The sequence below is a fragment of the Rhamphochromis sp. 'chilingali' genome, assembly GCF_963969265.1.
Source record: "Rhamphochromis sp. 'chilingali' genome assembly, chromosome: 11".
Taxonomy (NCBI): domain Eukaryota; kingdom Metazoa; phylum Chordata; class Actinopteri; order Cichliformes; family Cichlidae; genus Rhamphochromis; species Rhamphochromis sp. 'chilingali'.
Window position 1 is genome coordinate 33,914,375 of NC_137938.1, and position 68,013 is coordinate 33,982,387.

Consider the following 68,013-nt stretch of genomic DNA (forward strand, 5'->3'; position numbering starts at 1 on the left):
AAAATTGTCATGAATGGCATGCTGGGTAATGTTAGCAAGCCAGGTAGCATTTGGGAGGGGCTCCATTGCTGAGTTTAAGAACAATACAGACAGATGGAGGATAAAGAAAGGGGAGCAGAGCTGCCCGGAGACAGGGGCCGTGTCAGCTGTTGGGAAGGTTTAAAGTTTTAAACGAAAGAAGGAGAACTGTTTTGCTTCCTTTCTGGTCATGCTGATTCTGTGCTGAAATTTCACACAGTGACAGAAGACCAGGCAACGCAAAGACAATGTGCTATTCAAGGCTAACTGGTGTTTCTACCTGGAGGCAAAATCATTTGGGCAACAAAGTTTGGAAGACTATGTTCAAAAAAGAGTTTAATTCAAAGTAGCTTTTGAGGCAGAATTTGTTTAACGGCAACAAAAAGGTGCCATTACATACATGTTAAAAGTATAACAGGCAGAATGACTCTAGAGCCTTGTGCGAAATATTTCCTTTAAAATCAAAACTTAAGAGTAGGCTTTTTAAAATGTTTTTAATTGGATCTACGTCTGACAAAAAATGTCATTTTAAATCTATATAAAGATCCAGTTACACTAAAATATTTAAAATAATACCACGACACACCCTGAAAAATACCACAAAAATTTTCTTTATAATGTCCAGCGTAAGTTAATACCACCATAGTTTATTTTTTGTCAATGTTCTGTCTTGTTCAGTCACTTGTCTTTGGTTTTCCACAGTAAAAAGGAAAAACAATATCAAGCATCACACATTCTGGTTTGTATTCTGAGAAGCTTATCGACAAAAGACTGCTGAAAAAAATACTGCAGTCCAGTTACATTTCAGGCATGAAACATATTTTTTATACTTACAGCTGTTTGGCATTGATGGATGTAATGAAATCCCAGCATGTGCAGGAAGAGCCAACATTTCCAGGGACAAAGAATCACAGGGGAGTGCACAGGAAGACAAACAAAAAAATAATTTAGAAATCTCAGACAACCTGACAAACCAACTATCCTGTCTCCAGAATCAGCTTCTTTAGTTGTGAGGCCTGCAGGCAAAATAATTCACGATCTAAGCAATAAAGGCCGTTTTTGCTCCTGTAATGTCAGTAGCACCATAAAGCAAGCTTCACCAACTGCTGCAGATTTTTCTTTTTGCCTGTGGCTATAAGAGTATTTCTGCTTCTTACACCAAAGCATCTCCTGCCCACCAACAGCAGCCCACGTGTCTTTTGTGTGATACCAAGACATAATGTGCTGATTTGCCTACCAGAAATGCAATTTAATTTCAGCCGTATCATACTGCCTTAGTTTTGGAAATACTGTAAATTTGGTAATGCCTGTCTGCAAAACCTAACAGGTAATTTTTTTAAGTATGAAAATATGAGAACCGACATTTTAAAACTACAACCGTGTGTTTCCTTTCCGGTATTTCGTGATAGGGCTGCTAAAGGAAGTGGTGGCAGGTGAAAGCTAAAGTTTGCTTGTGCAGATTTTAGAAAGCTCTGCTCCGTAGAACACCAAATCTGGTGTTTCAGTTTGACACAGCGACACGGGGGTGGGGGAGCAGGTACAGCATTCTGACTTAGAGGCCACGGTCTGAAGCTAATGAACTTAAAAGTCAAAACATGAACTCTGAGGTACTAGATCCACTTTAATCCAGATTAGATGGCAGCATTGCCTTCCTCCCCCTCCTAACTTGCCACATCCCCCAGAGTTGGCTTTGACTGCCTAACCCAGATACTCCAATCATGGGAGTTTGATCAAATTATTGATCACGCACTAATGCAGCACCCATTCCTGGCTAAAAAAGAGCTTTAAAAATTATGGCTTTGCGACTGCGACACACACTCTTTTCTACATAGTGCTACTTAATTCTTTCACACGTTTAGAAAAAATGCTAAACCGAAAACCACAACAGCTCAACGCTTCTTGAGGTTGAAAGCATGCAACTTAGCATTAACGTGAGCTGTTTAAATCCGAAATACGACACCAACTTAGCTCATTAGACAAAGTACTAACATTTGTAGACAGGCTTTGTAAAAACAGTGACCGGTGGTTAAGGTGTTAGCACATAAAACACATAGAAACGTTTAATGGGAGACTTTGTCGAAGAGCTTAAGACAGGAAATGACACTCCCGTTAGGTTATGCAGCCTGCTCGCGAACCGAGGCTAACAACTAGCTAGCTACAATCCTACTGGAGGCGGGCGACTGGGCGTTGGTTGCTCAGACAACTACACAGGCTAAACCAAGCGAAAGCCAAAATGTTAAATAGTGAATTCCGTTAACTGAAATCATCACGGTTACAGTTTAAAACAATGTTTTCTGAAAAATTTGTGACATTAGCTGCCTGTAGCGTTCTCACCCATAACGTTGACGCTCCCTGCCGTCTCAAACACCGATCATTCACAAGCCGACATTCCCCTCACTGCTTTTGCTTGAGTTACGCACAAAGAGGCACGCAGCGCCTCCCACACTCCACGAAACTATGCCAAAAATGAGACGTAAACGTGTACGTGAATCACAAAGGGGAGGACCACTGCAGTCTCGCGATGACAATTCGTTTTCTTTGAGTGCTGGTGTGATCTCGCGAGAATAAACCACAGCCGAAACAAAACTAATTCTTTCTTTGTTTCTTTAGTCACAATCTTCTTTTCGAGCACGTAAAATCAGTTTCCCATCCTTCTCAGTTTAGTTACACGTGGTCATAGGTTTTACTCGAGAAATGGAAAAGATACATTGCAATTAGTGGCTATGGAGATCCTCCCCCATGAATTTTTTGCGCACTTCATTTCCTGCATTTTCGTGTGTTTTTTATGCGGCAGTTAAATATTTTCGGCCCCGTTTTATGGCAGAAAGGTTCTTGATTCTGTCAAGGAAACATATACTGGGGAAACTCATTTTGTGTTGGTCTCCATATATTATTCTCACCTTTAAAAAACTAGCATCACTGCTAGACATATAAATAAATACTTTTACTTTTTTGTCTTTCTGAGATCAGCAGTAACTTGCTGTGCTTAACTGTGCATGTGTTGATATTTCTAGCCTATTTTAATTTATCAACCACTCAATTTTTTTTTTAATTTGATAGGGACACAGTAGCCTATAGTCACAATACAAAGTATGGGGCTGATGTGCTGCACAGAGAGTTAACAGGATGATTGAAAACAAGGATAAACAAACATCTTTAGATTACCTTGCAAACTTTGCAACAACACATCTAAAATCAAAAGGCAGTGGTTCAGCTTAATTTGTTTATACTACTGGCATCTTCCACCATCCCCCCTTTTGCAGCCAGAGGCTAGACTGTGCATCTGCTGAGTAAGATCACAATGAACAACGTTTACCACAAAAATATTCAGCAACTGTATTTACTCATAATTCCTATTTGTTGAGTGAACTAGTGAGTGAAGGAGGACTTGCCACTGTCACAGACATAATACACCAATATGGTGCAAATGCATTTGAATGCTGGTCTTTGGGGCTTGTGGAAATTATAAGAGAAACACAGCACTGAAAGAATCTTGAACTGGAATGTATTCTCTCTTCTGCAGCAGCAAAGATGGTGATATAAGTACAAATTTTACGTTTTTTAAGGCCTTATTTAGTTCAAAGTCTGCAAACTTTTCAAGAGCTCTTTATCAGATTTAACTGGTGATTCTATTTAAGTAATTAGCATGTACCAGTGAACACTGAAATTATAGTTCATTTAGATAATGCTTCACAACTGCCCAAATAAGTCATTTGAGGCATTCAAAGTGACTCCAGAGTTACTAGACTTGCTGTAGACAGACTTAGGTGTCCTCACTCCAGTGTTGAGATGTGTTGTTCGACGGAGTTTTACTGAAGCTCAAAGATGACTTTCAGACAGAACCACAGCCTAAATAACAGCTAACAGTTTTATCATGTATTGAAATAATGGAGGAACACAAAAAGTCCATAAAAAGCTCCCATTTATACTTACAGAAGTGGGGAAAACCACATTCAAATAAAATTGCATATTTGATTTTTATACCACAGTAATGACAGTGTCTCACAATGTCACCCTTGTAAATTGTGAAATCTTAAAAGGTCTTAGCAGTGCAACAATTAAGTCAGTATGGTTTTACTGTGTGGAATTGTAGGACCAGCAATGAAAAATTCCCAGATTTGTGTCTCCACAAGAGGAGCCTGGTGGGTAAAAGCTCTACCTCCATTTGTACTTCTGGAAACTAGAGGAACCATAAATAGGCCTGCAATCTGAGAACGTTGCCACAAGGACAAATACAGGAAATCATTCATACCTTATGCAATAACTCTTAGCAATGCAACACATCTGTCTAGCAGTTAATCATCTCTTCTCTCATGTTAATATTTTACTTCAAACCTGTACTGTCACAACTTTGACCACTGTGTGTGTCGAGGTTTGCTGTTGAGTTTGAGATATTTCATTTTGTTATGGCTGTCACAGGGTACACTCTGGACAGGTTTCCAGGGTGTCACAGGGTTTACACAGAAAAACAGAGAACCATTCATGCTTACATTCACGCCTAAGACCAGTTTAGAGTCACCAGTATTTTAAACTGCATGTTTTTATATTATTGGAGGAGTACCTGGAGAGAAACATGCAAAGTCCACTTTTTATTTAAAAGTAACTCTTTCAAACAGTAATGTTTGAAAGATTTACATTAAATTTTTGTCATACTCCATTTTTATATTGACCTGTATAATTATTACCATTATTCGTTTTTTAAATTATAGGCTGTTTAACTTAATGTTTAGCTTATATGACAGAATTCCTATTGCTAGGAAACATAAGGAAATTCTGGGTCTTATAATATGTATTAATTTATTCGTTTGTTCTGGACTGTGTTGAGAAGTAATGAGAAATATTTTAAGTTATTTAAATTTCCTTTAAAATATAAATTATTTATATATATATATACGCGTGCCAAGTATTCCGACAGCGTAGCACAAAATACGGCGAGTGAACTGGATGCGCGTCGGTTGTAACCATAGCAACATAGACTAATACTATTTGCTCGTATAGTTGCTGTTGCTCGAATAAAACTAACTCAGGATATTTAATGAGGCCAAATTTCTATAGGCCAAATCAGCTTTCTGCTGCTGGGGGAAAGGTAAGCGACTATAAACGCGACTTTTTTTGTTAGCCTTCTATCAGCGGACCTGTCGTTTTTGGCCAGTGTGAGGTAGCACTGTCGCCACTGAGTTTCTTATGTCTGACTAAATGTGAATATGTGCCAAAATGCTTCGCAGGTTCCTAATGAAAGCAGCGGGGAACGCTGAAAATGTCTGTTAAAAAATTGAAACAAGAAGAAAAACTGACCCCGAAATCCATAGGAACACACAGCAAGTATGCTTGGTTATCTTCTCCTTACAGTTATTTAATTGTTCTTGACCCAGTTCAGAATTCATCTCCGTGATATGAAAACCACAAATCACCTGATAAGCATGTTTTATAGGGCATTTCGTGATCTAAGGAGGCTCCAGTCCCTGCTTGCCAAAAACAGTCCCAGACAAGAGGTGGACAGCAACAACAACAAATGACACCACACCAAGGCTGAATGTCTAGACATTTTAATAACAGACCCCAAAAACCAGCTCACATTGCTACCTATCTGTGTGTATTATTGTGGTGTGAGACTCCTTGTGTTTGCAGGTGGCAGTGTTGAGTCACAGTAAAGGATGCAGCAGTGGAACCAGCAGATCCATCCCTCCTCAAAAAAACACAAGTAGACACAGGCTTGAGAGTGACATCAGCAATGAGGCCTCAGAACTGGACAAATTCAGGTTACATTTCCTAAGGACCGCATAATCTCTGAAATAATATTAACTAAAATCTCAAAGCACACAGTTATGAGTCCAAGTCTTTTCGAATACTAATACAAGTAAGATGCATAAAATTAATACATTAGAGGCCCAGTTGACCTTTATTATGTTGACTCTGAAAATGAAAGAATCGTAGGTTGACTTTGTCTAAGATTCAGTAACATGTGCTACTAATCTCAGCTGTGGATATACTGGTAGAGCTGTTTTTCTGTAAGACAGTGATCTGCACTGCTCAAAAAATGATCAAAGTATAGCATTTAGTCAGATAAACTTCTGGGATATTGATCTGATCTGATCTGGTCAATTAAAATGGCAGAGGGAGTTGTTAATCAGTTTCAGCTGCTTTGGTACTGCTTTGTTGATGAAATTAACAACCGGTGTCCTGGAGGAGTAACAATGAGACAATCCCAAAATAGGAATGGTTTCACAGGTGGATCCCGCTGACATTTTTTCCCTCCTCATCTTTTCTTGCTGTTTTTTTCACTCGTTTGCATTTGGCTAGTGTCACTACTGGTAGCATAAGGTGATACCTGGACCCTACAGAGGCTGCACAGGTGTTCCAACTCCTTCAGGATTATTGATCAGAGATCCCCGCTACATGCCATTGCCAGAAGGTGTGCTTTGTCCACCAGTACAATCTCATGTGCATGGAGATTCCAGGGAGACAGGCAGTTACTTTCGAAGAGCTGGACAGGGCCAGAGAAGGTCACTTATCCTTAGCCCATCAGCAGGACTGCTGTCTGCTCATTTGTGCAAGGAGAAACAAGATGAACACTGCCAGAGCTACAAAATGACTTTCAGCATGCAACTGATGTGAAAGTCTCTGACCAAAGAATCAGAAACAGATTTAATGTGGGTGGCTTGACGGCCCAATGTCCTTTAGTGGACCCTGTGTTCACTCCAAGCACTGTGGAGCCCAACTAGTATTTGCCATAGAATACCAGAATTGGCAGGTGCATGACTGGTGTACTACAGATCACAGCAGGTTCACCCTGAGCACATTTGACAAACAGGAAAAGGTTGTGGAGCAAATTATGTTGCCTGTAACATCATTCAGCATGACCTGTTTGGTGGTGGGTCAGTGATCGTCCAGGGAGGCATATCTATGTAATATTAATGGGTTGCATTTATATAGCGCTTTTCGAGACCCTCAAAGCGCTTTACAATTCCACTATTCATTCACATACTGGTGGAGGCAAGCTACAGTTGTAGCCACAGCTGCCCTGGGGCAGACTGACAGAAGCGAGGCTGTCATATCACGCCATCAGCCCCTCTGGCCATCACCAGTAGGCGGTACGTGAAGTGTCTTGCCTAATGACACAACGACAGAGACTGTCCAAGCTGGGGCTCGAACTGGCAACCTTCTGACTACAAGACAAACTGCCAATTTTTGACACGGGACACACAGACCTCTACAAGCTAGGCAACATCACTCTGACTACCATTAGGTATTAGGATGAAACCCTTGGACTCATTTTCAGACCCTTCACTGGTGCAGTGGGTAATGGCAGATAAAGGAATTGATACCATTGACACTTGGCTGATCTAAATCCAAAGGAACATCTTTGGGATATTATGTTCATCCAACACCACCAGGTTGTTCCTCAGACTGTCCAAGAGCTCGGTGACAGCCTGGTATAGATGTAGGAGGAGATCCTCAAGGACACAATTCATCATCTCATTAGAAGCATGCTCCAATGTACTTGTTCATGCATACAGACATGTGGGTGCTACTAAGCACCATTTTAAGTCCTACAATGAAATTTTGTCAAAATAGACTAATTGGCCCTATTATTTTTTTCCACTTTAATTTTCAGAGTATCTTTGAATTCAGCCCTCTGGAGGTTAATAATTTTAATTCCCATTAAAAACGATTGCATCCTTTCATTCCAAACACAGGACCCAGTCCCTACCTGTATAGATATCCAGCATAATATGTTTTCCATTGATATCTGGTATGTTTTCAAATGTTGAGCAGTGTATATTGTCTCTTTCTGCTTTTTCTACGTGATTTCTTGTTTATGTTAAGTCTGGTTCATTGGGTAATAAACCTGACTTGGAACTTGACTGGATATTGATTTCTCCAGGCAAGTTCCAGCTAAATAATTGCACTAACCTTCCTGTAGCATTGCATTCAGTTTAAATAGTGTTGCTATCGAACTATGTAATAACCTTTCCTTTTTGAAGCACCACACCACACAATATAAATTAAGTACCTTCAAATTTGTTTTTAGATTCAACAACCTAAAGCCAAAGGTCTTCAGTTAGCTTAAGTTTACATATTAAATGAGCAAGGAAATGTAAGGGTGGCTTGCTAAATTAAGAAAAGTAATATCCACATTCAGATCTTTTCAAAGAGGAAATGTTTCTGGACAGCTTTAAGTCCTCTCTATACTTCAGGGAAAACAATAACTGTATTGAGGTTAAATTCTAATCCTAAATGTGACTAAAATGCTTTCAAACTTTTCTGATGTTGGCGTTTGTATATTAATTTTACAGTGAAATATTTCTTTAAGGGATTAAATGCAATATGTAGTTCTTTAAAGTTAATTGTACATAATTTTCCTGTCATTTACCAGCATAACATACAGAGACCAAAGATGCTTCAGCAGCCACCCGTTGCATGAACTGTTCTCTGACATCCTTGTGTCTTTGATCAAGAACCGACTGTGCAGGTGAAATATGTTTGAAGTACTTAAACATTTCTTCTGCTGTAATAGATACGGATAACTTCTGTGATAATATTTACTCTTTCAACAGTGAATGGATTGAGCATGCACCTCCTGAGTCAGTCCTTAGAGTTCTCATCTGCCTGCGATTATTGATCAGAGATCCCCACTATCAGGTCCAAGTTTAAAAAACAAAACAACAAACTTTAATTTTTTATGCTTTTAATTTAATGAAAAAACATTTCTGCAAAATAAAAACAACAAATGCTGATTTTATTTTATTTGATTTAGAAAATCCTCCATGAGCTTCAAGGCATCAGTTTACTTGCCAGGGTAAATGCCTAATGTAAAAAAAGAAGAAAAAAAAACAATGCTTCTTTTGCCCACAGTGATATGATGCCACCCTGAACCCTTCTCTCCTTTGTCTCTCAGTATATGGAGTCTGTCACTGCTCTGTATATGTCGTGTGGGGAGCAGACGTTTGCCACGCAGAAGCTGGTCACAATGACCTGTGAGTAATGTGAAGGCAGACTCACAGAGAAACACCGATAATATAAGTTGTATTGTCCTTATCAATGGTGGATTAACTGACTGTATTCCAGACATCTTTCAGAAATTATCTGCCACTCAGGATCAAAGAGTCTGGGTCATTGAGAGTGGCGCTCACAGGGTAAGTGATAAGTTGTGACGAGGTTATCTGTGACTGTGTGCTGTTTGTTGTCACTGTTTTGGCATGTCTGGGTTAAACCAGAGAGAGTCTGCATAAGACATTCAAAGAATTCTGGATGGAAATCTGCAGGCAGTGGTGACAAAAGTATAAAATCTTTTTAAAATGTTATTTAGAGGGAAATCAATTCATTTTTTACGCATTAAAAAAAAATAGACTAGCATTTTTTATGAACAGTCTTTATACCCCAGAGATCATTGTAATTACAGTTAATTTGGATAATGGTTTGAAAGTGATGTTAAAGTGAGTGCCTTGAGGCATTTCAAGCTAATAGGTGCTTCTAGATGAGTTTAACTCTGTAACATAACAGGAAATGATTTGTGTTTAAACCATGGAAAAATACGCTAACAGTGGCAATAATGAGTTCAGTTTTTTCCTGCTGACAATAATTTTACAATTATTATTATATATAGTTTAATTAATATATATATATATATATATATATATATATATATATATATATATATATATATATATCAGCTAGTTAGACTACATGCCTTTGGAACAGAGGATCGCAAGTTCGATTCCTGCCTGGGGCGTCTGTATCCAGTAAGGGTCCTAAGGCTAGACCCCCTATGCTAAGCAAGCCTACCGCAGACATGAGCGAGACAGATAAATATGAAGGCATGCCGGCTCGGACGTCGCCCGGATCAACAAGGTCCGCGTCAGGTGTTGAGGAACCAGGGCACCCTGACGAAAAGTGGGCTACTGGAACAAGAAGGCATTGGTGGGCAAGAGACAAAAACAGGGCATTGTTGGAATGCTACTACGCAAGTAACCCCGGCGGAAGGGGCTACATGAATAGGATGCGGGACCTATGGATTCTTCGATATCCAACATCCACAATGACGGCGAAACAACTAGTAGCTCAGTGTTCCAACAGTCGAAAGAAGGGACTGCTCTCACAGCTAGAGATTGACGAGGTACAACACAAATGCTATGGCAAGGAGGAGTCAGGACGCCAGGTCAGGGGGGAGATATCATCACCCCCACCCGAGATTGGGTACATAGCCCCAAGTGCGATAGGAGAAGGATAGAGTGCGAGAGGAACTGACCTGAAAAATAGGATCAAGCCAGGACCAAAATCAGGACCAAGCTTGAAACCTGTATCCCCCGTAGTCGGTTACCAAGATTACGTGAAGTACCCTCAGAAGGTCTGCTAGATGATGTTAATGCAGCACTACGGACGATACCTACAACCACACTAACAAGCTGATCTACAATACGGCAGCAGTGATCAGTGCAGATGCTTGGCTACAAGTTGAACAGCCACAAGGGGCAGTACCCTCCATGGAGAAGGAGGCTAGAGGGCAAGATCAAAGTAGCACGGAGGGAGGTTAGCCAACTAACGGAGTTGCAGAAAGGTGCGACAAAGAAGGTGCATAAGAAATACAGCAAGCTGTCCATACCTGAGGCCTTGGAAACTGCCAAGCAAAGACTCATAGCCTTGGCCAGCCGCTTGAGGAGGTACACCAGAGAGATAGAAGGCAGGAGAATAAACCAGCTGTTCTCCACAGAACCAGCAAAGGTGTACTCTCAGTGGCAAGGGAACAATAAGAGAACAGCACCACCAAGGCTGAAGACGGAGCAATACTGGCAGAGCATATGGGAGATGAACAGGCACATGGGTCAATACATGAGCGGGACACAGAAAGGGATTGGCAAGAATACCAGAGGCGCAAAACACCAGACAGAACAGTCAGCCGAGACTGCAAGACCAGACTGACCAACCTGTGCACTGCCTGGATTGATTACAAGAAGGCCTATGACTCAATGCCCCACAGCTGGATACTGGAATGCCTAGAATTGTACAAGATCAATGGGACCCTAAGAGCCTTCATCAGGAACTCAATGGGGATGTGGCGTACAACACTAGAGGCCAACTCCAAGCCCATAGCACAAGTCACCATCAAGTGCGGGATCTACCAAGGAGATGCTCTGTCCCCACTGCTGTTCTGCATAGGCCTGAACCCCCTCAGTGAGATCATTAACAAGACTGGCTACGGATACCGACTACGGAACGAAGCAGTTGTCAGTCACCTCCTGTACATGGATGACATCAAGCTGTATGCCAAGAGTGAACGAGACATCGATTCACTGATCCACACTACCAGGCTATACAGCAATGACATTGGAATGTCATTCGGACTGGAGAAGTGTAGTCGGATGGTAACAAAGAGAGGGAAGGTAGTCAGAACTGAGGGGATTGAATTACCAGAAGGCAACATTGCAGACATAGAGGACAGTTACAAGTACCTGGGGATCCCGCAGGCGAATGGGAACCATGAAGAGGCCGCTAGAAAGGCTGCAACCACCAAGTACCTGCAGAGGGTCAGGCAAGTCCTGAGGAGTCAGCTGAATGGTAAGAACAAGATCCGGGCCATCAACACGTACGCCCTGCCCGTGATCAGGTACCCTGCTGGGATAATAGGCTGGCCAAAGGAGGAGATAGAAGCCACTGACATAAAGACAAGAAAGCTCCTTACCATGCATGGAGGGTTTCACCCCAAGTCCAGCACCCTGAGGCTGTACGCTAAGCGGAAGGAAGGGGGCTGGGGACTGGTGAGTGTCAGCACCACAGTCCAGGATGAGACAACGAACATCCAAGAATACATTGGGAAGATGGCCCCAACTGACCAAGTGCTCAGTGAATACCTCAGGCAGCAGAAACCCAAGAAAGAGGAGGGAGACGAGGAACCATCATGGAAGGACAGGCCCCTGCACGGTATGTACCACCGGCAGATAGAGGAGGTGGCTGATATCCAGAAATCCTACCAGTGGCTGGACAAAGCTGGACTGAAAGACAGCACAGAGGCACTAATCATGGCAGCACAAGAACAAGCTCTGAGCACAAGATCCATAGAGGCTGGGGTCTATCACACCAGGCAAGACCCCAGGTGCAGGCTGTGTAAAGATGCCCCAGAGACAATCCAGCACATAACAGCAGGGTGCAAGATGCTAGCAGGCAAGGCATACATGGAACGCCATAACCAAGTGGCCGGCATAGTGTACAGGAACATCTGTGCCGAGTATAATCTGGAAGTCCCGAGGTCAAAATGGGAGATGCCCCCAAGGGTGGTGGAGAATGACCGAGCTAAGATCCTGTGGGACTTCCAGATACAGACGGACAAAATGGTGGTGGCTAACCAACCGGACATAGTGGTGGTAGACAAACAGAAGAAGACGGCCGTAGTGATCGATGTAGCGGTTCCGAATGACAGCAATATCAGGAAGAAGGAACACGAGAAGCTGGAGAAATACCAAGGGCTCAGAGAAGAGCTCGAGAGGATGTGGAGGGTGAAGGTAACGGTGGTCCCCGTGGTAATCGGAGCACTAGGTGCGGTGACTCCCAAGCTAGGCGAGTGGCTCCAGCAGATCCCGGGAACAACATCGGAGATCTCTGTCCAGAAGAGCGCAGTCCTGGGAACAGCTAAGATACTGCGCAGGACCCTCAAGCTCCCAGGCCTCTGGTAGAGGACCCGAGCTTGAAGGATAAACCGCCCGCAGGGGCGTGCTGGGTGTTTTTTTTATATATATATATATATATATATATATATATATATATATATATATATATATATATAGTTATTTTACTATTAATTTTACTGTTACTACTTTTTTTTTTTGCTTTACATCTGATAACATTATTTAAAAAGTTTCCTCCCAGTTAGACATGCAGAAAAGACCTGACCTAAGAGGTGTCCAGTAGGCAACCTGGTCAGATACATGAACCACCTCAACTGGTTCTTTTCAATGTGGAGGAGTAGAGGCTGCATTCTGAGTCCCCCCTGAATGGCTGAGCTCTTAAATATATCTCTTGAGTCCAGACATCCTTCACCGGAAGCTAATTCCTATTGCTTGTATCTGCGATCCGATATTTTTTTTAGTCACTACCCACAGATCAAGGCTGTAGGTGAGGGAAGAAGCATAGATTTACCAGTGTGGTTTTTCTTAATTTTTTTGCCCAATGCTTTGTCATTTGGGAAAGTACTAATGAGGGTTGATGACACTTTGCCATCTCTTTATTTCTATTTCCTTTTGTAAATGAATACCAACTCTGACTGTGGTAGACTATGGCAAAACTCCTCTCGACAACTGATAGCAGTGTGCTACTGGGAGCCCTGCTAGCACTCACCACTTTGGCTGAGAGGTAAGTAAATGTTGCACCGAAGACTATACATACAAGGACGATTTCATCTGTTACAAGATTTTCTTCTCTGTAGCATAGAATTTAAAGAGGAGATTGGGAAGCTACTGATAGTGGAGAGCCTCCTTGTAATACTTCAGGAATACGACCTCCTGTCAAAGAGGTAAGAAAGCACTACTAAGTTGTTATTCTAATTTATGGAAAAGGTTTTTTCACCCATTAGTGCTGATATACAGTCATAAAATCTGGACAGAAACATAGACAGACAAATAAAATAGAGCTGTAAAGAATAATAGTGTATATTATCTCTGCAAGTATCAAGTTATATTCACTTAACATAAATAATATTGGGGTTAAACTTCGTCCAGAATGAGTGCGGAGCTGTTGAGGCTGCTCTGCCCGGTTCAGCTTGTGAGGGCTCAGGTGAGGGAGCTGGACGGTCTGCCAGTACTGCTGAGTCTGTTGCATGGCAAGCACCTGAAACTGCTATGGAGTGTCACCTGGGTGCTGGTCCAGCTCTGCGAGGACCCCGACATCAGGGTGGAGATCAGAAGCTGGGGTGGCGTGCAGCAGCTCCTCCGGCTGCTCCACAGGTTCGTGAAAATGAGCGAGTACAATGTATTTAAAGTTTAGATTACAACAGTTAGCTCTCAGTTTGAACATTTATAGTCTGTAAGTTGTTTTCACTAGTTTTCAGTGTGATCCTTGTCTTTGAAGGGACAGATCAGCAAATATTGCTGATGAATCTGTCTGGAGTTTATTACCTCATATATTTTTCTATCCTTTTTTTATCCTTTCACATCTTTGCTGGTTAGAAAAAAAATGCTTTCCGTTTGTCTGCAACATAATCTCATCCAATATTTCATAGCTAATGATGGAGGTTGTAACTTTAGCTGACTGAACAGCATTAAACAGCTTTGTTCTCAGGCTTAAAACAGTCACAGTGCCAAAAAATAAGGCACAAAATCATTCACACAGTGACAGGCGGTACATCACCGACCGCTCGTCCATTGAGGCGCTCTCCAGTGCCAACGCAGCCGGTCGCATCCAGAGAGAGCACATGAGGGAGGAGCTCAGCCCTCAGGAGGTGGTGGACAACACGATCGCGCTCCAGTCAGGTCAGGGTATACGCTGCATATCACACAATTTATTTCTGGGTACTGTGTTGCTCAGTGGCATGGTGGAGCAGTGGTTAGTACCACAGTAAGAAAGTCCTGGGTTTGAATCCACCAAAGTACCCACCAGCTTTTCTGTGTGAGAATATTATATATTTATTTATTTTTAATGATATTAATTTATAAACTTATAAAGTACTCATTAGTGGAAATTGGAGAAAAACAGGTTTTATAAGTGAAAGACTTCTATTATAAAATCAGTCACATGGAGAACAAAGCCTGTGGGAAAGTTCAACCCAAGAACACGCTTGGGGTAAAAACACAGGTCATCTACTAATAATACATCTTAAAATCTGGAAGAAACGGTGGAAATATGAAACTTTTACTGCTTGGGAACATATTTGTACCTTTGTGATGGTTAGGAATTTACATATAGTTACGATACGTTCCAATGATCCCTGTCCCTAGGTCTGCGTAGGGACAGAAGCGGACATTTATTCCACCTCTGTCTCAGAGAGTTTATGATAAAGCATTTTTTTGTCCCTACTGCACAAAAAGAAAATGCTACCCCAGTCTTATCAGTTACTGAGGATGTAAACAGTTTTTTCCTGACATGAGACAATGACGACTGCAGAGAGTTGACTAACCCTGTCTGTAATTGCACAGGAAGTGGTTGTAAATTTCCTGTTTTCAAACGTCTGATGACTCTAACATAAAGCAGAACTCGTTCTTGCTCACTCCAAACATGCATGTCCCGAGAAGTATCAATAGGGAAAGCTTAAGATTTACATTTCAAACACAGTGTTTCCTTCTGGCCTTTTGGTTTTTTAGAGAGTCATATAAATATTTACATCTGTAATCCAGACTATTTAGGACTCTGTGATTGTGTATATGAGTTCTTAAATTAAATTCTATCCCTTTAATCCCCCTTTCAGCCTGCTGTACAGCTCTGACTGAGATGAGTCTAGATGACACATCTGCTCACCACATTGTTCAGGTAAAGAAGGGTTCTTAGTGGAAGAGCACGTATTAATCAAATGAGAGTGCTTTTACTCTTGATCCTATTACCAGAGAGAAATATGTAAAAGCATGAGCTATAATAAATAAAAATAAAAACACATGTATATGTTTTTGCGTTAGTTACATTTGACCTTCTTTTCTTAGGAAAATGGCATCTATATAATTGCAAAGTTGATTATACCATGTGACTCTGGACAAACAATCACTTCTTTACAGGTATATGCTATTATATGTAACAAATTGCATAATAATCTAAATGTTATAATTATAGGAAATAACATATCTGTTTGTGTACTGGCAGTGCTATGCATTCCGGGCGCTCCGATTTCTCTTTAGTGTGGAAAGAAATAGACATCTGTTTAAGAGGTGATGAAACGGCATTAAAAAGTTTTAAAATATAACAGAAACTGTCTAACATTAAGTTCATGAAGTGGATGAATTGTTTTAAAATGAGCTACTGTTGGAACACTGCCAGGGAAAGAAGTCTCATTATTGCTTTCCACTGCCGTTTTGTGATCTTTTATCCATTACAGACTCTTTCCCACAGACCTCTTTGAGCTGTTTATTGATGTTGGACATTATGTGCGGGACCTCGCTGCCTATGAGGGCCTGCAAACCAAAGTTTCACTCTACACTGTAAGAAATAGCTTCTAAATGAGTTTATTTGTTTATTCAGCTATTTTGGAGTTGGGGAAAAAAGGAAAAACATTGACTGCCGTGGGGTAAAATAAATGAGGTAAACTGACAAACAAACAAAGTTTTTGTGTTTTCAATGCAGAAAGAGGAACTGGACAATCTGAGAGAAGGCATTGAGACAGTGGACCAGAACCGACCTCCTCTCAGAGTGATCAGTGGCTACTCTGTGTTGGACCATCTGGGCACCGGGGCCTTTGGAAGTGTCTTTAAGGTAAACATCAGTAACAGGAAACATAATCAAGAGTGACCAAATTTGGAGTTGGTTGTGATGTTTTGCATCTTTTCTTTTTAAATTTACTTCAAATTTATTGGTTTGATGACAGGTCCAAAAACAGAGCGGCCAGAACATCCTAGCGTTGAAGGAGGTGAATCTACACAACCCTGCATTTGGCAAAGACAAGAAGTCCAGAGACAGTAATGTGGAGAAAATCATCTCAGAGCTCACAATCATCAAAGAACAGGCACTTGGCTCAATACAAATCACAAGTGAACTGTATTTGGACAGTATGATTACATGTTGGAAGTTAATGTGTTGCTTATTTATCTCTAGATGACACACCCGAACATTGTTAAATATTACAGGACTTTTCTGGAAGGTGAGCATAATGAACTCTGAAACTGAAAATTACAGGGAGTCTATTTGATTGTCTTGAGGTCCATATTGTTATTCTCAGGCTCTACTAAAGGATATTTTCCTGATTCATAATCCCTGTAATCCCTGTGAGCCAAAAACTCACAGGGATTACTTACTTACTGGGTTCATTATCTGTAACTGTAGTCATGTTTAACATGAACATCCACAGGTATAATGGCAAGAATCTGAAGGAAATTAAGGAAGAGCATATAATAAGTCCCCTTTAAAGAAGAAAAAAACAGCAAAAGGCCAAACACACTTATCATAATGTCCATTTTAGGTGACAAGCTGTACATTGTGATGGAACTGATTGAGGGAGTACCACTGGCTGAACATTTTAACTCTCTGAAGGAAAAACAGCAGCAGTTCACCGAAGACAGACTTTGGAATATATTCATACAGGTAACAAATGCTAGTAAGTGCTTTGTAAACTGCTTGTACTGCATGAAGTCTGATTGTCTACCGCCTGACTAATTTGACGCTTCCCACAGGGTCCACAGAGTAAAGCGCTATACACAGGCCATTTGCCATTTACCATTACCTTTTTGTGGTTAAGAACAAACTTAATAGAAAACACAATTAAACTGAAACCTAGAAATTGAGAGCTAATGAAAATTAGACTCAGCCATACACAATCAACACAGTCACAAGGGATGAAGTAAAACTCCAGTGAAGACAGAAGAGGACATGGGATTAAACAGGAAGTGAATAATGGACCATTACTGAAAGGGGAAAACATGAATAAAGAAAAAAAAATCTCAACATAGATGAACTAACTCCTAGGGAACACAGAAGGATGAAAAGAAACACCCAAGGGGACTAAAATGCAAGAAACAGCAACTAGAGCCTAGGTACAACAAAATATTAGAGTGTAAAATAAAAATAACCCCGCAAAACATAAAAATCATAACTTTAAACACCAAAGCAAAAACCCAAACTCACATATTCGTTCAAAACTCAAAGGAACAGAAACCCTGGCTGCCAAACTGGTTTTTGATTGTTTTTGATAATAGCCAAAATGAATGGCAATAATTTTCACTCAGCAAATGAGACACACATGGATGAGCCACAACTCCCAAAGCACTTCTAGCATTGAAATGAACATAATTTCTCCATGTTCCTTCAGATGTCTCTGGCATTGAGGTACCTGCATAAGGAGAAGAGGATAGTCCATCGTGACCTGACGCCAAACAACATCATGCTAGGGGAGAAAGATAAAGTCACCATCAGTGAGTGTGCAGTTAGGTTTCCCCACAGAACATCTCGTCATATGAAAAGTTTAACTCTTGTCTTTCCTCTACCTGAAGCTGACTTTGGCCTAGCTAAGCAGAAGGAGGAGAACAGCAAGCTCACATCAGTGGTTGGCACCATCCTTTACTCCTGGTGAGGAAGTTAAGTCCAAACGTTCAGCTGTTTTTGTCTTTTATTACAGCCTATTAAAGAAACAGCTGGAAAGTTATTATGTTATTCCTGGCTGTGTACACTTGTTTTGTGTTAATCGAGCTGAGGGAACAGAAATCTGCTCACATAAACAACTGTGGGAACTCTCCTCCAATTAGAGGTTTTAAATACGATGGTTGTCATTAGAATTAAGCCTCAATTTGGCTTCAGGTAAAAAGTCGAGGCCTAAACTTGAGTTTTAGAGTTTAGAATCCATTGCTGTGTGATTATATTCCTATAATGCTGTCCGATTCACATACACTTTCTTTTTCCTTGTCAAATTGTGGGGTCCTTCTAATCTTCTGTGATCATCGTCAGATTTTGTGGCTTCATTCAGAGATTTATTGCATGAATGGTCCTCATGACTCAAGATTTTCAGTGTGGTGATGTGTTTTTAGCCCAGAGATAGTGAAAAACGAGCCGTATGGAGAGAAAGCTGACATCTGGGCTTTAGGTTGCATCCTCTACCAGATGGCCACTTTACAGCCTCCATTCTACAGCAGTAATATGCTGTCACTGGCCAGCAAGGTAGCATGGAGACACACAAGACTCACATTTTATGCCTAACTTCATATATTTACTTTCTACTGTCAGTCACTGATCACTCTAATTCTCTGCTGGCAGATTGTGGAGGCCGATTATGAGCCAATTGAAGAAGGTACTTTTTCAGAGAGAGTCATCGACATGATCAAATGGTGAGCATAGACTGTATACAGAAGATCAATCAATCAATCTGGCTTCATTGATTCAGTCATTGGCTTCTGGAATCTGTGTTTGAGGATTTTTATTTAGATTTTACACAGCATCTCAATTTTTGGCTTTCTGGTTCCTCTATTGTTTCTACTAGATTTTCTTAACTGATGCATGTTTAACTTAAAAGCATTCACTAAGGACGAGGTCTCAGGATTAGCCCTGGTAGGAAGTCCAGCACCACAACAGTTGCAATTTATTTAAATGTATTAGTGTTTACATGTATTATCCATGTGGAAAAATAAGAAATAAAATAAGAAATAACAGAACAATCAATTATTTAATAAATTTATTCAGCACTTTACTTTGTGATGTGATGTCCTGTCAGGTGTTTAAATCCAGATCCAGATCTGAGACCGGACATTATAGCTGTGAGTTCCAGGATCTCTGACCTCATGATGAAGCTGATGGATGGACTCTACACTTCCCAGAATTCACTGGAAAGAAAAGCAGAGCGAGACAGGAAACGAGCACAGAGGTTTTTCCTAGAAAGAGATAAAATTAGGGTGACCTGCTCTTACTCAAACATGTCACAGGTGAATTCAGTTCTTTGAAATCAGAAAAAGACTCTTCACTTTATAAATGTTAAATACAGACTCATGAACGTTTGTACTGTGCTGTAGTGCTTATAAATAAATATATTATTAGCCTGCAGAGATTTAAAATGGTGCTTCATATTTTACAGGAAACACCCATGATGAAGACTGAGTATGCACCTTCATGCTCCTCTACAGCCTGCAGCTCAAACCACAGCAGAGAGCAGAGACTCGCTCAGGGTATCTGGGTATCTTTATACTGCTCAGACTGTGAAAGGTGTGAAGACACAATGCTAACATGTTGTGCGTGTGTGCTTAGATGACGGCCCTGATGAAGATATTGAAACAGGCACAGACACTACCACCAACTCTACAGGGAAACACTACGGTTAGTGGTGTCAAAGCTGTGATAATGCACATGATCACATTTTTATTACTTACTTCAAAGATACTTTTTTTTGTGTTTTTCATACATCCAAATATTCACAGGCATGTTTACTTTACCTGATGATGCCTCACTACTGTTAGTTGTTGTGGTGCCATTTAGGGATTCAAAGCCTTTTTTCATTTATAAACATTTATTTTCTCATTTCTTCTCACTGCTTTAGATTTTTCTGTTGGTTGTTGTGGATTTTGCTCACTAATTATACCCCAAACCCCATTTGTTTTACTATTTATCTTTAATCAAAGGCTCAAAGTCAGCTGCCTGTGCTACCCCTGATCATATTTTAGTCAGGTAAGTTTAACACATTGAACACATTTCCAGCCAGAGCGTTCTCACTCCCGAGGCGTAACATGTGGACGTTTTGTCACGTCCCGCGGCGTTCCTGAGGAACGCGAAAGGAGACCTTCGGCGTTCTTATGGTACGCGGCGGGTTATGGCTGGAATCCAGTGCAATGACGCTCCCGCGGTAGTAGACGTTCCAGACCTGTATTCCAGCCCTAAACCTAACCTTATCCCTAGCCCTGACCATAACCTTATTCCTGACCTTAACCAGGTCTTTAATGATGTTAAATAGCGTGTTTCTAAGCGATTTGAAGAAAAAGAGCGAACATGTGTAGGTTCAGTCCAGACGGTTCTCATATTTCCTCTTTTTCCGAGGTCGTCATTTAGGAACGTGGTGGGTAGCCGAAAACGTAATATGGTGACGATTTGTCACCTAGCGTAAAATGTTACGCTTTGGGAGTGAGAACGGGTTGTTCCAGCTGTATGATTTATGTAAGCTCTGGGCTTAATGTATGTGGTAGCAGTCTTGAGCTCATCCTTTGAACTTGAAGAACGTGTAAATGTTTGTTGGTAAACACAAGCAAACTGAATCACGTTTGTGATTTGCTGTTTTTCCCAGTGGGGATTTTGCAGCTGCAAAGGTGAAACCAAGACCGGGTAATTTTTTGACTTTATGGCACTGCTTGACCTCTCAGACTACAGAAACCCTTTCAAATGAGCCTACATGGCTTTCTTTAGCACTCATCAGTCAGTTTGTTGGTTTTGCTCTAACCTCAGTGTCAGCAGGAATCTGCGTCTCCCAGAAGAAGCTTCGCCAGATTGATGATCCAATTCAGAGGCTTCTGGTGCAGCTGCACAAAATCATCTTCATCACTCAAGTAAAGGCATAAAGAAATGTTTGCTGAATCTCTTGATTCAAAAATTATAAATGCAGTCACAGAAACACTCTATCAGTTGGACTATTTGGTCCAGCTGAGATCAACCCATGAGGAATATTTTGTCAGCAGTGGTTAGATTTGTATTTGTTGGTAATAACCTGCATTTATTTAATTTCCAGCTTCCACCAGCTCCACACCACCACATTAAACGGCGCCTTGTTGAAAGATTTAAAAAGTCTCTCTTCCAATTTGGCAGCGATCCGTACAACCTGAAAGTGGAGCTCAGCAAGGTTTGAACTGTCAACTCATAATTCAGAACTGCACTTGAAGTTAAAATGCAGGGAACTTGGAAAATATGGTCAGACAGAATTTGTATTCAGTGATTGTACTTTATAATTTTCCTTCATAATGTAGGACTGCTCAGCAATCATAATCATGATCATTTTGACATTTCTGTGATCAGAATGTGAATAAGCACAATTCACTAACTTTGGAAACATCAGATATTTATTGGACTAAAGAAAAACTGCAGGCTTCAGATTGAAAGCTAGTTCAAAATAAAGCGAAGCATCGTAAGCAGACTACAGCCTGATGCACAGCCTGAGTTTTTAGGGAAAAGGCAAAACGCAGCCCTATGAGGGAGAGGGGCATGCTGCATTAATAACAAATAGCAAAACAATGAGTCATTGTGAAACATAATGTGGCACAATAATGGCTTTGTAACAGATATCTTGTTTTCATAACTGTGAAACTGTTTTCCAGACATGTGACCACAAAACATGTGATGCTAACTTTGCTGTCATTTTGAACATGTGGTGTGATCTTGGTGACAATGTTAGATCAAATGAATAAGGCCCTAGTTTTGCAGGCCTAGAGACCAGTCAATAACCCTCTGGCAACCACATGTCGCTAGGGAAAAATCTGTATTCCCCAACTGGTTGGCAAAAACCTATGTGATTGCTTTGGTCAGTCGCCTATTGCTAATAGTTTGAATGGAAGTGAGAGAGTTGTCTGTATGATGCAAAACAGAAGTTGAGAACATTCACCTTTAAAGGAAATGTTTCACCTTTTGAAACATGTAGGTTGAGGTTCCAAGGCAATCCCTTCCCCATTTCCAATTTGCCATACGCTTAATCCAGTGGTACTGCTACTCGGGTAGTCGTTAGTGAGTATGAAAAACTACAGGCAAATGTGACAAACATGAAAATCTACAGGTAAATGTAGAAATCTGCAAGCAACTCCAGGAATCACTAGGAGGTTTTTGGTGCATCACCTTCCTGAAGGTCATCTTCCAGGAGCTGAGCCTGGACACAAACCAGGGAGAGGGATAATAAGCTTGATTTGAACTCAATAGAGAGAAAAAAAAAAGAAATTATTTTTGCTCCCTTCCTGGTTGCTTTGATTGTGTGTCTGTATTTGTCACACTTGTGTGACACATATTACATGATTTAACTCCATCCATCCACTCATCCTTTTCAGGGTTGATGGAGCCTATCCCAGCTGTCATAGGGCAAGAGGCAGGGTACACCCTGGACAGGTCACCAGTCTGTCGCAGGGCTAACACACAGAGACAACCACTCACACGCACTGAGGGACATTGAACTCATTACCTTCTTGCTGTGCGGCAACAATGCTAACCACCATGCTGCCTGCTTTAACTCATAAAACAAATTTTAATAGTAGACAAAGACAGCCTGAGTAAATATAACATTTTGTTTTTAAATGATGATTCCATTTATTAAGGGAACAAAAGTTATCCAAACCCACCTGGCCCTGTGTGAAAGTGAAATGGCCCCTACGCCTAATAACTGCTTGTGCCACTATTGGCAACAAAAACTGCAGTCAAGAGTTTGGTATAACTGACTGTGAGTCTTTCACATCACCGTGAAGGAATCTTCTTGGTAGAATTGTTTTAATTAAAACGCGTTGGAGAGCATTTAAGCATCATAATTCTGATGCTGGTATATTGGTCTTTAAATGAAATGCTGTTCGTTTTACACCAGATTTAACGGCAATCAAACCTTCCAAGAAGTTAGACTTCTTGGTTAAACAAAAATTTCCCCAAAATCATCAATATGATTTTTCCAAAAATGTTAGACAAGCCTTTGAGTTATTTCTAGTCACTGTGGTTTTACTCCTTGGACTCTCCGTGGATGTCATTTTTGTCTAGTCTGTTTTTTATTGTTGAATCATGAACTTCGACCTTCACTGAGGCAAATGAGGCCTGAATCTCTTTAGATGTTGTTCTGGATTCTTCTGTGACTTCCTGAATAAGATATCGATACACCGTTGGTGTAATTTTTGTAGGCTGGCTGGGAAGGTTCACCAGTTTTCTCCATTTGGGGAGAGTAGTTTACACTGTGGTTTACTGGAGTCCCAAAGCCTTGAAGTAGCTTTGTGAGCCTCTTTAGATTAATAAATGTCTATAACTGTGTTTCTCATCTGTTCTTAAGTTTATTTAGATTGTGTATTTTTTGAGATTGTTGTCAGGTTCTATTTAAATAATTCTTGATTCATTTCTTGATTTTATGAATTCATGAATTCAGAGAGGAGGGAAATACTTCTCCAAAGCACTGTAAAAAAAAATAAAACCGGAAGGATGTAGAAACATGAAGGCAACTCACACAGAACAGGCGAAAGATGTGAGAAAGGAAAATACTCAGAAGCATAAGACAAATATCAAACAAGAAGATTACAACAGATACAACAGAACATGTCTGGGCTACATTTACTGTAACTACTGCAGTAAAAGCTTCTTAAACACAGCTCTGTGAAGGAATGCTTTCATTTTGCAGTTTCACCATCTTGATGTAAAAAAAAAAAAAATCAAAATCATAACATCACACAAAGCCAGCATTGTTTCACTCTGCAGTGCACCCCGTGCTCCTCGATGGATGCAGTTTATGACTTCATTCCATGTGTGCTAGGCCGCCAGAACACATTTAATATACCCACCATAGAAGCTGCTGTCAGCTATTTTAAAGCCACACCTGAGGTCCTGTAGCTCTGAACTTTCACTTTCATGATATGATAAACCACAGGGAAGGAGTTTGATAACAGAGTGATGTTTAAGTCTACCATCAAAAACATGTTCCTGCATGAATTTTAATTCAGCTCCTGAACCAATGGCAAAATATTTTCATTATGAGATCAGAGCTCACCTGTCTGTGTCTCTTCTGCTGCCATGATTAATGAAAAATAAAAACATGAGACCAGCAATGGCTAGGTTACCTGATAAACAATGTCTCGTGATAAATCTGCTCTCAGTTCATTCATAGATGATATTAAATAGTAAGCATCTCTCCCTGTAATTACAAGGAAGATTAAAGCATAGCCTGAGTACAGAACATTTTTATTAGCTTGGCACAACTTCTACTGTAAAGCTTCTTTCTTTAATGATCTGATAATGTGAGACATTTTTGGACTGGACATTTTTTAAACTAATTTCAGAGACGTTTAAACATATCTCATAAAAGAGGGCATTAACACCAACCTTAAAAGCTTTGTGAAATCACTGAAATCACCGTGCAAAATAACTCAAGAGTCAGAAACTGAGGAGCTCTCTGCACAATCAAAATGAAATATTTCTTAAAAATCTTTTTTTATTGCATACAGTTGAGTCTACTTTGTTCCAGTACTCAGTTTACAGGAAGTCTTGCTCTGTGCTGGTGTACCTTACAAATGTCTTGTAAGAATCACTTCATAAAATCAGGCAGAACTTAACGGTGTTTGTCTCTCCTCTTCTTGGCTCTCAGCTCGTCCAGGCGTCTCCAGAGCTGATGGCACTTGGTTCAATCAGTTCAGATTGGTGGCCTTGGATCCACCACTTCACGGGAGACATCCATACCGCTGACAGCACAGGTAGTGCCATCAATGCCCAACTTCACCATAAATTTCCAGTAAAAGACAAGCAGAGCATCTTATGCAGAAGTAGAATTGCAAGTTAATTCTGATGTAAAAATAAATAAATAAATACTTTGTCTCTTCTTTGTGTTGACAGTTGATGTGAATCTCAGAGATGGAGTTACATATCACCAGATGCAGGTTGGTGGTGAGAAACTCAGGAATCTTTCTAATAGGAACAATTTTTGCTAGCTAAAAATAAAAGTCATATTTGGCATATAAGTCTATGTAAAACTGCATTGAAAAACAATTAAACTATTGTTTGTATAAATGTCGTGTAGGTCCTCCTGCAGAGGCATAGTGCCAATGTAGGCTGGTTGGTGAACAACAAATTTATTCAGAGAATAAATAGTTTGCTGATGGCATAGTGCCAACTATTATTTCATTAAAATTCAATTTTATGGATCTGTATTACTTTACAACTGCAGGTGTTGACTCTCCCACAGATGGGTCTCATTTTGGAACAGTGTTTTAATTTCAACTTCATCATGATACTGAACTTCTGTCTGCGGCCTCTGACATGGTGTTTTGTTCGAATGTTTTCAGGCGATCATTGAGGAACTGCTGAATGAGAACAGCTACTATGAACCAACAAACAGCAGGTAAACTGGAAATGATGTATTTAACTGAATCATTAGACTCACAAAATCTAGCGCTTGAGCTTTTCTAAAAACTAGTTCAAGACAATTCATTATTATCATCACTTGTCTTGTTCAGCGCACACAAACCTTTAATGAATTTCATTTCAATAGCAGTAATTGAATAGAATAGAATAGAATTAGAATAGAATTCAACTTTATTGTCATTGCACATGCACAGGTACAGGGCAACGAAATGCAGTTTGCATCCATCCAGAAGTGCTTTAGTGATATAGATATATTACAATATATATTAGCAATAATATAGATATGTGAGTATATTACAGAAATGGGTCTATTATGGTATGTTATAATGTACACAGTATGAAGTATGTTGTGAATATTCTATAACTATAAGTATGTACAGGCTGTAGTGAGTACAAGCTATGTACAGGCTATGAACAGGATATAAATATGAAAAACTATACAGAATATGAAATAAATAACTTTACAGAATCTGAGATATACAGCTATACAGAAATGGGAACTATGCAAGTTGTAAACAGTTGTAGGATTAAAGATTATCGAATGTACAGAATGATTATTTACACAGAGCTATACAGTAGTGCAGTTAAGATAAGTGAGGGTGAGGATAGTTTCTACAGAGGCTATTGCTTTGTTTCTGTGGCTACAAAATGTAAATGAACTATTATGCTGATTTTCAACTCTTTATTTTTGCATGATTTACAGTTAAAAAAAAACAACTCTTTGTTTGTCTTATGTTGGGCCTTGTTGCAGTCCCTCAGTTTATCCATTGTCTGAAACTAGCTATTTTAACATTGACTCCTTTGAACAAGTTTTCTTTTGATTGGTTGCCCCTCTCAAGCAAAAATTTGGAACCGTAGGCGGGTGGGGCTTCTGTATTTATAACTGCAGCTGAATGACTGAGAAGACCATATTAAGATAATACCTCAGCTCAGGTACAAATATCAGTAGGAAAATACAAAAAATACAAATAAATTACAAACAAATATAAAAGAAGTAAGATATTACACTCTATACAACGGTAGCATACACAGTATGTGATTATGGATACTGTGTATGGATATTAGGGATATCCAGTCTATTTTACATCAGAAGTAGAAACATAGAAAGGAGTAGAAAAAAACTGTTTCAAACTGAGTGTTTAAGGCAGTCTGAAGCCTGAGCATTTGGTTCAGAGATTACTTATATATATAATGGGGCCATTATCTGAAACTTTTACCGTATGTTAGTCTCTTTTCCTTTTGTTATTCCAAACTAAGTTTAGTGGGACAGTTGTTTGAAATGAAATAAAGATTTCTCTCATTTTTCTTTTTTTTCTTTTTTTCTTTTAGGCTCAGAAAGAAAAGAAATGACCAAGAAAAAAAGTAACAGTTATCTTCACTCATCCCTAAAAACTCAAACTTTAAATTTATTTGGAGAAGAATGAGTTCACAATGATACTTCAACACTGCTTGAAATCTAATGAACATTTATCCCAACCCTCATTACAAAACATATTCTCATTGAACATAAAAAGAATATAAAAGTAGTAAATGCATACATTAATTTGTTTGCACATAAACATGATTACGGTGATATTTTACCACAGTGCTCATAGTCATGTTGTCACCTACTCTTTTGATCTCAGGCATTATTGTTGTCTCTTTTTCCCATAAATGTGAAGTGACTGTATGAATTTCCAAAGAAATATTATATATGAATATATATACATATCTACAGATAGATACGGATGTAATTAAGTTTGAGACTGACAGTTATTCTATTCTCAGTTCAAAATCAAAATTTAAAACTTGTTTAAAATGCTTTTTTTGAAGCACTTTATACTCTCAGGCCCAGACACTGCATGTCACAGCATGTGTTTTTCTAGTGGCTGCAAGCCACAGTGACCTTGTTTGCTTTCTAAGAACTGATAAGATGCAGCACATTGACCTTAATTCTACATATCACAATTTTTGACTGGATTTGAAAGAAAAAAAAAAACAGGTCAAATGTTTTGCACTGTAATAAAATGCACTCAATCAGCATTTTTACTATAAAGAAGATCTAAAATATGACTGACAGCTGAAGAAAAGCTTTCTTTTGCACTTTGACTCACTGTTATCTGTATAAAACTATTTAAATGTTTGTATTAATAAACATTATTTAATTCAGCAAATGTCTGCCTGTAATGTTTTAATATTACTATAAATATTGTGTATTCTTTTGATGTGCTGTGAGGGCTATTCATGTTGAAGGTGAATTTAGTGCATAAAATGTGCAGGTTTGATCTCCAAAAGTTGATTCTGTTCATCTGGATGTTTTCAGTGGGAGAAACGTTTCGTCACTCATCCAAGTGACTTCTTCAGTCTCAGCTGACTGCAGGTTTCCCCAATCTTATAAACAATAAATTGCAAATTGACTGAAACCAGCACAGTGAAGGGCTGGGAGGTCAGTTCCTTAATCTTAATTATGCAAACTCTCATGACCATTGATCAACAACCACTGACCAAAACCCACTGATCAATGGCCATGAGTACCATTCACAGAGAGTTGGGGAATGGCTGCAATCACAGCATTGTAAGATGGCGAAAGATGTACCCTTTGGCCCCCTCCTCGATTCAGAGATGGTCTTTCCCTTTTCACATAAATGGCCTCCTTGACTCCAAGCTCAAACCAGCGTTCCTCCCTGTCCAGGATGTGTACATCCTCATCATTGAAAGAGTGTCCACTGGCCTGTGTAAATAGACTGCAGAGTCCTGCCCTGACGAGGTAGCTCTTCTGTGTTGTGCCATCCGCTTCGCCAGAGGTTGTTTGGTTTCCCCGATGTATAAATCCTTAACTGGGCTGGTTTCAGTCATTATGCAATGTACTGTTTATAAGATTGAGGAAACCTGCAGTCAGCTGAGACTGAAGAAGTCACTTGGATGAGTGACGAAACATTTCTCCCACTGAAAATGCTATGTTCAGATGAACAGAATCAACTTTTGGAGATTTACTTGTCTGGATGATTGAACATGCATCAAGACGTGCAGGTTTGATATTGATTGACTCAAATTAACAGTGATGGCAGAAGCAGTCAGATGAAGTAAAAGTACAAAAATTCAGAGCTAAATAAAGATCTGCATTGCAAATAAGTAGTTATTGTCAGCAATATATATTTGAACAAAAATAAAAGTATGAAAGAAAACTAGCTAGTATACTAGTATATATTTTTAACTGGTGTGTGTGTGTGTTATCTAAGCTAATCTATTATCATAAAGTAATATAGAGAGTAAAAAATCACAATATATCTCCTTTATGTTTAGTTGACAATTGTAAGTACACAATAGGATTAAATGGGAAATATTAAGAGCTTTCCATCATTGATATTGATGGAGGTTCATTTGGAAAGAATCCATTCTTCAGTAACATAAAGGAATCACTGTCATGCACATTAGGTTTGCTTGCAGCTTAGTCAGGGTTTAACTGTTAATTACACAATTTCAGTTTCATTTAATTTTCCCATACACGTAAATCAGATTTGCTGAAACTTCAGACTAATTAAAATTTATTCATTACTATAACAACCCACTGAGATGATGATGGACTTGTTTTTGAGGGGTCAAAAATGCAACAGAAATGAAAAACACAGACCAGTAATGGGAAAGACAAACACAAACAAGAAACATTAAAGAAATTTAAAGGACACACAACTATCAAAACACAAAGAAAGGGAAATAAGTACAGTGGTGATTTTATTCTTATTTGGTCTGTAATTATTTGCTTTTTCCATTTTATCAAAGTGATAAAATATGTTAGACAGCAGTCTCTAACGTAGACTTACTCTAAATTTTGCACCCACTTAGGACACGTCATCAGATAAAATTATTTACTGCTGTATGCAGTTCATCAATTGATCAACAGGGGGCAGTATGAGCCTTTAGTAAATATGGTCTGACCTCAAACAACCTCACAGCCCCATGAAATTAAACTTGAACCAGAAAAAGAAATACTTAAATTCTCAGTGGAAACATGACAGAGCAGCATAAAATTTAATTCACAAGACTTTAATAGAACAAAGAAAAGCATATGAAATGTGATCTGTTTAGTGATATAACAAATTAATGCAACATGTAAAATGACACAATGCATACAGTCTTACTGCAACGTTTGGGATGTGGACATCAAAATAAGTAAAATCACTTTTAGAAATGTCAAGACATAGAAAAGTTTGGGCACAATTAAAATAGGCACATTTGAGTTCTTACAGTACACGGGATGCTTGCTCAGATGCTTACACAAAGCAGGTTAAGGTCCGTGTATCTTTAATGTAAAATCATCACATTAGTTTCTAATTTGTTACAGTCTCATCATTTGTTGCATTTTGTTAGCATTTGTGTGGATTTATGATCACTCAGATTTCAGATGCTGTGATACTGTCACTGTAATGCCCACGGTCCACTCTGTGTGCAAAGCAAGTTCGTTACTACTTACAGAAACTGGCATTTAGCCATGCTAGCAGCTAAGCGCCTTAAGATAAATGTGAACATCTGAATGCTAACACACTCACAGAAGGCTATCATTATTCACATGCTGATGGAAATGTCAGCTTTGCAGGTATTTTATCATTAAGTGATTATGCTCATTTCCAGTTAAATACTTTTATTATTGGACTCCATTAGAGTATGATTCACACATTTATCTTATACTGGCCCCTCAGTTCACTGACCACCTTAAACAGGACATTTTAGCTCCCTTCCCTCTTTCTTCGGATTGGCTGCCCCTCTCAAGACAAAGTTTCTGTGCTCATGGCTGAAGCTGTGCCAAAAGTATAAAAAACCATAACCAAAAACCAAACAAAAAAACTGTTGTTTGTAGGAAGCCTGAACTTTTGGCTCAGACCTCAATATTTAAAATTTTTAGCCATCTTTAATATAAGCATCTATCACTGTAAGAGTACAGATATGACAAGAAATAAGGACGAGCACAATAGGTCCTCCTTAAATAGCGGTCAAAAATATTTTTTCACCTGATATTGGCACTACAGAGAAAGTTAAGAAGAGTGGTGCCACAGCACAATCATGGCTGAAAATCTAGGAAATGTTTTTGTACAATCTTCATACAGCAACCAACATGTTTTCTCAGTATCAAAATAATAATAACAATAATAATATGCTTTATGATAATAGTGGGAAAACCTTTTTCCATTTAGAAAGTAAAAAAGAGAATAAAGTTGTATATTATCATTAGCTTACTCTTGTAATAAATCTGTCAAGCTGTAAACGAGTCCAGCAGATTTCCAACAAATTTTACCAGAGCAGCTTTACAAAGAGATTCTAACATTGACAAGCTCATACAAACACTGCTATGTTTATTGTCCTTATGCATTACCTCTAATCCCTCATTTCCTACACCGTGTCAGTTCAGACACATTAGTTTGTTAACTCCGATTATGAACACTTACCCTTATGGAGGAAAAAACATTGCATTTCCCTTTAATTTTGTACAAACTGAGTTTGAGAAATTTGTATATAAAACCTAAAGATTGATTCCTTATATTTGCTATCTTGCTATAACTAATGCTAAATGAGGTAAAATTAATCCATGTGATATTTCATGCAAATATAAATACAGTAAAAACCAGAAACAGTAAAGAAAAGACTGAGAGTGATTCTCAGAGGTTATAAAAATGGAGATTAAAGCATTACTGCATCTTCCTTTGAAGTAGGATTTTTGTTTACAGAAATACTTGTTAATGTGTGATTTAAATCTCTTCTTTAAACATGGAGTCATATCTGCAGATCGAGCTCTGACCTCTGGACAATAACTGAGGTAAGTCACTCTCTGATCTGCAGCTGCACCTTTGAGCGATTTCCCTCGGAGGAAAGAAAAGTTCTTTGAGCAGCTTCAGAGTGGAAAATCAGCAGAGTTCATGTGCTGTGAGGAGACGGGGTGAGTGTGCTGAGTGGTGCCCGACTTCTGGTGTTTCTCCAGGTTCTGCAGATCCTCCAGCATCTCCTCGATCAGTGGAGGCATGGAGCCCGGGATCTCCATCTTCAGTGTCACCACTCGCTCAGCTCCTGTAGACATGGTTTAACAATGCACGTGTAAAGCTTTATTGGCAGGGAGACTTAATGTGATATAGATAAACAAAGTCTGCGTTTTACCCGTATTTACTGACACCAGCTTTCACCTTTGATTGTCAGGCATGTCAAATGTTGTGTTGGTTTTTATCTTGTGTCAAATATGCTGCACATAAGTTTGTACTTTATGTTTAATGTGAAAATAAATGCACAGCTACAATTCCCCTGTGGGAGAGGAACTGGAGTGTGTCAGATACACAATGTAGGAACCCACCAGTTACACTAAGAGGAGGATGAAATGCATAACATGCCTTGCAGCATGAGGCAAAGAACACTTTGCTCAACTATTATGTGGTAGCCTATTAATAGTAACACTAGTTCTGTAGCAGGCAGCCACTGATGACAGCAAATTCACTGCGAGACACTCAACAAACACTGTGTAGATGAAAGCACTTTGAGAAAAGGAAGATTTGAAAACAGTCAAAGAAAATTCCACTAAACCCAAAGTTATTTCCACCCGGTTTTTATCCAGAGGAATTCAACAATAAATAAATAAATAAATGAAAAATTTCAAAAGACAAAAAGATGAAAGCAGGGGTAAATTGTTTTCTTTTCGTTTGTATTACAAAAACTTTTAAATATTAAAGAAGTATAGTCATTAAAAATGCAGGTAATACTTTATAAAAATAGTACAGTATTAGTAAGGCATTAGCAAGTGCTTAATTCATGATTTATAACGCAATACTCCTCCTTAGTATGTCATTTATAAATACAGATATGTTTATTCATCTGTTTCTGTTACACCATGCACAGCTACAGGGGCCTTCCAATGCATAATCATTTCTAGTAATAAACATTTTCATAATAATATATTTATAAATTACATACTAAGGAGGAGTGATGCTATATAGATGATAAATTAAACGCTTGCTAATACTTAGTATACTAATACGAATGCTTAATCATGTGACATTCATCTAATACATAATACTTTTTACTAATCCTGGGTAAACATGACTTCAGACTTAATAGTGCAAAGAAACCAAAAAATAGCAACGTTCTGATCAGAAAGGTTTTACATTTCGGACAAAAGTAATGCAGTAACATTGGCAGTCATTCAAAATAGAATAGCAGGATTGTACAAACTGTAACAAACTGTAATCTATGAATTGAAATACTTTGCGACAAGGTGGGGTTCCCCTGACCTTTAGCGCTGATGCTACGTAGGTCGGTAATCTTCATGAGGGCCTTGGGGAACATCAGGGGCATGCTGGGTCGCCGCTTACGGGAGTAGATCTTCAGCGCCTCCAACAGAGGCTCCTGCAGGACTTCTACCTTGGACGGCTCCTCCAGGTCCTCCCGGTCTGTCCAAGACAGATATCGAACATTTCAACTATTTCAAATTTGGAGTTGTTAATTGTTGATTGTTGTTGTCATATTACTACAGTAATTGGGATTGTGAAGACTTAGTACCTCCAGAAACAAGACAGATGGCACTGAGGAGCCCACTTTCCGTGTCATCCATCTCTAGCGGCAGCAGCTGCCCAGCAAAAGTGAAAACCTGATCCGTCAGCGGCCCAAATCCTGCATTGTGGATCTGAGTACGAGTCAGTGTCAAGCCATCGGAGAAGGTCATGGTGTCCTGGTCAGGAGTGTAGCGAGTGCAAATCCTCAAGATCTAAAAGTAGGAAACATGTATGTGTACCAAGTCATTTTTTTCAATAATATTGTATTTGTCTTTAAAAAATGTTAAATAAAAAGACACGAAAGCAAACAAACAACAATCTGTTTATATTCATTAAAATGTGTCAATCCTTATCATTCAAAATTTGTCTGTATTGCAGGCAGAAGGCCTTTATCATATGGTTCAATACTTATATTGCATAATAGTTTAGAAAGAAACCTTCCTGCTTTTAATACTCAGGCTTTTCCAGTTGTTTTTTTTTTTATCATTTCTTTGTAATGATATCTCATCTGTATGAGTAACAGCAGACCACTCTAGACATCTCTCCAACTCCTTGTCATCTAAACTTTAAATGATATTACATGCTGTGCCCTGTTTCTGGAGAATTGCTTGAATACAAATATTAAATAACATATAATTGGCATTCAATATGGTGCATCACACTTCTATCAAAAAACATGAAAACCAAATCAGGAAAACAAAATTCCCAGAGTGATTAATCAGGGAAATTTTGTCACAGAGCTTTTGATGGACTTCCTGCAGAGATTGTGAGAGTGCAGCTAAATTATCAGACTGAGAAAGCAGTTATGACAGACTTGGCAGCGAATGATGGATGATAAATTAGATGAACACACGCAACACTCTGCCTGAGGACCACTGTCTGTCTGCCTGTCAGTTTGTCTTTGGCATGAATGTCGACAGGCAACGTGAGTCAAGATCTACCAAAGGTGTGAAATGCAGGAAGAGCTGCAACTTTACATAACTTGTTCAGGTCATTTACCTGAAATAAAATACAAAACGGTAGGTGTTTAATGAAAACTATAGTATATGTCAGGCTTTTTGAGGGCTTAAACCACAAATCTAAAGGTAAAAAAAAACAAACAAAAAACATCTTTTGAAATAGACCTACCAAGATGTCAAGGCAGGCAGCTTTGAGCAGAGTGATCTGGTCCGCAATGGTCAGGCCAGTGAAACCCGGCACTTGCTTGGCAAACTCGACCACCTTGATGATGCACTTGGTGGCCAGCTCGCTGAACTTGTCCCACAGGCCAAGATCCAACTGGATCCGGTGGTCTGAACTGGAGTTCTAGAAAGTGGATCGAAGATCAGGTGTTTGGCTTAAACGAAACATGTTGTTTCAGCGTTGTGATAACGGCTTATTAAAATCTGTGCACATAGCTAAATTATTTAAATTTGAAATATTTTGAAAACTTGAGATCAGCAAAGAGCAGTAAATACAATACTGACATACTTTTACAAACCTATTTACACAATCAGAATCAATAAAAAAACCTTTACGGTGACCTCAAATAGTTCAGCGTTCAGCTGTTTTTTAAAAAATATTTCTGTTTATTTGATGAGTCTGCTAATTGCTTCACTGTGTATACACGGTTTATTTGCTAACCTTATCTGTTTGTTGCTAGGCTGGAAGGAGAGTGTTTCAGACACAAGGACAAAAATACCGAGATGAGAATACTATGACAGGGCACTTCAAAAAGAAATAATGATGAAAATTATGTAACAGTTATGCTAATGCTAATTATATGAGATATGATGAGCTATTTTAATATAACAGATGACTGAACATTACAAGATAATCATTCACAAGTATAAACATTTACTAACATTTGTTTATGTACTTTTTAGCTTTTATCGATTAAGCTCAATAAATTCAACATGTTGGCCATTTCCACAATGGCTGAAAATGTGTATTTTTTTCAGATAAAGTAAACTGTTTCCGCCTTTTTTGGATGTTTTAAATGATGAACGCTAGACGTCAGCATTAAAAATCTGAAATTACACAGAGGTTTAAAAAAACTGCAGCATGTGGTGTACAAGTAATATTTTTCTTTGTTTCAGGCACATCTCTTGGCTAGAAACCCTTACACTCAACCATTTAGAAGGTCTGTGGTTCAATACCCAGCTCCTTCAGTCTGAACAAACTGAGGAGTAGCACACAACAGTAGTGCATCAGTCACTTTGCAGCACGAAGGTTATAGGGTTGAAGCTATCCAAAGACATGCTTGTACCCTCACACCTAATGTTTGGGATTTCTTCACTGGATAAGTGGTTAAAAGAAGATGTCTGAACCCGTTTGTATTCATCACAAGAGTTATCAAAAGGGCAAAAGGATCATCCCTCAATCTGCACAGTACTGTGGAGCTACAGCTGTCATTGGACCATTGGAAAAACATGTGACATATATGTTGTCTCAGTTCTTTTATTTGGCCTAAAAAAAGAGGCCCTAAATAAATTCACTATTAAAAGCGACTAATTTATATTCAAAAGTAGAGTAAAACCTCTAAATCCCACAGTAAAAATTTTGATAAAGAGTCATTTTCTAAGATGGAAATGAAATTTAAAAAATGCCCAGATTCAAGAGGCTAATTGATTTTTAAGTCAATGGCTCCAGAGGGACAAACGTCCATATTTAGTATCCACTTTTTCTATTATCTGCTGCACTGTTAGGATGTAGGTCGTACATCTTAGCCCTAGTGTACTATTTCAATCAATACAATCTTGTGTTATAGTCTTTAAAGAGCAGAACAACACGTGTCACTCATGTTCGTATGTTTCCTGTTTTGACTCATACTTCCAGGCATCGCTCACTTACATTGCCAAACCATATTTATTTAATGTCACTTTTGTAAAACGGCAACAGTGCTGATTACATAAGCTCAGTTCTTGCAATGTCATGTATTTTTACTGGAAAGTGTCATAATGATATGTACAGTTTTTTCAGTTTCTAAGGACATGTTTACATAAAACAACACACTCCTTTATTTTCTCCTCCTCTTTTACTTTACCTTTTAACAAAGAATAAACCAGTTAAATCTGTGCAAATCAACATCTTCACCAGCATATCTTTAAAAAGAGTTTTTTTTTTTTCAGTGTGGACCTATATTCAGTTTTCCTTTGCTCTAAAGAAAAATGCTCACATGACATACTGTACATACTGTTGGAAGACATGGAAAATTGTGTGTACTGTAAGTATTGGCAGTGGCTATATGTTAGAATAGAATAGAGTGGGTGCTCCGCCCAGATTGGTGGGTGGGTGTTAGGGGTGGGGTTTGTGTGAACGGAGTAATAGTGTTTGTTTACAGTTCAAATGGCCCAGTGGTAGAAGCTGTTTGTGAGGCTGAAGGTGTGGGACCTGACTGTCTTGAGGTGCCGTCCGGAGGGCAGTGGGTCAAACAGGTGGTGGGCGCAATGCAAGGGTCACCTGTGATGGCCCTAGTTTTTCTGAGACAGGAGGAGCTGGCAGCTCCAGAGGCAACAGAGGGCAGCTAACGATTTTTATGTTACAGGTAGTTACATATATATATATATATATATATATATATATATATATATATATATATATATATATATATATATATATATATATATATATATATATATATATATATATATGCATGTATGTGTATACATGTGTTCCTAAATAAAAGTGCATGTTTGCACCCCTTCCCTCATGTTGGCATTGAATGTGATCAGGAGTCTGTTTGGTTTTGTTAACAATCAGAGTCTCAAATGTTACCAAACAATCTAACAAATTTTATTCTGCATAAGCAAAGAGGAACAGAGGTTAGCTTGTTGCCTCACAGCAAGAAGGTTCTGGATGTGCAGTCTGTTGGCATGGTGGCTTTTCCCTGAGCGCTCCTCTTAACCCACAGCGTTAAAATAGGCATGTTTGGTGAAACTGTGATTCTAAATGGGCTTAATGCGCTTAAGATAATGAAAGAGATGAAAGCTTGAGTTGCCAACAAGACTGTTATCATTTAAATAAAGTTTGTGCATATCAATAATAAAAAGGTATAGAAATGTAACAAGTAAAGGTATAGAAAAGTATCAGTTTATAAGTGTCAGACACAAATATAAGTGTCTGTCATCTCAGCTCTGCTGATCTCTCCTTGGTGAATGTGTTTTTACAGACAGTGTTAACAATATCCAACAGTGACCAACCATGAGCCAGGCATGCAGCAGTGAGTATTCAATGCTGTCCGTTTTTGTCTGGTAATATTAATCATATATCAAGTATTTAAATGTCACTGCCCTGACAGTCAACATCTTTCTTCTTTCGGCCACAGACTATAAAACGATGACATAACAACCATGGAGCCACCATTTGGTTTCAAGTCTTTTCCATGTAATACAACCAGATGAAGGAAGATGCACAAACATACCGTCATTTTCATCAGTCACAAGGCAGCTTTGCCATCTAATATGCCCTACTTTATCATAATTACGAGCAGCATAATTTAAAGAAAAAATATTGTTTTTGCTTTAAAACTTGAAAATAGTGATTAAAAGCCCAAAATCATCAGGAAAGGGTTTAGCGAGGTCATCAATCACATTCGAAAAATAGACATTTTTTCATATTTCGTTTAAAATAAGTAAAATGTATCAACATTTTGGGATATATAATCTTATTTTTCAGTTTCTGCCATATAAGTTCAAATTCTCCTTCATCTACACATCCATACAATGTTTACCCAAGTCAATTAAAATCATAATAAAGTGCTGGACAGACCTCACAGCTTTGATCTTTTCCTCTTTGCAGGTTGTCTTCCTTCTGTAAAGATTATTGTTTTGAAACGTTAGCTTCATGTCCGGACTTACTGTGGTGTATTTTCCCAGCTGGCAAAGGGAGGGGAAGGTCTCTCTATGAGCTCTGCATATTTTCTCCACGATCAGGCCGAGCTCTGCTGTCAGCTCGTACGTCTCCATGATGGTCATCTTCACTGCTTCCTTCTTCCCCTTCCTCTTGTTTCTGTCGTTTCTCACCGCTGGAGAAAACGGATGACGCAGAGCATAAGATGATTAGGAAATAAGGTATTCGAGCAGTTCCACAGGTGGTTTAAAATTGGTTAAACTGGTATCATTCTCTGTTTAAATAAATGTTAATGTTACAAAACACCTTCTTTAATTTTGAGTATTTATATTAAAAATGCTCAAGTTAATAAACTAACCTTTTAAAAGAACAAAAAAGTGTTTAATATGAAAAAAAGTTGTTTTTTTTGTTTTCTGTCTGAGGCCAAATACACAGGGAAAATCGTACAACGATACAAATGAAGAAACAACCTGAAAAATGGTCCCTACAGTGAGGAGATCTAGTGGCTCTGATATGTTACGGGAGGCATTTTGGTAGCATGGTTTAGGTTCATTAGGTTCATTAGTGCCCCTAGAGCAATGAATCACTGAAAATGAAAACAGCTGTTCTTAGTGATTAAATTTATCCTTTAATTAAAGATTTATATCACAATTGGAGCACGCTCTACCAGGATGACAACCTTCCTCATTTAAAGGTTTCAACTTTAGGATGAACATAACTCAACCCACTTAAACTCCTACGGAAGTTTAAAATTAATGTGCTATACAATGTTCATCTTTAAACTAAACTGACCAAAAACACAAGTGTAGGCAATTGTCTGTCTGTATATCCTGATCACTTAAAATCATGTCAGACTCCTTTTTTGAGACCAGATCCTAAAGATTAGCTGATTTTGCAGTTGACTCCAGAAGCAGGAGCCGTACTATTTTTTTCAAATTCAGTGTTGACTTTCTGCACAGACAGAAGTTAGGAGACTCGGGACAAAAGTCAATAACATCCCACACTTGACTTTGATTAATGTAAGTCAGTAAGCAAGCTGGAGGCAAAGCAAGAATCACCTGACAAATAAGGCTGCATCAGTGTTTTAGTCAAGGAAACGACAAAAGCACACAATGTGATCCAAGGATGTAAAGTACACTGGTGGATAAGAGCTGAGAGCAAAAACTCTCAGTGCTCCAAGATAGACAATAAACAACCCATGTAAGTACTGTGAAGACACATGTGTATCAATAAGTTGTATGAAACGGGGATGTCTTATGAAAAATTGTCTTCATCCTTTAAGCAGAGTTTCAGCGAAGAAACATTGACCTCTATGTTAGTTTTTCTTGTAATCTGACATAGCTCTGTATAAAACAACAAAAAAAACAGGAAGTCCTGCAACAGATAGTGTTCCCTGGCAGATCCCTGATCTTACCATCAGCCAAACACAACTGTTCCTTTAATCAGGACCCAGGAGACTGCATTCACCAGTATATGAATGGCGGTTTTAACCCATTTTACCTTAACGATGTTTAGACATCAGGTGTGATTTAAATAGAGCTCACTGGAATTTCAGTTTTGGTTCTTAATAATTTAAACCACTTCCTGGTATAAATCACTCTGGAATGAAAGCATGTGTCACTGAGCTTATGTGTTATTCCAGGCTGCACGTGAAAGCAGCGTAACCAGGTTAGCTTTTCATAATCACTTCGGGAACAGTGTCAACACGTTTCTCTGTGTCCCACTGCCTCAGACGGCTACACACATGTCAGGAAAGCTCAGGATTACGCAACACTTAACTCCAACCACTCCTCCTCCTCTTCCTCCTCCCTGTGTATGCCCTACATCCAGCCGTCATTGTGTAAACACTCCAATAGAGATCATGTTACACGCTGCCTGAGAGCAGTTACATAGCATCCATCTGTCCACTACATGTGATATGTTTATGTAACTTGTTTGAGCATAGAAAAACTATAATGAAAACATGTGGATGGGTGGATCCTTCAGTGTCGGCCTGTCGCCGCCCTTTGCTCATTCCACATAACACATTCTCAGTTATTTAGGTCACTGCACTGCTGGGTATTAGAGCCTTTGTTTCTATTGTACAGTCCCTGTGCCCGAGAGCTGCTGTACTTCACAGAGAACTTATAAAAAAAGAGAAAATCATATGTTAAAGTGTTATTTGCACATTTTTCTCACAACTAATTATATATTCTAAAATAAAGACGTTTGTAGTTACCACACAAAAAAATTTTTTCCTAACCCACTAACAAAATGAAAATCTTGGGTTGTTAAGATGACAAAGCATTAAAACTCCCTTTGAGAGCTCAAGAGTGTATCAGCAGTTCTTAAGCTACACCTTTATTATGTAGCTATAATTTAGTTTGCTTTAATATGCATTACCTTGGTCGTATATATGCGTTTGTTATTCTAGATTTTATATATTTTCTCTCTGACAAACAAAACTATGAATTTTCAGTCTTAAAGTGCTATCTAGTTACAATTAAACAATAAAGACTCTAAATATGCTGACAGACAATATATTACAACATTATGCATTTTGAATTGACAAAAGAAGTTTAATTTCTTTTTCTTCCACTTTAGCTTAAACTTTTTCTGAAAAAAGACTTTCTTGAATATAGATTACCACAGATCAATAAGAGGAGCATTTTCCTGCTCATTTTGTTTTGTTATATTGTTATTTCTTTAATATCGACAGAAATAAGACACTTTTAACATACATGTAGTTTTAATGGCAGGCACCTTTTATGGGAAACAATCTGTCCCTTCTTTGTGGATGTTTACCACCATATAGGTAACAACAAATTGCATTAAAACTTCAATACATAGCTCGTTGCTCTGATTGCAGTAATAAATAGGCCGCTTATGTGGCAGTTTTTATCAGAGTATCTCAGTAAGATGAAACCATTTAAACTTGAGAGGGAGGATTTCTCGTTTAAAGTCAGCTGTGATAGGCTAAAGCCTCCTCCTCCATGACCCAGAGTAAGATAAGCTGGTGAGAAAATAGGTTGTTGGATGGAGAGAGTTTCTTTTGTACTGCACTATTTGTCTAAGGTTACACAGTTATATCCTACGGAGCCCCTCTGATGACATGGTCCAAAAAACAAATAAATTGTGGCCACAAAATACTACTTCGTGGGCACGAAATGGTATAACGTGCCCATGAAATACTTATTTGTGGCCACGAAATACTATTTCGAGGGCACAAAATAGGTATAACGTGCTAATTTGTGGGCACGAAACACTTGACCTTGACATAACCGTGATCCTTCCCTTGCAGATCCTTCCCGTGAGGCCCTTGCAGTTGGTTGACAATAAAATCTATCCCAGCATCCAGGTCGTACTTACGTCTGTAAAGCAACTGGGCTCTCAATATCCTGTTTAAATGTCTCTCCGTAATAATGGTTCCTTGCATTGCCAGGCTTCAAAATGCATTTGTAGCTCATTCCCAGCCTAAAATAAAAGTCAATCATACTTTCTCTGTCCATGATGTATAGGTTTAGCCTACTCTTATGCTTATGTCTCTACGCAGCTGTCCAGGAATTGTATCAATATGATGTGCGCACGTTATCTATTTCATTGCCACAAATGCGTAATTCGTTGCCACGTTATACCCAATTCGTGCCCACAAATTAGCATTTTGTGCGCACGTTATACCTATTTCGTGCCCTCGAAATAATATTTCGTAGCAACAAATAAGTATTTTGTGGGCATGTTACACTATTTTGTGCCCACGAAGTAGTATTTTGTGGCCACAATTTATTTATTGTTTGGACCATGTCATCAGAGGGGCTCCGTAATATCCAATTCTCAAATACGCAGTTTCCTTATATCAAATTTCTGAACACTCGGTCATCCCAACAAAACCACAAACCCAGTATTATATAAAACTTGACACAAATAACTTTGAGTAAACCACACTCACGAACTGACCAGCTCTTTACATGCTGATAAACTTGAGTTGGTCATTCAAATTGAGAACATGACTGCACTGACCTTTTAGTCGTGTTTGTAATAGCAGATGAATCATTTTAAAAGAAAGGTTTAATTTTGACTCTAAATCCCACGAGGCCTGCTGTGAATCAGAGAGGATGTGACACTTACACTCCTTAGACATTCCTACAGCAAAACACCTCTGCAGCCGACAGTACTGACAGCGATTCCTGGTGATCTTGTTAATGATACAGTTCCTGTCGCGGTGACAGGTATACACCATGTTTTTCTGCACGCTGCGGCGGAAGAAGCCCTGCAGAGACACCAGCACAATGAATGAATGATAAGATATTAATTAATTAAGCTATTAAGTTGCTACAATGTGAATAAAGGCCTGTGTGGACTTTAAAGCTAGACAAAAAAGATTAATTTATTCCTAAATTTACTCCTTTACACCTAAAGAGTAAATATTTAGCCTGTTTAAATGTATTTCAGATGTTTAACTCAAACAAGGAGTAAAATTGATTTGTTTGGTCTTCAAAAAAAAAGAAAGAAAAGGAAAATGGATTAAGAAAAAACAAAAACAAATACCGTGTCTGTCTATCCAGTGGTTCATTTAATTTGAACCGATTTAGGTAAAAAAAAATTGTGAATTTATACAGGAAAAAACTAAAACATATGATATTGTCACATTTTGCATATTAAGAAGGTATTTGTTCATTTATCTGTTTAGGAGATTAGTAAGAAAAACTAAGACAATCTTGTAAATACAAGCATGACACAGGGACTTACTTTTAAAAGACAAAGTCTGGGATTTTATCTAAGCTTAACAGAGGGGGCATTGTAAAGCAGACCACCGGCCTGACGTGTTACCTTGCAGCCCTCGCAGGCGCTGACTCCATAGTGGTAGCCCGAGGACTTGTCCTGACACACAAAGCAGGGTTTGTAAGTGCGTGGAGGTGGAGGTGGTGAGGCAGGACGGGTAAACAGGTCGTCCGAGCTGAAGCTGGAGCTGGAACTCTGACTTTCCACCGCTGAAAAACACACAAAATCATATAAAATCAAACGAGCATCTCAGGGAGAATAAAACTGCGACAGTTAAATTTATTCAAATGGATATCAAACTCAGCGCATCCTTTAAATACTGAAACTGAAATATTGCTGGGAAATAACAGCTGCAACAAGAAGTCAGAACATGAAAAATTACTCATTACAGATGAAGCTTTTATTCATTTTGTAACATAAGTTGTTGCCTTGCACAGTTTTTAAAATGAAATTATTTACTTGTTAAGCTTTATATTTGTCTAAAATATACAGCGAGAAACCTGTCAACAAAATAAGCAGTAACAAAAATAATTATCACCATACATGAAATGTACTTTAGACCTTTTATCTGCAAAGCATTCTAAAGTTTTCCTCAAAGCAGACCTAACAAGTAGAAATACCAACATTTAGTGATGAGTTGAAAATTACTGATGAACCATTTCTGACATGATGAAGCAAACAGAGCTCAGAAATGCAAAAGGCAGATTGTATTAAAATGTAGAGGTTATTTAGTGGACTGCTTGCATGCTTCAGAAGAGTTTTTATAACAATAAGGTTTCAAGAATATTCGGTTTTCATTCCACATTCACTAACAGGACACAGAAGAACAAACTGCTGTGTGAGAGATATGGCAAATTATGGCACTTGTGACCTGCAGTTCATGCCAATGCATTTTTATTTATTGTGGCCCATCTGACAATGTTATCATGTTAAGTTAGTGATTTAAAATCCTAGAAAACGCTTCAAGTCTCGGGCCTGTTTACCCAAAACAACAAAGGAACGAAAAAAGCTTTATTGTGTCCAAATATACAAAGCACCTTCTGTTAATTTTTAGTCGTGACAATAGGATAGATTGACCCTACACTGGCCCCTGAGAGTGGTTACACATATATTCAGGCACTGATCGTAGCCGAACAGACCTGAGCAACCAACTTTTTGATGAAATCACCTTGTGATTCCTTCACTGAGCCAAGCGCAGACTAATCTTGCTTTTTTTCTGTGGCAGATTATAGCATGAGCTGTACAGCCCCACTACTTCAAACACAACGCTCAGTTTACACAAATAAAATTAAACAGGCATGTATCACATCTCTGCTTCATAAATTTGAAAATGAGTCACAAACAGACGCAGTAATATATCTACAGCTTTGCACATGTGGTGACCTACTGTAGCACAGCATTTTTTCCACTGAATGTTTCACTTCACATCCACCACAGCACTCAACACTCCCACTTTAAAGCCATTTCCAAGAAGATACTTTGTCTGGCCTAGGGGGCTCGTTCGGCCTCCCTGCTGGCTCTCTGATCACCTCTGCTGCTCCAGCCCTGACACAAAACCAAGAAAGCTGTTTTGAAAAGGGGACAAAACGAGAAAAATTGTTCATATCCATCCCCTTGAATCCGTGGCCTCTGGTTGAACCTGGAATCGGCGGGTCAAACTAGGACACCCCCATCAGGCCGATTGCTCCCCAGATCCAAAACAATGCAGGAGCATGCCACAAGCCCAACTGACTGATGAGAGGGAGGACGGAGAAACAGAAAGTGTGTGTGGCAGGGCGGTGTAAGTGATTTGGTAGGGGAAAGAGGGTTGCCCCATCCCAATTTAGATGGTGCTGTTTGATGTATACTACAATGCACTGTTTGAGTCAAACAATAAATCTAGAAAAACATTAAAAGATTTTGGAGACAGAGATAAGTTTAAAAGCCTTTGATTGTGGTTTACAGTAAGACAGGAGCTGCAACATGTAGCTGGATAAAATAACAAATGCTTGACTTGGTATTAAAGACTAGTAAAGCTTAATTATTACGGCCGCATGCTGCTTGAGGCCTGCTGGGTTATTTATTAGTGATACTGAAAGCAGGGATTCACCCTTTATTTTTGTGAATAACCTCAGTTGCCTGTTATGCAACCTGCAACCTTCGGTAAAGGAACTTTTTATTTTTCTAATGTTTTTTAGCTTGCTACAATCAGCTAAACTGTTTAAATCATGACAAACAAAAACTACATTTACAGATTATCAACTGTAATATAGTTACTGATTTTTTTCTTTTCTTATTGTGAAATTCTTGTCAGTTAAATTCACATTTGAATATTTTTTTCAAGGGAAAACGGTATGCAGATTTATCAGTAATGATAATAATTATCAGGTTAATTCAAAGTTATTTCTGACCTACAATAATCCTTTTCTTGATTATCCAATGAAATGTCAGAAACAGATGAAATGTGGTCAAAATAACTTGTCAGAGTTCAGTTTATTACACAACAATATTTTATTTTCTGTCATATAGAAAGAAGTTGGAAACAGCCACATTGTGGCAGTTTTGCTTGCACTGACTAAAACAACAGATATTTACCATCATATGAGTAAATAGCAATTCAGTGATTACACTAAAAAATAAAATGTTATATAGTTTTATTTTGTTTTTGTAAAGTCCATTTATGTATGTTTTGTCCCCATTTCTAACGTGCTATTGTATGTTCTATTGCTAAAATAAAAATTTTATTATTATTATTATTTGTGGGAGGGAGAATAAAAACCCAAACCTGATCAGAAGGACCAAAAGATCTAAAGTCTAATAGTTTTTCTTGCCTAGTTTCCAGGTTTTCCCAAATTCCAGGTTGTACTACAGGATGAGTACTTTAACTATTGACATTTTATTTTTTTAAATTGCTGTACTGATGCTTTATTCCACTAAAAATGCTACTTCCACTTTTGGCAACAGTCTGACTCTCCTCTGACCTCTTGAGCCGGTGACCGTCCGGTGAACCCAGGGTGACACCAAAGTGACCGTCCCTGGACAGACCCAAACACAGACTAAGACGACCACACAGACATTAGCTGCCATGTGCTCAGTAGTCTGTTTTCACTTTCTTCTCACATCCTTTATCTATTAAGAGAAAAGAGGCTCCCAGAAAGCATCAAAGCATTTAGATACAGAGCACAAGAATGTAGAATAGATAACGCTTCATTTTATCTCAGCCTTTAAATATTAAAAGGCAGCTTGTGACCATTTAATAGCAGTTGATACACAATATGATGAAGTCCAGTTTCATCATGGTCAGTGCAGTGGTTAATACCAGCAAGAAGGTTCTGGGTTCAAATCGTCCTTGGGCTTTACTTTGAAGGTGTGTGTGTTGATCCTAGAGGGATAAGAGGCTTAAAGTCCATTATGTTTGTACAGGTATGTTAATGTGGATGTTAGTTTAAAGTACGAATTTAGTAAAGTGTTATATAAATGCATCCCTTTGCAAACACAATCAAATCACAATTTCATGATTCGAAAGTATAATAATCTAAATAAAAAGCTAAATGCACATTTGATTAAATACAATACTGAAGTCATAAACTAAGAGAAAACTACCCTTGCACTGGTTTGCTTCCAGTGTCTGCTCTGAATTTAAACTTGCATGTATTCACAGTCTTGCACCAGTTTGTTAAGGTATTAAAGTTTTATAACAGGCTTTTTAAACAATTACACACCATGTCAATGTAATAAGAAACACTCTTTTATCATGTAATACATGTTTGTTTGTTTTTAAACTCTACCTTTATTTCCCCCCAGTTTGTTTAAATATTTAATGCAATCTTTTACAGTTTACAGATTTGATGCTTTATAAATTCTGGTTAAACTGGTAAGAAATTCACTTAATATAAATTCGTTTTGAGAACCTTTTGAGGTTTCAGGTTGGAGGATATCCTGCACAGATGGAGGCAAACGTGGGTGTTTCTCATTCTGGGTGAAATAATGTCAGTAAAATCACATGGCCTTACTCTGGTTTCTCTTCAGAGGATTAAGCCCCTCGAGGCATTTGGCGCTATACAAATAAAAGTGAATTGATCTGAAATGAATTTATATATTTTTTCCACTGGACACCAAAACAAATTAGAATCTTTCTGCGCACCACAACATCACTCATCCTCAGTTTCACCTACATTGCGAGTACCGGTGCTCCTGCCAGTCGGACTCGATCAGCTCGGGGAAGAACGCTGCCAAATCCTGGTCTTGCTCCTGCAACATGCAAGAAGGACTGGAAGTGCTGTAGAAGTCCACGATTTCCCCGGGTCCGAAAACTTGAAACTCCATATAGTCGAACATGATCTGTCGTGAGTCTCCGTGAAGTCCGTATGGGAATGTCGTCGGCATAGGAAAATCCTTCAGAGAGGGTGATTTCTCTCTGCACCGAAGTAGTTTAAAATCCACTTGATGCAAACTGTGTTAACACTGAAGCATGTCTGCGTTATGTTCAGAGGGGAGCAGGAACAAACCTATATTTCCCACAGATGGTCACAAACTGCATGTTGATGCGCAGCCAGCGGGCTGTAGTCCTCCATCAGAGAGCATCGGTAAAGCGCATTCAGGCTGCTTTGCATAACAAAGTTTGTTGCAGAACTTCTTCCACTTATCTCTTCTTTATTGACAAATGTCTCAATTCAACCTGCTTCATACTAGTTATGTCACAGCGACCGATGGTGTTACCTAATGTATGCGAGTGAACTCTCCGTGAACCTCCTCCTCCGTTGCTGCCCTTCACATGACCCAGCCGCTGTCTGACATCACCAGCAGAGGTGGAAACGAGCACTGAGGTCCTTTACTCGAGTAAAAGTATCCGTACAGGGTGGAAAAGATAAAAGCAGTCGGCCTCAGTCGAGATACCTTTCAGGAGCTAACTTCAGAGAGTTAAAATTAAAAGTTTGCCACTATTGATAAAGGACTTCACCTCTTATAACCGACTCAGAATGGACAGTAAAAGTATCAACAATGATCCATCACAGAGAAGAGCCATGAAACATTTACCTACATTACTAACGGTGCAATACGAGGACCCACCTCACATCAGAGTTTCTGTCTTTAAAATTTAATTAGAATCAGCTGAGTGGCAACACGAGGCACAGATGTATGAAATATTTACTATTATATATTCTGAAGTGGATTTTTTTTTTTACATATACTCATCTGTAATAGAATAGAATAGAATAGAATAGAATAGAATAGAATAGAATAGAATAATCCTTTAATTGTCCCACAAGGGGAAATTTGGTTGTATGAGCAGCAAACAAACAAACAAACAAACAAACAAACAAACAAACAAACAAACAAACAAACAAACAAACAAACAAACAAACAAACAAACAAACAAACAAACAAACAAACAAACAAACCCCTTACAAAGAATTCATATGATGCAGCACCACATAAAAGAAGCTGTGATAAATCCTGTGGTGACTCTAAGCCTGTGATGCATGTGCTATTTTAACATCTTAACAGCCTTTTTAGGATAATTTACTACAGAAATTTGTTGAGTCACACATTGTAATTTCTTACTGTGAAATAGGCAGCAGAAAAAAGGGAAAAAAGACTCACGTTTACTACACGTTTTTTTTAATCATTAAATACAAAAAAGAATCCCTTGATTATTGTGGGGAAAGTTGGAAATTCATCATAAGTCTGAATATTTTGGAGACCTGTAAAAATTAAGGTTTGCCTTGATAGTGCTTGAGTAGCTGACAATATGTACTCATGTCCCTGCTATATGGAGCTGAAATTAAGTTCATTTACCATAGTTAGGTTATAGCTTATCATAGAGACTGGATTCAGAGGGAGACAGCAAGTCAGAAAGTTACAAAAAATCAACCAACCAGCACCCTTAATGATGACAACTACACATAGTATATAATTAATTTACTGAGAGAATTTCACATAAAACACAATAAATTCAACAGCATCAGTAGGAACGAACCTGTTGAAGTTGGCTGAAGTATTGAAGTATTCTGTGTTAAATCACACATACATTTTTTAAATTCTTATATCCTCATTTATTTTTGGTGCTAATATCTTACCTAGCAAGTGGCTTTTATAGAATGTTGAAAAGTTCATTATTATAATAGTAACAAAAATAATAAGAATAATTATTATTATTAAGCTTCACCTTTTACCTGTTTTTGAGCAGATGTACAGTAATTAAGTCATTACATTTCATCCCTTGTTCCATATTAATTACATATCTTTCTTTCTCATTAAAAACAACTGCATTACTTCACTTAATTTCTTGTACGCTTCTTTCACAGGTATTGTTCACTCTTACATTAAACCTGCATTTTTCCAATTGCCAGCAGGGGAATGACTTCTTTTGGTCTGATTGAAGTCTGATTGAACTTTACTGAGAAGTAGCCCCTTGAGTTTATGGTTTCCTCTCTTAGTTTCAATAAATTCATACAACATAAATCTCATTTTGCAAATATGGTCACTATTAGAGCTAAAGAAGAGGTTAAAGCAGAGTTTGCTTTACCATGTGATTGACAAATCAATAGCCAACAAGTGTGCAGTGTTACTTGGTTGTATCTAACTTGTGCTTGTGATGTGTGGTTTAAAAACGCAATGATGGAGGAACTTGTGGGTAGCTGACTAGTCCAAAGCCCAATATTGGGTAGCAGATATAGTAGTAAGTTGGACTACTAATTCATAATTTGAATCTACAAAACCAGTTATTTGCTTTTTCCCCCCCAAGATGTTGCGACACCACCTGCAACTAGCCACAGACAACAGCATTTTTTAATATCTATGTGATATTGCATGAAGGCTGTGTCAGAGTAACCTGTAACCACTCAATAAAAGCAATATGACCATGTTTTCTACATGTGCATTGACATTAGCCTGCAGTGAAACAAGACTGCTGGCCCCAGCCAACTGGAAACTAGTAACTGAGCCCACAGAGTTCACCCGAAAGTGTTCACTGAGCTCAAAAAGAAATGGAGTCAAGCACCATTTTTCCACACAACAGGAAGTCAATTTGGAGCCAAAGGAGTTACTCAACTCCTGCTCATTAAAAAGAATAGAAGTTTAAGGCAGTGTTGGCTTTGCTTTTTAACCCTAGAAATTTTGTCAACCTTATAAATTAGACCGTTCCTGTTTTTGAAAAATCTTTTTCATCCCCAGTTCTTGAAGAGTTGGGTATTGTGTAAAATGTAAATAAAAACAGAATGCAGTACTTTACAAACCCCTCAAAGCAATATAAAACATGAGAACACTGAGAGATGTTACTATTTTATAAAAAATAATATCTATTTCTGAAAAAGATGGTAAAATGTGTAAAATTGTCCTGTCCCAACACATGTCGATGCCAAGTTTGATTTACCCCATAAGTCTAGACTTCAATGGCAAAAGTAGCTCTTTGTAATGTTCGCGCAGAAGATTTGACTTTAAGTTTTTTGCTTGAAAAATAAGAATAAGAAAATAAGAAAGGAAGAGCTGATGAAGAATAAATGGACTAACTGAGAAATCTTGTCGAGGAAAATTCATGGTAAGTTCTTACTACAGTTAAAATAGGTTTTATTATGTTAAGATGGTTTTGCAACCTGGATTTGATGTTTATGATGGCTTGTTGATGTAAAATAATAGTTTTTTATATACTGTAAGAGTATTTAATACAATAAGAGCTGGATGCCAGCTGTAGCCAACTTTTGGAGGAATAATACCTGTGGTTTTGCAACTTTTTCTTCTTTCTACTCATGAAAAACTGTATCAGCTTTTCTCCTGTTAAAAATCCAGTGCACATTTGCTTGAAGGGAGAACTTATTCCTTCATCTTCATTTCAGGTCAGAATAAACTTAGCAGTTACTTTTTCTAACAGACTCCTCTAGTAACCCGAACTTAGCTGTTACTGCATTTAATTTCTTTTTATTACAAAGAATTATTAGTTTGCAAATATGTTTCATAGGACCACATAGGGAAAAATTTGAATCCGATAACAAGAACTTGAGCCTAAATCCTCATGTTTTTATTGATAATCGAAATAATGCAATGGTAGTTATTTTTATACAACGAGCAAAAAGAAAGTGCTGATGAAATATTTGGTACACAGAGTTTTCAAAAAAATGCAAACCAACAGAGTCTAAAAATGTTATTAAAATTTGCTCACAGAATACAGTGATAAACTCTGATACTTTTGGCTGCGTAGATTTTGTCACAGATTTACATCGGATTCCCTTTCTGATGCAACCCTCCCATTTTTCCAGCTTGGGACCTCGTGAAACTAGATTTCACATCCATCCATCGCTTATCTGGATTGTGAGGGTAACAGCCAAAGCAGAGATGCCTAGAGAGAACTCCCTCTGGCCAGCCACCGCTCCAGGGTGTCCTGAGTTTGCACAGGCCTCCTGCTTGTAGAATAGGCTTAAAACACCTGACCTGGGAGGTATACTAATTAATCCGGTAAATAGTTCCTTTTGTCTAGACTGTGCTTGGAGTCCCACCCAAATGACTGAACTCTTCCCCTTAAGGGAGCCCAGCCACTCTTCAGAGAAAGTTAATTTCCAGGAGCTCATTCTTTAAGTTACTTTCCAAGATGCTCATGAGCATCAGTGAGGATAGGATGTCAGAACTATAAGTATTACTGAAATTATGAGTAGTGTTATTTAAACGTAAACGTTTAGAGCCAGAAGACATCACCACTACACTGTACCAACCAACTAGCAATTCCAGCCATCCATCCATTCTTCTTCTGCTTATCCTTATCAGGGTCATGGGGTGATGGAACCCATCTCAGCTAGAGTGAGAGGGGGGTGGACAAGATGTCAATCTGACCCAGGCCTAACACACAGAGACAGACAACTATTCACACTCACATTTACACCTATAGGAAATTTCACCAATTAACCTAACCCCACTAACTGCATGTCTTTGGACTCTGGGAGGAAGCCAGAGCATCTGGAAAGAACCCAAGCAAACATGGGGAGAACATGCAGGGTACAGAGGACAGGTAGGCAAATGTGTTTTCAAACCAACAATGTAGCTGATTTGCCTTGAATACATCAGATTTTGTTCCAGAGTCAACACAGCAGCTCACTTGGTTTGGAGGTTAAATTTCAGACTGCCGACTCACCTGTATGGAGACAATAAATAGCTGATTGTTATTTAAATGGCAGTGGCCTTCTACTTGTTTTTTCAGAATTGTGCACACTCTTTTCAGCTTTATGCTTTTAACTCTTTCCTGAATAAAGATGACATTTGACAACCTCCTTGTACCCTTAGTTACAAGTTTTGACCCCTCAATAAAGACATGGTTTGACAACCATTAGAATAGGCAGAGACCACGCTCACTAAAGTCTGATGCACAGCCAGTCATTTTGTTCTATAAGCAGGCCTGAAATATGACAGGAAGTGCTCTGTTGAGAAAAGCGCTTTAGCAGTTACTCCTCGTAGTTTTTCAAGGGGTAAAGAGTTAAAAAGAGAGACCCATCTGTTTTAAATAAAGGGCATCAAAGTAAATGTGATAACACTGGTATTGGCATTCCATGATTAAAACCATGTGGCCTTTTACAAAATCAATACTTCCCAGGCTCCGTTTCTCTTAATTCATGTCCGGTTTAATTCTTGATCCTTGACTCTAAGTGAGAAGTATTTCCAGTTAGAAGAATTCATAATTAAATCTACCAGAAGATAAAGTAGGTCAGCTGTAAGATGGGTTAGTGGGTGGGGGAAGGAAATCTGTTCCACTTCAAGATAATGGAAGTAATTTACAGCATTTTCTAACTGGAAATGACTGGAATAACCTAAAAAAAAAGACACAAAAGAATCTGCACATGTAGTTGTCTGTGTCTATCCACTGGAAAGGCACAGAGTGCTACAGCGTGTGGTGCCAAAGCAGGAAGCCAAAGCTATTTTTTAAAATATAAATACACTTGATCTCCTTCAATGCCACTGCTAACCCCATTGAGGCAGAGAGGCAGCACAGCTCCAATGTTAAAAGAGGCTAATTACTCCCAGTATCTCCCACACTCCAGGGAGGCGAGGTCATGCAGAGGACAGGCATGTGAAACATTCCTACAGCCTGCTGCTGCTAGACCTCCCTCCCACCTCAGTCTTCCCCTGTCCTCCTTTCTTTATCCATCCTCCCCCGCGCCGCTTCTTCTCTCTTTCCTATGTCCCACTTAGCATCACTTACATTTTTTCTTACTGTCCATCTTCGCAATATTCATTTGTTTTCATTTGCATGTATTAAGCCATCCATCATTGATTATTGTGGCATAGGGCCAAGATACAATGATCTATTCACATTAAGTTAGCAGGCTATGACTCTATAGGCATTTATAATTATGCCATGTAACAACTGTGTTGAGAATATTAGCATCTGATGTAAAGCAAGTTTAATGTTAACCATTTTAGTTTAACATGTAAGCATGGTAAGATTTGCTACACATCAATAAACACACAGTAGAGCTGAATCTGACAGCAATACAGATATTTAGCCATAAATCAGGGCACTTGATACATTTTTGCCAGATGATGGTGCTCTAAGACAAGCTGGGTATTGACCACATATATCTTAATATCTTAATACTACACACTGTATCTTAATGTGTGGATAGCACTACTCATAGAATACTGTCTGCTCCAAATGTGCCAAATACCTAAACCAGTGGTGCCAAACTCATTTTAGCTCACAGTGAAACTATAAATACTGCCCTGCTAAAAAGTCACCATCAGGGTTTTAACGAGGCAAACAGTAAAGAGCTCTAGATTGGATAATTACTGTAGTGGCTGGCAACAGGTTATTTAACCAACTTCTCTTAAACAACCACACCTGAAGACAGATCCTGTAGTCATGGATATGATATCATTCTGTTTCAAAAGGGACAAATTATTGACTTGCATCAAGGAAGGAGGACAACTAAGGAAATTCTATCCAGTGCATTATTAAAGCATTTAAGGATAGTATAGTGAATCCATCTTTTTAAATTGTTTTTTTGTTTTTTTTAATGATTGTGAATAGAGCTCACTTTAAGGTCTGGTGAAATGAAATTTTGTGCAAAATGAGAAGTGCAACTCATGCATATGTTAAATAGAAAAGACAAAAGAGCCTTTCCATATGGACAATATGAAGGGATCTGAAGTAATTTGGATTTAATAGCTATATAGTCCGAAGATAACAGTAGCAGTGAGGCTAATCTGGGGGAAAAAGGCTTTGGTTTACTAGTAAGCATACATGTTAGACTCATGAGGAATAGAAAATGTTAATGTGTTCTAATGAGTCCAGATTTACCCCGTTCCAGACTGATGGGTAAAATGTTCAAAACAGAAACTGATGGTGAGATTTCCAGATTGAGTGAACAGAATTAATTTACATTATAATTTACACATAGAAATGCACAAAACTTCAACACATTTTTTTTTTTTACCACTAAACAACAGTTTTGTTTTACCTCTGCAAGAATTAACAACTTTTATACCTTTAAAACGTATTTTTCCTTTACTGTCGTTTTGCGAAATATATTGCTCCACCAGCGCCCAGGCCGTTATATTTCTTTCCAAAGAACATTGTCACAACAGTCATGAAAGTTTTTATATTTTAGATCCCCATAAATGGGCAGGTCTTTTTATTTGAATCTTATCCATGAATGACAATTGCAGTCAGCATACTGGATCGGTAGGAGTGGTACATAAATGTATCTCCAAGTTATTGTACAGTACACCACTTGAGTGAATGTACTCAAAAATTCTGACAGCACATGTAGCCGTTCAAGGAGGTGTTGTATTCAGTATTGTGCCTTTTTGCAGCTTGGAATGCTTTCCCACAAAGTTAATAAAACCCATTTTGTGCGTTTATGAGTCTCCAGCATTTAGTTCAGGATATTGCACCAAATGGCAAGTGGGCCCTAAATGACCAACAGTCAAACAGATCCTCAGCATTCCTTTTTGCATCTTTACAACCAGTTGTAAACCCTCACTAAAAACTTAACACCACGGAGGGGTAATTTATTAGTGCAATATATATCTTTTTACTGTCGCACTAGATGACAGAGGCAAAGTCCTCTTTGAAGTTATATTTGACTTTCTACAAGGTTTTACTTGGTAAATACAAAACTATTCTCACTGCTTGATCTGTGATTTCTATGATTTTTATAATATGAAACATCTGTGCAATGTCTCTTCTTGTATATGGAGTATTTTTCACCTTCACTGGACAGTGCAGTATACAAGAAGAAGGAGGAAATAGAAGAAAAAGAGAGAGCAGGAGAGACACACAGACTTGAAGGCAGCCATGTGGCATAAGGTCACCTGCTCAAAAAAAAAAAGGTCACCTGCTCAGCCAGTGAGCTAAACTGACTCAACATGAAGGAGCATGCTTTAACCCAAACTGCAAACCTTTCTCAGCCATAACCAAGTTGTGTTTATTGACTAAACCTAACCAACGAGTGCAAGTAAAAAGGAAGAGGAGGAAATGTCACATTGGGCACCCATAATTCAATTACATTTTTCAGTTCCAATCACAACCACAGTTGCCTCAAGGAACTTTGTATTGTAAGGTAAAGACAATATTGAAGAGAAAACCACAACAATCACATGACCTCCTAATAGCAACCACTTCCAGTGGGAATGAAAAACTCACTTTTAAAAGGAAGAAATCTCCAGCAGGCTTTGAAGAGTGATGCTCAGCCCAGGAGTACATGGTCCAATTTAATTTTGATTTAATATCTTTTTTCTTTTCTTTTGAACAAAAAAAATGTAATGCTGCAGTTGTCATGATCCTGAGTCCATGACTCAGTGATTTTGTGTTTGGTGTATTTATTGTTATTATTTTCATTATTATTTGTGTTTTGGGATTTTAGATACTGGGTTTCTGGGTTTGTGCTCACTCTGTTGGTCCCTTGTGTTAGTGTTCCCCTGGCTCGTCAGGTTAATCAGGTCCAGCTGTGTCTCCCACCTGTGTGTGAATTCCCAGTATCCCTCTGTGTATTTATAGTGTGTGTTTGCCTCTGTTCCTCGTTGTGTCGCCTGTGTTCATCCTCTGTGTTACCTTGCGTACTCTGCATTACTCTGTGAATCTGCGTGCTCTCCCTGCTGTCCTCCCTTCATGTTCAGTAGTGATGGCCAAATGAAGCTTTCCGAAGCACTGAAGCTTGTATTGAAAAACGGTTCATTACTCGAAGCTTTTCAACACAGTCCTCTCCGGTGACATCTGGTGGTGAAAATTTTGAAGAGCAGCTTGAATCTGCAAAATAAAACGGACTGCTCAATTATCACTGCTCACTCAAGAGTGGAGTTCTCTCTGATATTGGGCCACCGTTCCGTTGCTTTGAACATGTAATTGGTTTTGTTTTCTCGATTGGGGGGCTGAAAAAAATGTAATGCGTATTTGCGTAATACATTTTGATCAATAAACTTTCCCTATTTAAACATGCACTATGGTGGCCTTTCTTTGCTCATAACTCCTTGATGTTGGTAAATACAATAAGTGAGCAATATATATAATATACATATGATAATGCACAGCACATTATGGAGTATGCCCCTGCTGTGAAGTCCTGCCTCCATCTACTTGTCGTTTAATCACTGGACAGCTGGACAGGTTCATACAAAATATTAGATTAGGCCAATTGTCCTATACATATTTTTGACCTAGGGGTGGGATTGATTGTGAACTGGAAAGGGAAAATGCTTAGGAAGCTGAGTACGGCTGCATCGTCACTGATTTGTAGAATCATTTTGATTCGATACAGGATCCGATTCAATTTGATTGGAATCTGGAAAGTTTTGCCTCAGTCAGAAATATTACAAGTCTGATCATTTAACAGTATATATCCATAATTTCGTATCTATTAAAAGAAAGCTGACACATGTGAGACTTAATTAGAGATGTAAACAGAGAGTTATGAAACCTGCAGCTGCAGAAGCCAGCGAAAAAAAAAAAGAGGCAAACACAGCGCGGACCCGCCGACACATCAAAATCTGACTCTGACGCGTCGGGTCCGCGCTCTGTGTTCACGTTTGTATGCAGAATCCGTAAACCTGCTCCTAGTTACTGTTTTAGCTGCATGGTGTTTGACGACATGTTGTGAGGTTTAACCTGAGATGCTGGCGTTTCAGGCATAATAACGTTAATTTACAAATCGACACGGGATTTTAATGAATCAATATCACTTTATTCAATTTAGCATGGATTGTAATCAGAAAAGCGATAATCAAAACCCACCCCTAATCAAGAACTTGCAAAGTAAAAACATGATCAATGTAAGGTAGCCCTTTTGTTATTTACATTTAAAATGGTAAATGGCCTGCATTTGTATAGCGCTTTTCTAGTCCCTAAGGACCCCAAAGCGCTTTACACAACCTGTCATCCACCCATTCACACACTGGTGATGGCAAGCTACAATGTAGCCACAGCCACCCTGGGGCGCACTGACAGAGGCGAGGCTGCCGGACACTGGCGCCACCGGGCCCTCTGACCACCACCAGTAGGCAACGGGTGAAGTGTCTTGCCCAAGGACACAACGACCAAGACTGTCCAAGCCGGGGCTCGAACCGGCAACCTTCCGATTACAAGGCGAACTCCCAACTCTTGAGCCACGATCGCCCCGGATTAGTGTTACTGTGCGCTGGCTGAGTCTGTTTCTTTTCTTAGAAATAGTTTCTCCTGCCCTGGAGAAAATCCACTTGCATGGAACAGAAGAGGCTGTGGAGTGCAGGAACTACACTGCAAGTTGGTAGATATGCAGGTATTCCTGGGTCCTGCAGACTATCACCTAAAAACAATAAACAAAATGATTTTCTAAACTGTGTAGCAATGTAATGTACGTATAGTGTCAAATACATTTTTGTAGTCTTCATTAGCTTTAATTCACATGGAAGTGTTCCTAAAGTCATATGCTGTAATGATATTTACATTATGAAAACATGATTTTGGACATTTCAAGTTTTTCACTTCGGCAGATAAAATGAATTGAGCAAAATCAACTCAAAATATTCCCACACGCCAGAACGTCCTCTCTTCCTCGCTGGCTCCATATCTGTCAGTGGAATGATCACCTCGTCGCTATCTGTCACCATCAACACACTCCACGAATCCCGTGGATGATTCACTTCCTTATATCTGTTTGAATCAGGTACCGAAGCAGTTACGTGCGTAATGAAGCTTCGGACGTCACTGGTCACGTGACTTTTGCCAAACGAAGCAAGCCTCGACACAGTGCTTCTGAACCAGTGTGTTGTTTTTTTCGACACACGCTCCGGAGCGTCAGCTTCAAGCGGGCCATCACTAATGTTCAGGTTTGCTACTCTTTGGTTTAGTTTCTCCCAGTTTAGTCCATCCGTAGTTCCGTTTTGCCATCCTCACTTTATGTTTGGTATTCTTAATAAACCACCCTCACATCTGAATAAGTGCTGCATTTGAGTCCTCCTTCCACACATCACACGGCTGCTGCCCCAGTCGTGCCAGCAGTTAAAGGAGAGATGAAAAACAGTACTGTCTGTTTTGTACATGTTATTAACCGTAGTAAACCGAATTCAGTCGTTGAAAGCAAGCATTTTAAAAGCTGTTTAAAGTAATTTTTAAAAGTTATGTAATAGAAGGAAGACTGCTGTACTCATAAATATACATAGACTGCTGTATAGTTATGTATTCCAATGACTTGACAAATAGATGGATAGATAAAACGTCATTAATCCCTCAGTTTGGTTCTTCCGGCAAATTCAGTAAATTTTCAGAAGCTTAGCATTAATCCATTACAGTTTTTTCTGAATGCTTCGACCCTAACTGTGATTCCTGTAGCACAATTCCTAAAACTATTCAGACATATAGCAAAACCACTCACTGAGTTTGCAAAACTAAAAGCACAAAAACTGCTTTGCACTCAGTTTGCAATTTTGTAACACACACTTTGCAAAACTGTAGGCACAATTCACTGCACAACACTCAATTACCAAATTTCCAACACACTCCTAGCAAAAGTATACACATGTATGGCTATCATTAACACTAATTTGCCAACTGTCTGGCACACTTTCACATGTGAAAACTTTCTTAGATAATTAGTTCACTTTGCAATCAGCCTAAGAACTATAATACAGGTAAGCTGTGTGTGCGGAGTACAATGGAGGGAGCAGAAAGAGTGAGAAGTAGAGGAGGCCGAGGAAGAGGACATGGAGGTGAAGAAGTAGGATGAAGAGGACGACAAGGACAAGGAGGAGCAAGAGGAAGACGAGGAGGGGGGAGAGGAAGATGAGGAGGGGGAGAGGAAGGGTAAGAAGAGTAAGAAATAGAATTGCTGATGACATCAGAGCTACAATAGTGGACCATGTAATCAACCGTGAAATGACCCTGAGGGTAGCTGGCCAACGGGTCCAGCCTAACTCGAGCCGCTACACTGTAGCAAGCACCATAAGGACATTTTGAAATGAGAATCGGTTAGTACAGTCACTTCGCACAAAGAGTTGTAGCACTGCCATATGCCAATGAGAAACACACCAATACCATTGATGTAAAAATACTGAAATTGTTACTTTACAGAATTGCTAGATGACCAGATGCTGGGGGCAGAGGAAGCATGTTCACTGCAGACCAAGTAACCCATATAGTCATTATGGCGATTGCAAATAATCCTATACTTGGTAATACACACTTGTGTTTGTTTTGATGTGTTTGAATAAACACCAGTACTTGAAGTTTGGATCCCTCTATGCTTATGGATCTATGACAGAAGTATGAGCTCAAACTGACATAGCCTACCTTGTGCGCAGAGAAAGCAAAAGCCAGATGTGTTTTGTATTCATACCATCAGTGTGCAGTTGGCGCATTGTGTGCTTAGTAGATGATGGCTTGTGTGTACTGTTTGATACGGAAACACCATTTTTACGAAGGTGTGAAGAGTTAATCTAGCTGTGTTCGCTTTTGCAAGAGAACTACAGTGTTTTGATGATTGGGTGACAGGTTTTCTTATTTGTGTGAAGAGTTTTGCAAAATTAGCCAATAGTTGCAAAAAAAGGGCTTAAGCAATCAGAAAAAACTGTAAATACGATGCTGTTGTTGGGCATCTCTGTTCTGCCTAATCGCATTTTATGTATGCTGCTGGAGAGCGGCTAAAAACATTACACCTTATAATTTACTATTAATTTAAAGATCACAAATAGATCTTTAAAACTACATATAACCATTTAGCATTTGTACATGTATATTATCATCATCTTAATATGTCTTTCTTCTCCTCCACCATTTCTCTTTTGCTTCCCTTATTTCCAATATTGTGGCAAATGCTTCACGTTAGCAGATTAGATATGAGACTCTCCCATCTATGGATAGCTGACAACGAGCCAGCTAACAAACAACAGCTGCTTAAGTTGCCACATCAAAGAGGGCACAGCAAATTCTGTCATGGTCCGCAGGTGCCATTTAGGATGTGATGCTGAACAAGCTTACAAGCTTATAACTGAACAGTAGCAAGTAGTGGCAGCTGATTAGGCAGTAAAACCTTTAAAATATTTAATGCCACACAACACATTTTACTGATAATAATGGATTGGATTTATATAGCGCTTTTCAAGGTACCCAAAGCGCTTTACAATGCCACTATTCATTCACTCTCACACACTGGTGGAGGCAAACTACAGTTGTAGCCACAGCTGCCCTGGGGCAGACTGACAGAAGCGAGGCTGCCATATCGCGCCATCGGCCCCTCTGGCCATCACCAGTAGGCAAGTAGGGTAAAGTGTCTTGCCCTGGGACACAACGACCAGGACAGAGAGCCCAGGGATTGAACCGGCGACCTTCCGGTTACAGATGCGATTCCCAACCCCCTGAGCCACGGTCGCCCCTGATGACATTTGTTGGTGGTTTGGCGGGGTGTGGTTTATAGCTCAGCTGTAGGGGAGAAATGGAGCAGCAGGTTGTGGTGGTGTCAGAAGAGGCTGACTCACACACCTGACCTCCATCCTTGAATCATGTCTTCCCTTTAAAGGATGTTGCTGGAACTGGAGGGGACAATGGTGTGGCAGCTGGAAAGTTGCTCAGACAGAGAGTGTAAAAATCTATAAACAATAGAACGCAAAGCAATTTGCAACGCCGTGTGTGTGGGTACTCATTCATGTCACAGTCGTATTGAGTGTTGCTAAATTGAAAATAGCTGATCACTGGACTTTAGCTCTAAATAGATGATCAAATTAGACATTAGGGAGATGTTTAGGGACGTTTAAAAGATTAACACACTTTTCTCTGATTTGACGGTGGCCAACCATGTTTGATTTATTTATTCTTCAATGCTGGAAACAAACACACTAAATCCCATAAAAGCAACCTGACAATGTGATTACATCATGATTAGGAAAGTTAAGTTTAATAGATACATCAAACATTTCTAGTAATAAAACCAGCCAATGCATTGTGTAGCATATTTGTAGAGCAGTTTTCAAAAATAAGATTATACAAAGTGACTTATAAAACCTAAATGATTTCTTCTATAAAATATAAGGTAGATAAAGACAAAAGAGACATTTTACTACAATTATTAAAATCAAATGGGTGTTGTCTGTGCAGTGTATTGTTGTTACGGCCCTAGCAGGGCCTCTCTCTCTCCTGAGGGTGCCTGTGTGGGCGTGTCCCACTACCTCCTACCTGAGATGCCACCTTTCCCTCCGGCGCAGCTGACTACCATCAGCAATTAAGGGTATTTAAGCCCAGAGCAGGGTGAGCTCTGGGCCAGAGTGCCATTTGTGTGAGTACAGCTAGTGAGCTGAGTGTCTTGTGGTGTTTCCAGCTAGTGAGCTGTGTATTGTGGTTTTCAGCTAGTGAGCTGCGTTTTCCTTTTGACATTTTGCATTACTGACCAACGCCTGAGTTTTGTTTGTGTTACCTTTATGGTGATAGCGGCTTGTCAGTCTCTTTTAGTTGAATTACTTCAATAAAACTGTTTTATTTAACTGCTTCGCCTCCCTGACTCCTTTTTCTGACCCGGTCACTTTTGTTACTTCCCCCTCCCTGCCTAGACCCCCCCAGGGGAACGTAACAATTGTAAATGTATGAATAATGAAGGAAAATATGATAAAATGTTATTATTATTTTTGTTTTGTTTTCAGATTTAAATTCCAAGTTCATTCAACTATTAAACTGCAACAGTGGCACTCCAGGTTAAATCTAGGAACAGACTACTTTTAAAAATGATATCATATATTTAAAAAGATTTAAATCCAACTCAAACAAACTCAAACTAATGGCTATTAATAGGTATATGACTAATCTAAGTTATTTAACTTTCCAATCATTTAGCCATAAAGAGTCAAAAGAAGAAAAAAAATTCCACATGGCTTGTTGCTGTTTATTGATAAACCAAGAGATGTCACGTGGTTTTATTTATAAACAAATAAAACCTTTGAAAAAAAAAACAAAATTTAGGAGAATTTGTTTATCAGTCACAAGGCACACAGTTTTAAAGACAGGCTAAAAACATATGCAGGTACTACCATCAAGTTTTTTTACTTAGTAAATCACTGTATTAATAAAGTATCCATGTGTCATTTACATGACCTTTATCTACTAAATATATATTACAACAGAATTTCTTAACACAAACCATGTGTAAAATTATTCTTACCAAACTAGGGTGACCAGATTTGTTTGGCTCTGGTCACCTTAGAGATAATGTGACAGGTTCTTCATTTGAAAAATAAGTTATATTGATTAACTCATTTAGTCATAGTTGTCTTTGTCAAGGGAATGTTGTACAAGTCGTTTGTGTCATGTTGACTGTCTCCTGTTTTCTGGGCTGAATCTTCTATTGCAGCTTGATGTCAGCTGGTTCCTCACTTGCTAGTTTTGCACTTAGCTAAGAAGGAATAAAATAACTGGCATTTTCTGGCAACATTTTCTTCTGTGTTAAATTCAATATAACCTCAAATCAGAGTTTTCTTCTATTGTTCCTACTTCTAAAAAACAATGGAGAAGAGAAAACAATTACCTGTTGGAGGACCTGGGTGTTCATAGTGTGATCTGTCAAGTTAGTGTCAGTTTGAATCCTTATTTTAACCAGTTGTATGCACCACTGTATCTGAAGAATATAAAATATAAAATCACAAACAAGTCAGATGCACAGTAATTGAAACAAAAACAGAAGAAAAGCTTCTTTGGAGAAGGGAACAGTCACCTTCCTCGCAGATGAAAGCTTTCTTAAGAGCACAATCATCATCGGTCCATTGATGTTGAGAATATTCACACACACAAAAGTCGTTAAAGTCAGCATTATTTGGTTTTCTAGAACGCCAGTTTCTAAATAAGCAGTTGCTGTTATCAGACCAAGTCCACGGTTCTCTATAAAGACCAATCCACACTCCACTCGACGGTGATTTTTTTTTTTGAAAGACCTTTGTATTTTTTTTTCTTTTTTCTTTTTTTTTGCCTGTCCCATTTGTTTCTTTAGCCATCAGAATTGTTGTCCGAAGACCAACAAGGATACTCAATGGATTTATTTTGCCAAATGGATCATCGTGGCATTGCCGTATTGGTCCATTTGATCGACCTTTGTTTTTATTATTTATTTTATTTTATTTTCAGTTGTTACAGACGGGACAGACATGAGTGAGGGATGGGAAAGGGAGAAAGAAAGAGGAAGGAAAAGAAAAACAGAAGGGGAGAGGGACAGTGAGAAAGGGGAAAATAAATGAATAAATAAAATAAAATAAGACCTTTGTATTTTCAACAGAGCTCTCAATTGTAACCAAGTCAGTGTAGTATGCTCTGAAGTGAGCTTGTGGATCCAACCATATGCGTGCAATTGTGACATACACATAGGAGTTTGTTGTCTCTGCAAAGGACAAAAGTAAAACCAGTGCCAAATTAGTGAAGAAACTGAATCAAATGCTGATCAATTAAAAGATGGGCTTTTCAATTACACAAATACAAACATAATAACTGCACAGAAGAGGAGAGATACATGTGCGCTTGTATGTTGTGATTGACAATGTGTTGGATATGGATTAATAGGTAAGCCAGTAGGTATAATCAATACAAATAGTTCCTTATCTGTGTAACAAACAAAAGGGCTAAGAAGAAAACAGTTTTTATCAGACCATGTTCCATCAGAGTTCATAAACCCACAGTATTCAGAACTGAAAGAATTATCTGGCTCACGCCAAACTTCATAAACAGTTTTACTTGTTTGACCAGTTGCTGACCATCTCCAGGAGTTGCTATAATTTTTCAGTGTTCCCTTCCAGGCTTCGGGGCCATTTCTTAATCCGATCCATGCTGTAGTGGTTGATAAAGGAGGTCTGTTCAGTCTGTCGATGGTGGCCAGGTCTGTGTATTTCTCTCTGCAGTAATTTTGAGCATCAGTCCAATTCATTGTCAAATTGACATAGTGGAAGTACCTTATGTGGTAAGAGGCAAGGCAAGTTTATTTGTATAGCACAATTCAACAACAAGGTGATTCAAAGTGCTTTACAGAGACATTAGAAACAAAAACAAATAAAAAGCATGATTTAAAATTGATTACAGTTTTTTCTGATTGCTTAAGCACATTTTTTGTAACTATTGGCTAATTTTGCAAAACTCTTCACACAAATAAGAAAACCTGTCACCCAATCATCAAAACATTGTAGTTCTCTTGCAAAAGCAAACACAGCTAGATTAACTCTTCACACCTTCGTAAAAATGGTGTTTCCGTATCAAACAGTACACACAAGCCATCATCTACTAAGCACACAATGCGCCAACTGCACACTGATGGTATGAATACAAAACACATCTGGCTTTTGCTTTCTCTGTGCACAAGGTAGGCTATGTCAGTTTGAGCTCATACTTCTGTCATAGATCCATAAGCATAGAGGGATCCAAACTTCAAGTACTGGTGTTTATTCAAACACATCAAAACAAACACAAGTGTTTATTTCCAAGTATAAGATTATTTGCAATCGCCATAATGACTATATGGGTTACTTGGTCTGCAGTGAACATGCTTCCTCTGCCCCAGCATCTGGTCATCTAGCAATTCTGTAAAGTAACAATTTCAGTATTTTTACATCAATGGTATTGGTGTGTTTCTCATTGGCATATGGCAGTGCTACAAATCTTTGTGCGAAGTGACTGTACTAACCGATTCTCATTTCAAGATGTCCTTATGGTGCTTGCTACAGTGTAGCGGCTCGAGTTAGGCTGGACCCGTTGGCCAGCTACCCTCAGGGTCATTCCACGGTTGATTACATGGTCCACTATTGTAGCTCTGATGTCATCAGCAATTCTATTTCTTACTCTTCCTACCCTTCCTCTCCCCCCTCCTCATCTTCCTCTCCCTCCTCCTCGTCTTCCTCTTGCTCCTCCTTGTCCTTGTCGTCCTCTTCATCCTACTTCTTCACCTCCACGTCCTCTTCCTCGGCCTCCTCTACTTCTCACTCTTTCTGCTCCCTCCATTGTACTCCGCACACACAGCTTACCTGTATTATAGTGCTTAGGCTGATTGCAAAGTGAACTAATTATCTAAAAAAGTTTTCACATGTGAAAGTGTGCCAGACAGTTGGCAAATTAGTGTTAATGATAGCCATACATGTGTATACTTTTGCTAGGAGTGTGTTGGAAATTTGGTAATTGAGTGTTGTGCAGTGAATTGTGCCTACAGTTTTGCAAAGTGTGTGTTACAAAATTGCAAACTGAGTGCAAAGCAGTTTTTGTGCTTTTAGTTTTGCAAACTCAGTGAGTGGTTTTGCTATAAGTCTGAATAGTTTTAGAGATTGTGCTACAGGAATCACAGTTAGGGTTTAAGCATTCAGAAAAAACTGTAAAACAAGCAAACAAACAAACAAACAAATTAACAAACAAACAAACAAACAAAACAGTATATAAAATCAAAACAGATAAAATCAGATAAAATCAGTAGTTAAAATGTAAGTTTTGAAATTTAAGCTTAAGTGCGGATTTGGTGCTTTATTATATATGCAGCTGAGAATAAGTGAGTCTTCAACCTGGATTTAAATAAACTGAGTGTTTCAGCTGATCTGAGGCTTTCTGGGAGTTTGTTCCAGATATAAGCAGAGATGGGCAGTAACGCGTTACTGTAATCTGATTACTTTTTTCAAGTAACGAGTAAAGTAAGGGATTACTATTGCAAAATCGGTAATTAGATTACCGTTACTTTCCCGTAGGAACGCTGCGTTACTGCGTTACTAAAACCGTGATTTTTTTGCGAGAATGTCTCATGACAGTGACGTAAGCAAGTGCGCCGTTGGTGACAACAGCTGTGTGCAGATCAACAATGGATCATATATCGATTGTGGGAGAGAGTATGAGCGTGCAGCGTTTAAAGCTTGGAAGTACTGACCTTATTTTGAGTTTGATTCCATAAAAAGTGACAAAAACATTAGCGTCCGTTGTGCGTGGGAAGAAAACTTTTTACAGCGAAAAAAAACCCTAAACTTCCAAGCAAGCACCGAGTGCGCAACGAGGTAATGGGAAATTAACAGAGAAACTCGCGGATTCTTCAACTGACCGCAGCACACCTGCACCAGGGTAAACCTCCGCCTACCCCCCAGTCCTGCTTTACAGGTGAAAATAGAGCAAAAGGGCCGCTGAGTCTTTGACTTTATTTATTTTCTTCTGTGTTTTACTTGCATCTATTTGAAAGAGTGAGTGTAAACACAAAAAATATATGTGCTGGAATGTGCAGAAAATAGGTTTAAATGTTAAACTAATTTATTCAAGTCAGAGAATGTTGCATAAATTATATTTTTGCTTGATGCATAAAGTTAAAAGATTACATTTGATTACATTTTGTATGATGGATTATGTAGAAAAAGTAGAATTGGGCTGAAAGATCTATCGCTTTATCACCTCTTCAGGTTGTAAATCGTGTTTTTAAAAAGTAACTAAGTAACTAAGTAATTAATTACTTTTGAAAATAAGTAATCAGTAAAGTAACGGGATTACTTTTTTGGGGGAGTAATCAGTAATTAGTTACTGATTACCTTTTTCAAGTAACTTGACCAACACTGGATATAAGGAGCATAAAAGCTGAATGCAGCTTCTCCGTGTCTGGTTCTGACTCTGGGAACTGATAAAAGACCGGATCCAGATGACCTGAGGGATCTGGAAGGTTCATACTGGGTCAGGAGGTCACTGATGTATTTTGGTCCTAAACCATTCAGAGCTTTATAGACCAGCATCAGAACTTTAAAGTCTATCCTCTGACGGACAGGCAGCCAGTGTAAAGACCTCAGAGCTGGACTGATGTGGTCCACTTTTTTGGTCTTAGTGAGGACTCGAGCTGCAGAGCTCTGAATGAGCTGTAGTTGTCTGACTGATTTTTTTTAGGTAGACCTGTAAAGATGCTGTTACAGTAATCAAGTCTACTAAAGATGAATGCATGGACTAGTTTTTCCAGGTCCTGTTGAGACATCAGATCTTTTATCCTTGAAATATTCTTGAGGTGATAGTAAGCTGATTTTGTTGTCTTAATAAGAGGAAGGTATGCAAAGTCCTGGGAGTGATGACACAGTAACATAATTAGATTAAACATGTTCTGACAGAAATACAAGACACTCATCCTGAGAGACATGAATATCACATCATACTGAATAATATTAACATTTGGAAAAGCGGCAGCTAGTGGGGGTGCAGTAACAGGCCTCCAATATGCAGAGGAAAAATAATTTGCATTGAGATATTTTTCGTTTGAGTCAATATCAGGATCAGGTGTAAACAATCAAAACCCATTGTGCACCATGAAGGGAGTCAGTTTTTTCATCTTGTTTGTTTTTTTCTTGCATATCAAAATGCTTTAGACAGGTCATTTAGATATGTACATGAAATCAAACATGACAGTTTCAGTAAATGAAAGACAAAAAAATTAAAATGTCTTGTATTGTAAACTGTGATTTGGGTGCATCTGTTGTTGCATCATTTGATAGTAGCAGACAGCTATCCGTGCTATTTAATCTGCTAAAATAATGTTTTTTTTGTCTCAGTATTTTATGCATTCAACAACACATAAATCAAAAATTAACAGAATTCATAGTTTATCTGTTAAACTGGTGTAAATAAAAGTTTTGGTTCTTACCAAAGAAGAGGAGAATGTGAGTTAGTTTTTGATCCATTTAGGGGAATTTCCTGGAAACCATAAGAAAAATTGACATAATAATAAAAATCTTGTGCCATATATTCAGTTTTATGTACCACTTGGTACACTTTACAAGAAAGCCATATTTATCTATTCAGCACTTCATCCATCACATACTGACTTACCAAGTCAGTGATAATTTATGATTTAGT

At 38.7% G+C, this 68,013-nt stretch overlaps 2 protein-coding genes across 2 annotated transcripts; one reads left to right on the forward strand and one right to left on the reverse strand.

Moving 5' to 3' along the window:
- Positions 1-4,980: 4,980 nt before the first annotated feature.
- Positions 4,981-27,787, forward strand: nek10 (NIMA-related kinase 10). Its single transcript, XM_080897183.1, has 36 exons — positions 4,981-5,104; positions 5,244-5,340; positions 5,450-5,510; positions 5,647-5,777; positions 8,396-8,491; positions 8,577-8,661; positions 8,777-8,818; positions 8,918-8,996; positions 9,088-9,155; positions 13,283-13,362; positions 13,436-13,522; positions 13,728-13,952; positions 14,338-14,477; positions 15,410-15,471; positions 15,639-15,710; positions 15,796-15,860; positions 16,028-16,130; positions 16,273-16,401; positions 16,514-16,651; positions 16,741-16,786; positions 17,105-17,226; positions 17,951-18,053; positions 18,132-18,207; positions 18,663-18,792; positions 18,889-18,959; positions 19,343-19,550; positions 19,700-19,790; positions 19,870-19,938; positions 20,241-20,286; positions 20,897-20,934; positions 21,055-21,155; positions 21,335-21,445; positions 24,911-25,016; positions 25,156-25,199; positions 25,605-25,660; positions 27,013-27,787. Exons 2-36 carry the CDS (start codon positions 5,276-5,278, stop codon positions 27,047-27,049), a joined length of 3,183 nt encoding a protein of 1,060 aa, XP_080753309.1. The 5' UTR covers positions 4,981-5,104; positions 5,244-5,275; the 3' UTR covers positions 27,050-27,787.
- A 1,936-nt stretch (positions 27,788-29,723) lies between these two features.
- On the reverse strand, positions 29,724-47,530 carry LOC308405143 (retinoic acid receptor beta-like). Its single transcript, XM_080895586.1, has 8 exons — positions 46,931-47,530; positions 42,825-42,985; positions 42,123-42,264; positions 38,027-38,193; positions 34,317-34,493; positions 33,196-33,400; positions 32,928-33,086; positions 29,724-31,719 (listed from the first exon to the last, which is right to left on the reverse strand). The coding sequence occupies exons 1-8, from the start codon at positions 47,139-47,141 to the stop codon at positions 31,547-31,549; spliced, it is 1,395 nt and encodes a 464-aa protein (XP_080751712.1). The 5' UTR covers positions 47,142-47,530; the 3' UTR covers positions 29,724-31,546.
- Positions 47,531-68,013: the final 20,483 nt, after the last annotated feature.

Excerpts from the sequence above, each read along its gene's own strand:
- nek10 (XM_080897183.1), top strand. The coding sequence starts at position 5,276 with ATGTCTGTTAAAAAATTGAAACAAGAAGAAAAACTGACCCCGAAATCC. Across the intron at positions 8,819-8,917 it reads GCATCAGTTTACTTGCCAGG|TATATGGAGTCTGTCACTGC; the intron begins GTAAATGCCTAA and ends TTTGTCTCTCAG. Across the intron at positions 15,861-16,027 it reads AATAGACATCTGTTTAAGAG|ACTCTTTCCCACAGACCTCT; the intron begins GTGATGAAACGG and ends TATCCATTACAG.
- LOC308405143 (XM_080895586.1), bottom strand. The coding sequence starts at position 47,141 with ATGCCGACGACATTCCCATACGGACTTCACGGAGACTCACGACAGATC. Across the intron at positions 34,494-38,026 it reads AGCTGGGAAAATACACCACA|AACTCCAGTTCAGACCACCG; the intron begins GTAAGTCCGGAC and ends TCCACTTTCTAG. Across the intron at positions 33,401-34,316 it reads CTGCCTGCCTTGACATCTTG|ATCTTGAGGATTTGCACTCG; the intron begins GTAGGTCTATTT and ends TCCTACTTTTAG.